At 34.3% G+C, this 72,089-nt stretch overlaps 4 protein-coding genes across 4 annotated transcripts; 3 read left to right on the top strand and 1 right to left on the bottom strand.

Annotated features, from left to right (window-relative positions):
• Window positions 1-23,963: 23,963 nt before the first annotated feature.
• On the top strand, window positions 23,964-24,914 carry LOC141559861 (olfactory receptor 51F2-like). Its single transcript, XM_074297519.1, is given in 3 exon segments — window positions 23,964-24,104; window positions 24,106-24,676; window positions 24,679-24,914. Coding segments are annotated over 3 exon segments (948 nt in total).
• Window positions 24,915-32,828: 7,914 nt separating this feature from the next.
• LOC141562449 (olfactory receptor OR51C1-like) lies at window positions 32,829-36,166 on the top strand. Its single transcript, XM_074302484.1, is given in 4 exon segments — window positions 32,829-32,875; window positions 35,215-35,397; window positions 35,399-35,471; window positions 35,474-36,166. Coding segments are annotated over 4 exon segments (996 nt in total).
• Window positions 36,167-45,710: 9,544 nt separating this feature from the next.
• Window positions 45,711-52,963, top strand: LOC141559860 (olfactory receptor 51F1-like). The gene is made up of 2 exons (XM_074297518.1): window positions 45,711-45,766; window positions 52,078-52,963. Exons 1-2 carry the CDS (start codon window positions 45,711-45,713, stop codon window positions 52,961-52,963), a joined length of 942 nt encoding a protein of 313 aa, XP_074153619.1.
• A 7,288-nt stretch (window positions 52,964-60,251) lies between these two features.
• Window positions 60,252-61,173, bottom strand: LOC141562448 (olfactory receptor 51F1-like). The gene is given in 2 exon segments (XM_074302483.1): window positions 60,252-60,597; window positions 60,599-61,173. Coding segments are annotated over 2 exon segments (921 nt in total).
• Window positions 61,174-72,089: the final 10,916 nt, after the last annotated feature.

The following is a 72,089-nucleotide window of genomic DNA, read 5'->3' as shown; positions in this document are numbered from 1 at the left end:
TTTCTGTGGATTTCCTCCCAGGAAGTGATGTGAGTAGGCAAAATGGTCAAAGTGATTTTATCTGCTTTCTTAGGGAGAGGCTGGCTATATTTCTCCTAGAAAGAATTGTGCATAAAGGAGAAGTCTAAACATGGGAAGAAGGCATGTCATTCAATTTTTAAAAATTAAAAATTATTATTTTAAAACTTTGCCCCCCTCTTTACATCTTGTGGTAATTATGTTTTTGAAATATATTGTTTGATGATAGAGTGATAAAACTCCTCTTTTGAATTGCTTAGGCTAAGTGGTCCTAAGGACTATAAACAAACAGGCAGTGACAGTCTGTATTTTTCTGAAGGCCTGACTCATGTAAACAGGTAAACAATCCTTTCTTTTTATGGGATGAGAGTCCTGACACACCATTTCTGATCATTGACAGATTAAACTCACACCATTTCTGATCACTGAGAGATTAAAACTCATTTAATTTCTGGTTCTAATCAGGAATCTGAATCTAGTAATGAAAAGCTACTGAATGAACTCCCCTTCAACATCTAGATGTGATCAGGAATGTGAACTTCCCTATTTGGCACTATTACATATTTTAAATTAAGTCCAAATTTAAGATATAAAACTTTTTAGTAAATATTCCCAATAGAGATTTTGTCAATACATTGGTCAGTGGCTGTGGCCTTGTGTATCTTTGTATTTCTGTGTTGTCATATAATGTGTGCTTTTATTTTTGCCTGCTTCCTATAATAAAGTAATAACATTAATGTTTCCACTGGCTTCTTGAATATCTATTATCCTTAAATCCTTGATCTCAGGTCTTTGTCCCTTTTTAAAAATAATAATAATAATACATTTTATTTATAAACTTTCTTTTTTTTTTTTTTTTTTTCCTGAGGCAATTGGGGTTAAGTGACTTGCCCAGAGTCACAGAACTAGGAAGTGTTAAGTGTCTGAGGCCAGATTTAACTCAGGTCTTCCTGACTTCAGGGATGGTGCTCTCTCCAATAAAATTTCAACATTCACCCTTACAAACTCTTGTGTTCCAAATTTTTCTTCCTCCTCATTTCTCCCCTCCCCTACGTAGACCCAAGAAATTCAATATTGGTTAAACGTGAAATTCTTCTATACATATTTCCACATTTTTCAAAATGGAGAATGCTATGTTATGATCCATATTCAGTATCTCTAGTCCTCTCTCTCGATGCAGATAACTCTACATCACAAGACTATGGGACTGCCCTGAATCACCTCATTGTTGAAAAGAGCCAAGTCTACTACAATTAGTTAATTTGTATTTCTCTAATCAATAATGATTTAGAATATTTTTCCATCACTAGAAAGGATTTTAATTTGTCTGAAAATTGTTTGTTCTTATACTTTGACTATTTAGCCATTGGAGAATGGCTTGTATTCTTTCAAATTTGAGTCAAATATTTATTTTAGAAATGAGGCCTTTATTAGAAAACTTCGATATGAAATTTTTTTTCCTATTTTTCAGCTTCCTTTCTAATCTTGGCTGCATTGATTTGGTTAGTTCAAAGGCTTTTAAATTTAATGTAATTAAAATCCATTTTTCATTTCATAATAATTTCTAGTTCTTTGGCCATTCTTTTCTTCTCCATAGATCTAAGAGGTAGACTAACCCTTGTTTTCCTAACTTGCTTATACTATTGATCTTCATGTCTAAATCATGAACCTATTTTGACCTTTTGGGTTAAGTGACTTGCCCAGGATCACATAGCTAGGAAGTGTTAATTGTCTGAGAGCACATTTGAACTCAGGTCAGGATCTTATTTTTAAATGAAGTTTCTATGCCTAGTTTCTGCCTTATAATTTTCCTAGTTTCCCATCACTCTTTGTCAGATAATGGGTTCTTATGCCAGAAGTTGTGTTTATTCAAACACTAGATTACTATAGTAATTGACAATTGTGTCTTGTGAACCTAATCTATTCCAGTGATCAATCATTCTATTTCTTATCTAGTACCAAAGGGTTTGATGTCTGCTACTTTAAAATATAATTTTAGGTCTGGTACAGCTAGACCATCTTTGCTTGTTTGTTTATTTTTTTCATGAATTCCTTTGAAGTCCATAACCTTTTGTTCTTCCAGATCAATTGTAATTTTTTTCTAGCTATATAAAGTAATTACTTTGCAGTTTGATTGGTATAGCACTCAATGAGTAGATTAATTTAAGTAGCATTTTTTTTTTTTTATTAACTCAGTCTACACATGAGGACTTCCTACTTTTCCAATGTTTAGATCTAACTTTATTTGTGTGGAAAGTGTTTTGTACTTGTGTTCAGATAGTTCTCCATAACTAACTGTTGGTGAGGGATCATGTGTGTGTTTCATATTAATTATCGAGTTTTTTTTTGTTTTGTTTTTTTATCACTTTAGTAAATATCCCTTTTGAATTCTTCCTTAAAGCTCTTTGAATATCAACAATTGAAAGTCTTTTGGTTAGGAGGAGGGAAACACTGGTGGGAGCCCCTTTATTGCTGCTTAGTTGATTTTCAGTCATTTCTTAGTCATGTCCAACACTTTGTGACCTATTCAGGATTCTCTTGGCAAAGATACTGGGCCGGTTTGCTATTCTTTCTCCAGCATGTTTTACACTTGAGATAATTGAGGCAATAGGGGTTAAGTGATTCATTTAGGTTCACAAAGATCTAGCATGTTGTCTGAGACAAGGTTTGAACCCAGAATGGTGAGTTTTCCTAACTTTAAGCATAGTATTTGAAGAGGTTTAAAATAGGCACCAGGAATGGTCAGTATGAAACAGATTTGGGAAAGTAATAGATAATAATAAGAATAATAGTAAAATGTATATGTATATGTATATATATTATATGAAAGAGTATAATAGAGATTCAGTATGAGACAAAAAGGAATTATGTCATAAACATCCTTAACAGGTTGAAAGATGTGCTGGTTATTATATGAATTAACACAGAGAAGTTAGCAAGGAAAGGGATTTAACTATTAACAATGAACAAGGGGAAAGGGAAGTAGAACATCACTTAACCAGAAGTCATTAAAGGAAACATCCTATGAGGTGGGAAGACTCTATTGACTGGCTGCCAAAATCCATAGAAAAATTGAGCAGACTGACCCAAAAAGGGGATTATACCACAGACTAGCAAGCTAACCCTAAAAAGCCTTTAGAAGAGTTAGGTATAACAAGAAGACACCATGAGGTGCTTGGGAGTGAGAAAGACTCCACGATGGGGAAGCTATGATGGGCTAAATAGGATTTAAGAAAAATGCACAATACAAGGTGAATTAAACCTGGGATTGGACATCATAACTACCTTTCTGATTAAAAACAGTAAGATAGGATTTCTAAAGAAAGACCTTTTGTAGTGGGGACTTAATTAAACAAAGTCCCCAAGAACAAAAGGTATACTTGAAAACAAAAGGCTCCCTTAAGGTTGAGATGATGCCATCATTACCCTGCCTGTTGGCTCCTGGGATATTTTATTCCTTTCACTGTCTCAGTCATTCTCTGATAAGTCTCACCTAGTTGTGCAAGACCTATCTGTATTGTATCCATCATATCTACTTGTCTTTGACCTTGCAATTGCTCAAAGAATAACATACCTAACAAGTACAAGCAATTTGAGTGAATATGTGTCTTCTACACCTGGAATTTCCTCACTCCTCATCTGTGTCTCGTAGCTTTTCAAGCTTCTTTCACATCCCAACTAAAATCACCTTCCTGAAGGAGCCTTTTCTATTTAATTTGAGTATTTAGCTTCTCACATCTTTGCCAAGTGCCGTGGGTTTTCTTCCCTTTCACATCTGACTTTCCATCAACTTTTGACACTTCTTGAGTTGGAGACATTCCTATAGCCAGCACTCAATGAGACTCTTTGTAAAGCCCTCCTGGCCGGCCCAAATCACTATGCACTTCATCTAGTTGCAGAAATCCACCAGGTGTAGTAGAGTAGTTCCAGCCTTTCATTTTTTCTTTCCCCAAGCCATCATCCTCTGGTATGAAGAGAAAGTGGCCTTCTAAGTACTCTCACTAGAGAGAATTTCACCTAAGACCATAAAGCTTTGCAATTTTTGTCATGTAGGCTTCCTATTGCCTCTCTGATCATCTGTGCTTCCAGAATTGAACAGGTTTTTGGAATGTTACTACATCACAATCTTCCAAAAGTTTCTCCTAATGCATATGTGTTAAGGATCACAGTTGCCTCCCCCTTCAGTTAATCAGAGACTTGATTTGGGAGAGTCAAAAAGGAATTTATTGCTTTCTCAGGAGAAAGGACTTATCCAGTTTGCACCAAAAGGAACAAGGGAGGGCAAAAGTGAGCAGTTCTCATCAATTCACATAGATCCTAAAGCAGAGTTTTCCCCCACCCCTGGCCTTTCAAAGATTACTGGGACACTCCCCAGCAATAAAAGAGTATGAAACAAAGACGTTTGGTCACCTGGGAGGGAGATTTATAATCTCATTCTAATCCTATCCCAAATCACTGGATCCTAAATAGGTACTGACTTTGATCTTACATTGATAGCAGTAAGAGATTCATTTTAGAAGGTTCACAGCTTATCTTTCATATCTAATAGATGGCTTTAAGTTCAACATTACACCAATAATTTTGCTTTTAAAATGGCCAATACGTACATATTATAAATTGTCTCTGACCATTCATTCTTTTTTTTTAATTATTATTTTTTTTATTTAGAATTTTTTCCACAGTATATATGCATGAGTAATTTTTTAAAAATAATATTATCCATTGTATTCATTTTTCCAAATTATCCCCCCCTCTACTCCCTCCCCCCATGACAAGTAATCCCATACATTTTACATATGTTACAATATAACCTAGACACAATATATGTGTGTAAATCCCATTTTCTTGTTGCACATTAATTATTAGCTTCCGAAGGTATAAGTAACCTGGGTACATAGACAGTAGTGCTAACAATTTACATTCACTTCCCAGTGTTCCTTCTCTGGGTGTAGTTATTTCTATCCATCATTGATCAACTGGAAGTGAGTTGGATCTTCTTTATGTTGAAGATATCCACTTCCATCAGAATACATCTTCATACAACATTGAAGTGTACAGAGATCTTCAGGTTCTATTCATTTCACTCAGCAACAGTTGATGTAAGTCTGTCCAAGCCTCTCTGTATTCCTCCTGCTCTGACCATTCATTCTTGAGGTCCTCTACAGATCCTGTAAGCCTGGTGTTCCCAGCTTCCAGACTGTAGTGTCACTCATGTGTAACATCTGGTATGGTCCTTCCCACTCTACTTCTTCCAGGACTTAGCATCCATTTTCCTGCAAACTGCACAAACTCCAAAGGTGTTGTCTGAGTCAGCAATCCTTGTTTCATAAGGGCTAAAAAGGGATGAGAACACAGCCAGTATATAATTCCTTAAAAACTTATCCTTTGTTTCTCCTCCCAAAGAAAATAAACCAATCTCATATGAGGAAAGTCCCAGATCACTTTTGGGGAAGTTCTCATTCTTTAACAAAACAATAAGCAAACATTTGGTCCAAGGCAATTTAGTCTCGAACATCAATTTAGTAATCATTTTCTTAAGAATTTGATTCATTCTTTGCACTTTCCCATATGAGGGCAAAAGCCCAGATGTATGGAATTGCCAAGTCAATTTGCAATCCCTCCCCATTCTTTCTTATAAAACCTGAAAATGTTTCTTTATCAGAATCAATTATCTCTATCAATCCACAGCTTAGGTACACTTTGTTCCAGCGTTATTCCACTAACCCCTCTTAACAGCAAAACTCAGGGGAAAGCTTCCCCCCATTCCCCAATATTTCCATTTCCCCACTGGTGTCATTTCATTAAAACCTAACCTAAATATCCTGGAGCCAGGCTCCCTCTCTCTCCAGGGAGACACTTCCTAAATACTTATTTATTTTTAGACATGCTACATGCCTTTCATATACAATTTATTCTGCAAAAACACACATCCCTATACACTAAATTTCCTTGTTTTTACTTCTTTGTTAAGGAGAGAAAGCAATTAAAATCAATATCCTAAATAGCCTTGGATCATATTTTACAAAATTAATACCACATATCCAGCTGGGCCGACAAATGTTAAAGTACAGCTCATACAGTTTTTACAAATTACCCAATATATAATTTAGCAAGCAACATAGTAGTTTAAATATATTTCATCTAATTAGGAGATATAAACATATGACTTCTTTAGGTAAGTTCCCAGAGAACCAAAATTTTTAACTTCAAATACAGATATGAATTTTTAGTAACAATACTTCATTATCAATGTACACATTTCTAAATTCTTATACAAGCATAAACAAATTCCCAATTTTACCATATATGATTTGATAGTAATTATCTCCTACAATTTCAAAATCAGAATTCCAATGAAAACAAATCCAAAACTTAAGGTAGCAGAAAACTGCCCTTTCAAATCTGACCATAGGGCTTTAAGAAATTGACCGTCTCTAAGACTCAGGAGAGGGTCAGAGAAATTTGGACCCAGGTATCTGGCTACAGATCTGTGGCCCAGTGGCTGTCTCACTCTCTAAGCCAGAAAGGCTGGGGAGGGGCCCTTTGTCAAAGATATTGGGGCACAAGTGCAAATCCCAGAAGAATTCAGATCAGCCAGGGACACCTCTCTACTCAGGATAGATTCCACAAACCTGAAAAGCTTGGAAAAACCCCAGAAAGGGAGCAGGGTTTGTTGTTGTTGCTGTTGTTGTTTTCCTTGGGCAGTTTCCCCCAGAAAACTTTTAATCATGTAAATTAGAGCTACTTAAAAACACAGTAGACCAGCTCAAGTTAGCTGACTGGGCCAAGTAAATTAACACATTCTGAAAAAACCCACAATCTGCTAATTTTTTTTTTTTTTTAACAGTTCTATAGTTTAACTATTTCTGCAGACTTAAATTGGCCATTTCTGGGTTCACAGAAATGCCATTTTTCATTTCACTAATTTTTTTAAAAGTAGTAGTTCACTGATTTTTCCATGTTCCCAAAAGTTCAATGAATGCCCCTAACTGATCTTCTGAAGTGAAGGGTGACTGGCCTCCTGGTTGTTCCTCAAAGAGATTCCTCCCCTAGGTGTTACAGGCCATTTCATCTAGGTTTGCCATTGTCTTCCTAGTAATCTGACCCACCCTACCTGTTACTTGTTTGGAATGTTGGTTATGTCACCATCTTCCTGAAGCTTTTCCTAAATTTGGCTTGTGAGCATTCACTGTTCCAGCCCCAACCAGTATACCTTCGTGCAGCCTTTTAAACCCACTTCTCCTTATGAGAAATCCAATGGAGAGTTAGATGGATCTGTAGTAACTGCTTTTGTGTGTGTGTGTGTGTGTGTGTGTGTGTGTGTGTGTGTGTGTGTGTGTACCTTCTTTTCCATTAGAGATCCTTTGAAGTTTCAGGTTATGAATATCCATATTGCCAACTCTTGTGGCCTGTCTCTATGATCTTCTTCCATACAACAATTTAAACGAACAAGCACTTGGCCTCATGCCCACCTTGATTTCCCTTTCCCCCACCAGTGTCTTCCTTTCTATCTGCATTATCTCTGCCCTTTTGGACAGCTTGCCTGCCTGGAAGCCTGAAAAAGAAACAATCATTAGACAAATGGAGAAATGATGGGAATGAAGGAAACCAAAATATTTAAGGCCAGCCCCTCATGCTGTCCCTTAGCCCGACGCTGCAGTTTTATCCCTCCTTCAGTCTTTGTTTCCTCCTAGATCCCGGTCGCATCTCCTTTACCTTTTTTTTTTTTTTTTTTTTTCTTTTCACACACTCCTCATCCTCAGGAGTGATGGACCAAAAAGAAGGAATTCCCAGCCCTCTCACTTGTCCTCCTTCATGATTCTACTCCATCAAATCCCTTCTAGATGACTCCTGAATGGCTCTTTCAAGTCACTTTCTTCTCAACCCTGTTTTCCTTGCAGAGCTTAAGTCTTTGTGTGTGTGTATGAGAATTCCTTCTAATTCATTTCCTGCCCCTTCCATCCTTCCTCCTACTTTTCCACATCCATTTCTGTTTGGCTAGAAACCTTGAGGGCCTTTCCCTGCCATTATTTATTTATTTATTTGCTTATTTTTTTTATTTATTGTTTTGGGTTTGTTTTTGGACTAGGTAAAAGAAGTCATTATTTTGCCTCAATTTCTGCTTAATCTCTTAAATGGGTCTGACCTCAGTCAAATGGAAATCTATGGAAGATGTTAGCTTAAAACGCCAAAGTCTTCTACTACTTCTACTTCTACTTCTCCAGTCATCCTGATCCATATCTGGACCACTGTGCTCATTTGGGTCTGGAGGGAAAAGTGAGGAAGGTGATCTTATACAGCCCTCCATCATTTAAATCCAATTCACTTGAATGTCACAGCATCACCTCCCTGATGTCCTGGTTCTTTCTCTTTGAGAATGAAGGTCAAACAACTTCATATAATCAGAACCACCACATTTTCCTTGCTTGTGCCCAGACTATCTCCCACTCTCACCTTTTTTTCTTTCATACCCCACTCTTTTCCAGAATCCCCACATTTTCCATAAATTCTTTCTGTCCCCAAACTCTTCTCTCTTTTTGTTTTTAACCATTTTTAATGAACTATTTAGTGTCTTCTTGATGTGTTTGAACTATAGGCACCAAATGAGATTGATGTAGGCACCAAATGTTGGGTTCAGTCATGTGAAGAATTCACAATGGCCATTCTCTTTTGAAAAGATAGAATTATTTATGAGAGGAGGTTACAGACAAAATGACAAGGTAAATTAGATACCATGAGTGGTGACTATGAAATCGATTTGGGAGAGCAATAGGGTAACCAAGGAAATGAGTTCGGAAGAATCTACTAAAGGAATATATTATGAGGTATGAGTGTGCCATAGGATGATGCTAAATCCACAGAGAAGTTTAGCACCGTAAAAAGTTAGCTATAAGAAGGAGAAAGACACTATGAGACCATGGACAGTTTTATAAAAAAAATTTGACCTCAAGGGTTTGACATAACTTGGATTTCTGTCTGGACAAGGCAAGGTGGGTCTACCCAAGACCTTCAGGGAATAATTTTATCAGTTCTTCAGGTTTTCTCTGCCAAATACACTTTGTAACCTTATTGTTCTGTGAATTGATCCTAAAAGGTGGATAGATTCGATGTTATTTGAAATTTTATATATCAGCTGGAGATATGAGGAAGATGTTTTCTTAGTGAACTAGAGGGGAAAGTATGAAATAATATCTGACCTGACATTTAATATTTATATTTTATTAATTATTTAATTTATATTATATCTCTATATAGAATATATTAGTTTGATAATATTAATATTTATATTCTATTAATATTAATTATATAATTTTTATGTAATTAACCCAATTCCTTACATTTTCAAATATTATTTTTCAGTTCAGTAATTAAACAAGAATACAGTTGCCCATCCTAGTGAGTTTAAAAGCATGTTCTAAATGACATGTTGTTATTCATTCTTGCAGCTAGCCAGGACCACCAGTTTAATCTGGGACATCTGTTTGCTGCCAGTGAACACCAATCAATCTGTCATTGAGCCCTTTTCCCAAAAGGGAAGTCTCCTTTTCTCTTTCCCTCTGCAATTATCAGAGGTTTGATTCCCCTACTATGGAGCTTAAAGAGGGTTCTGGTGTTCTAGACTAGATTACAAGAGGCAATTGAATCCCATCAAGCAATTTACAATCCTTTATTGTTGGAGACAATTATCAGCCACTCTTGAATGATCAGGTCACCCATTTTCTCCAGCTATAGTCAGTTGTAATGTTCTCCAACTACCTGGGACTTCTGCAAAATAATCCTGGGATATTGCTGTTGCAGAGTTCACCCAAAGTGAGTATAAAATGCTTAATCAGATCATACTTTTTGAGATTATCTAAATTAGCATATTTAAAGACAGTCACTACAACCTTGGAGAAAAAATTAATAGCAAACTCAGGTTTCCCAGACTATCTTTAAGAAATACTCCACATGGGTCAGCTAAGTGGTACAGGGGTTGCTGGCTGGTGCAGTGGATAGAGTACTGGCCTTGGGACCTGAGTTCAAATGTGGTCTCAGACCCTATATGTATATAACTCAGAATGGCAGTTATTTTGAATCACAAAGTCCTTAGTCTAGTCCAATCCTCTTATTCAATTTAAAGAAAAAGTAAAAATAAAGACTTGCAAAATATCAATTTCGCCAGAAAACCAGAGATATACAACAATAGCATTTTTCAAAGTTAGACTGTTTCTTAAAATACAAAACCCACCATAAAACACACATAAAAAACTACTGTTCTTTCCCAGTCTAGACAGAGTTGTCTAAGAGTAACAGTCACATTTCACCTAAGAGTTCCATTGACTTCAAGCATCAAAGTAAAAAAACTGAAGAAAAACAGAGTCCTTTGAGAACGAGGAGCTTCGCCCGTGTGCACGGACACGGATAATCAGGAATACAGGAGTGCTGTGCAGGAACACGGATGACTTAACACTTCCTAGCTGTGTGATCCTCTAATTGCCTCTACCTCCCTTGAGCTATAAAAGCTTGTGCTCTCCCACAAAAGCAAATTGCTCATTCATTTTTGCCTCTGATGTATTTGACTGAGCCTGTGAAGTTTTTCACCTAAAATAAAATAGCATTTCTGATGAATAAAGGCATCTTTGAGCAAAGAGAAGACCACTTTGATTATCACTTGTTCTTTGTGACTTGCATACCTTTCAAAGAGGAATTGTTCTCTTCCCCCTCATCTATCTCAAGCAGATGAAGTCTTTTGAAGCAGAAAGTGGATGTGAATTATTTGTCCTAATGGGCCATGAAGCTGGCAGAAGCAGATGCTGTCATGGGCTTCTAGCTTGTTTGGACATCAAAGACACCAAGATCACCCCGTGTATCCTGAACCTTCGCCAGTCTGATGAGAGATCCTCAGTAACTGGGTGTGGATGGCAGAGAGAGATTGAAACATTGATGGAATTGCTCCCTGGGATAGGCAGGCAAGGCAGTGATAGAGATCATTTTAGCCTTGTGGTTCTGCCTTCTGTAGAGATCCCTCCTCTGTGTGGGTTGCTTCATCGAGTTTTTGTCCAGAAAGAAATCTGAGTTATGTCAAACATCTGAATTAAATTTCCCCTTCAAATCTGTCCATGGCTAATGCCATCTTTGCCCCATGATATCTTTTTTCTCACTTCTTCCCTGTACCATATGGTGTCTTTCCTCTCACCCCCCCATCATCAGTGTTCCTCCTCACCTTATGCCTAAAACATAGCTCTATTTCATATTTACCACTTCGTGTCTCTTAATTTTATCTGTAACCTCTTTTCTGAAATAAACCTATTTATTTTTGCCTAGAAAGAAAGGGCCATTGTGAATTCTTCACATAACCAAACCCCAACATTTGGTGCTTATATCATCCTCAACATTTGGGGTAAACCCCAAACACATCATTTGGAACAAGCATTTGTTTCCTAGATCATCTCATTTGGTACTTAAATCAAAGTATTCCTACTCCTTAACTAAGGTAGAGTGTGACCTGGAGAACAGCAAACATCTGGTGCTTTGAAACTTGTTGACTTTCTCCTTCATCTAAAGGTAAGGGAATCCCTCCTAGCAATTTTAATCCTCATCCCTTCAATTAGCAGGCCAGTGGTGAAAATCCAGGTGTTTTTTTCCCCCCAGCAGTGGTTGATCACATACCATAACTGTGGGCTATCTCATTGGACTTATTCAGGGGATACCTTGAATCAAGTTGTTTTGTCATTTCTGGTGTGGACCCCACTTTTCTAGGATGCTGGATTTGTGAACCTTAACTATGAGGATGGGACAGGAATGGGCAAAGAAGCTAGAATGTAAGAATGTTTGTTTTAAGGGTATTTGCGCTGTAACTTTGGGACCTAGTGAGATATCTGGCTCTCTGGGATTTAAAAAGCCCACTTCCGGATTTCTTCAACATAGAGAAGAACTAATCCAATTCCAATTGATTAATGATGGACAGAACCAGCTACATCCAGAAAAGGAACACTGGGAAATGAATGTAAACTGTTATTTTTACCTTCTGAATCCAATTCTTCCTGTGCAACAAAAAATTCGGTTCTACACACATATATTGTATCTAAATTATACTGTAATGTATTTAACATATATAAGACTGCTTGCCATCTGGGGGAGGGGGTTGGGGGAGTAAGGGAAAAAATCTGAATAGAAGTAAGTGCAAGGGATAATGTTGTAAAAAATTACCCATGCATATGTACTGTCAAAAAATGTTATAATTACAAAATAAAATTAAAAAAAAAAAATAAAAAAAAAAAAAATAAAAAGCCCACTTCCTGAGTTTTTGTTTTGCTTCTCTGTTTCTACCAGTCTCTCCTCTCTTGATCTCTGTGAAAATTCTTTTCTTTGTGATTCAAAATAACTGCCAAACCTACTAGCTAGAAGAAAGTGACAAATCCCACCCCCTTTTAAAAATTTATCTCCCTTGAAGGGACTGGAATGGCCAAGGTCACCTTTTGTAAAATGTTATGTACTTTCCAGACTCACTGCTGAATGATACACTCAGCAACAACGTATTGTCTCTTACAATATCAGTTCTGAGATGTTTTAGATTATGTACAATAATTTGTGACCTTTTTTTTTTAGTTTAGGGTATGCAAAATTATGTGTGAGCTTCTTTTTTACATCTGAAACCTCTGATGTGGACTCAATTATTTTAGAGAAATTTCTTGGGATACCATAACTCATGTTATTTCTTGAGTTTGAATCCAGTTATGGAAGGGGACCAATAAATCAGAAAACTCACCATTCCAGGGAAATGACACAGAACTTCAGAAGACAGAGATTTGTTTATTTGCATTTGGGTAAAAAGAAATTTGGAGGTTAGTTTTTTGAGCTCTACTCAAGGGTCAGGCTCTTCTAATTTGAAAGGTCAGTTGTGTTCCTTTCTATAGGCATAATTGGCACCAATTTCTGAATCTGGCAGTGGAGTGGAATTCATTTGTGATTCATACTTGAAGTCAAACAGAGCGAAGGATTTTGTTGTGTTATAATCATGTCCCTGGTTTTTCTCTCTTATACCAAATTTCTATATTCAGAGCAAAGGGTCAACTTAAAAGACATAAACAAAAGCAAGTATGCAAAATCTTGCTCTTTTCTATCTGAAAATTTGTAGTCATTAGGTAAATGACTTTCTATCATCATTAGGTAGCGATATTTGGTCCAATTATCTTCCTGTTACTAAAGATAGATCTTACTAGAAATTTGGTGTATGAGGTCTTGGGGAACCTAGGTGGCCCAGTGTATAGAGCACCAATGCTGAAATCTGGAGGACCTGAATTAAAATCTGGCCTCAGACACTTACCTCTTCCTAGATGTTTGACCCTGGGCAAGTCACTTAACCCTAATTGCCTGGGGGGGGGGGAAGAAATTTGCTGTATAAGGTCTTTAAATCTGTTAAAATGTAAGAACATGTAGCTATTGATACAACTGTTTGTAAGATCCTGCAGCTATTCTCATACAGAGTGACATAGAATAGATAATTTTAGTGCAAACAGTCTTCTTAAGAATTATAAAATTTTACAGTTTTGCTTGTGGCCTGTGAGTCAGTCTTACAATGCAGCTTGATCAATCAGTTCTTGACAATGGTGTCCTGTGTGCTAAGTGAAGTACATCAAGGATTGTAGAACCTGTTAATGTCTCAGAATTCTGATCCTATCTCCCACCATGTGAAGACCCCCATCTTTTGAAATAATCACTTATAAATTGTTCCTGTGGGATTGGAGAACACCCATATTGTCCTGAATTCACCAGCTTGTCATGAGAAAACATTCAGGCCCTGAAAATGTTAGTGTTGTAATTCCCATTCCCCTTCTCACTTAAGATTTGTGCACAAAATCTCCTTTCCTGAAACAGGAGGAGGTCTCTTGATCAGGAGAACTTTCAATTTGCAAACTGTATTCTTTACTCTGAAAGTGATTAATTAAACTGCTGCTTGGTCTCTAAAATCTGCCTTTTAGTCCTGCTTAGTTTGGTTCCAGCTATTCACAGTCTAGAAACCAAGATAGTAAAATTCTGTTAACATTAATTGGTAGCAGTGGTTTTAAGGGATAGATGTAAAAGGGAGACCTTGAACTCTCCAGTACGTGAGGGAAGGGACTCAGTGCCACTGGATCCTTATCTAGAGTCCCAATTTTTCTCATCTGGCAGCTTCCTTTCTCCAACTCTTGCTCCACTCTTTGGACCCAGCTTTTGATCAAACCCTCCTTTCATTGTTTGGAATGTTCCAGGGACTCTTTTATTGATCTGGATCACTATGGTCATTAATTAATTATTTTGGTAAGGCCATTTTGATTTTGCACATGTATTGGCCTTTGTGCACATCTTTTCTCTTTGATAAATGTGTGCTTATTTTCTTCATGTGGTAAATTTTATTTATGTAAGATTTTTTTTTTCCATGGTTGGTTTGGGGTCTGGTTGAAATTAACAGCTTAATTTGAGGCTTGATGAGAGCTGTGAAATACTTATTCTTGTAATTTAAGTGAATTGCTAGCACAGTATAAGTTTTATGTACTTGTATTATATCACTTTACAGTGTAGTTGCAATTGTATATTGTGTATATTTGTAATTTAAGTGATGTTATTTTCTTTGTGTTCACCTTTAAAACGGGACAGATGTGTGGTAAAGGCAAAAGACAGGTTGAGGCATTTCCCATCAATTCTCCCCCAGAAAGAATGTGTGCCTTTTAAATGTATTGAAAATATAGTTCTGACTCCTCCATATTGCCAGGATTGGGCTTTTTTGACTGATGATGATCCTAAATGTTGTTAGCCTTATCCGGAGAGCTTTGATAAGATTAGAGTATTTTAGTCAGAAACTGATAAATAGGGAAATTTAGCCTTTTGAATGTGCAGCTATAAGTGGTACTCAGAGACAAAGGAAGACTGAGCATCAATCTGAATTAGAATCAGTGCAAGAAAGGATTAAAGCATTTGAAAATCTCTTTAACAACTCCTTAACTCCTTAATCACCTACAATATACTCACCTTGATGAAGAGACACAGCTCCCCAGTTTCTATGTTCCCTTTCAAGGTTCAAGCCAAAATTTGCCCAGAAAAAAGACCCGAGGACAGTAGCTTCTTCAAGACCTGTTGTTTTAAGCCCAGAAGGAGCTATTGCCAAGGGGGATACCAGCCCCAATGAGGATCCTATAGGCTTTGCTGAACAGTTCTGACTTGCCTTGTATTCATACAAATCTAGGTATCCAGATCTGTATCAACTCATGGTTGCTTTGGTCAGGAAATGGGACACTAGAAATTGGTGCCAAAAAGTTGGCTGGGAAGATCTGGAACATTTTTGTTTTACTTGTGGAAAACCTGACCATTGGAGGAGAGAATGAAAAAGGGAGACTAGACTAGATGTTGAAGAGAAAAAAAAAAAAACAACCCAGAAAATATTAAGGGACTCTCTGCCAATCACTCATCGTGACTTTGTCCTGGAAAGGGTTGGCAGGAAAAATGGCACAAAGAGAATGATATTCAGGCTATCACCATTTTTCTTGTGAAATGTTTTTTTTTTATACTCACATAAGGGCAAATGATGCCTGCTGTGACTGACATTGTGCCATACTCTCAGTTTTAAACCCTTCTGCTTTCCCCATTCTCTTCTCCTTAAGTCAAGAGTGTGTTTTAGCTGGGAAACTTGCTAATTAGACCATTGCCCCCCCCATATTGTAAGAACCTTCCTCCCTTTTTATTGAAATAACCAGTGTCTTTCACCCTTTTGTCCTGGGCCTTGAGGCTCCAAGGCACAAGTAGCACTTTATTTACTAGGATTCTAGTGATCTTGATTTGGGAGAGTATTTGGTTCTGGTTTTGGAGTCAGAGTTAAAATGTTTGAACATGATTCTCTTTAAGTCAAAGCTTTTTTTGGACAAAGCAAGGGGGTCAAATAGCATGTGCAACTAATTGGCAATTAGAGTCCAGGGAAACAAAACTTTTACACCAAAATTTGTACTTCATTCCATGTAAAGAATACTAACTGCTAAAAATAGAATATTTTCCAGATAGTAGCTTAGCCACAGGATCTACTAAAAAGTTAGTCAAAAGAGCAATTTGGTTACCTGGGTTCAAGGAACAGTTTACAGGAAAGGTGTTCCTTCTTTTTTTTTTTAATTAATAGTTTTTATTTACCAGATATTTGCATGGGTAATTTTACAACATTGACAATTGCCAAACCATTTGTTCCAATTTTTCCCCTCCTTCCCCCCCACCCCCCAGATGGCAGGTCGACCAATACATGTTAAATATGTTAGAGTATAAATTAAATACAATATATGTATACATGACCAAACAGTTGTTTTGCTGAAAGGTGTTCCTTTTGTGAACCCAATAAGCCTAAACATACTTATTTTAACGATTTAAACAAATTTTTGTTAGTAATTTTCATAAGCTAATCTAGGGCCCAGGGTAGGCATGTATCATGCCCTCTACAATCTGCTCCATAAATTACAAGTCACTATTTCATTTTATCCACTACCTTATATCTTTTATCCCTGATACTCTTCACATCTGAAAGTGTCCCCATTCTCCTCAAAATTACCTCCTGCTCATAATTCAGGAGCATCATACATATACATATCATTTAAGATGATATATATAATTATTATATTAATAATTTAGATTTCTCAGATTACCTCTTCTGGTGTATGAGTCAATCTTACAATGTAACTTGAAATGTTCACTCAATTCTTGACAAAGCTCTCCTGTGCATGAAAAGCAAAGTGAATTAAAGATTCTATAACCTGCTCCTGTCTCAGTTTCCCACCAAGTAATAACTCTCATGATTTGAAACAATAACTTTGAATTGTTCTCACAGACCTGGAGAATATCCATATTTGTCTTGCATTCGTGTTTGTCATGGAAAACCACTCAGACACTGAAAATGATTATATTTTAATCCACCTTTTTTCTTCCTTCCTACTTGTGATATTAGTTGATAAAATCTCTTTTTCTAGCAATAGGAGGTGTTCTGCTCAGGAGAACTTCCAATTTGTATTTCTAGTTCTGAAAGTGATTAATAAACTTTTATTTGATCTCCAAAAACTTGTTTCTAGGCTGGCTTTGTATAGCTTCAGTTATTCACAGTTTGGAGACCAAGACAGTAAAACTCTGTTTAACAATATTTACATTCAACATAAGCAGAAATCCCCAGGCAAGACAACCAGTAGGTGACTTAATGTAAATAAATGGGAGTGAAGACACCTATGAGAGAGTGTCTTGAATCTTACCCAAAGAGAAATTCCCTGAAATCTCTACAGTAATAAGCTGATAATAGGGACATGATAGATATCAATTCCACTTGTGTCTTCTCAGAGACTTTTCTTTCCTCCACCTGAAATATAGTTGTCTTGTTTCACCTTTTCTCTTGAACTAAAAGCTCAGGCAATTCCAATCATGAATCTTTGTGCTCTCTGGCCTTTCAGTGACTTCATCTGTCACCTTCTACAGGGCCTGAATCTTCACCAATAAGAAAAGGCTCTCATACAAATGGGCTTTGAAGCAGGGGTTGCATACATATATGTGCATGTGTGTTTCTAATAAATGTATTTTGAAAAAAAATTAGGCACAGGTTTGAAAAAGTGTATGTAAAATTTAATAAAAAATTAAAATAAGATGTTCAGGGGCATCTAGGAAGCACAGTAGAAAGAGCATTGGCCCTGAAGTTAGGAACTATCATCTTCTTGAGTTCAAATTTGGCTTCAGACACTTACTAGCCATGTGACTCTGCACAAGACATTTAACCCCAATTGACTCCCCCAAAGCCCAACCAAACAACAAAAAAATGAGGTGTTGATGGTTCAGTAAATGGCTAAACCTTTGAATACTCTGGAAAGGAATTAGAAAAAGTGAGATTTTCCCAAGAGTTGGGTGACTATGTGTCAGTTTTAATAGTTTAAAATATTATATTATATTATATTATATTATATTATATTATATTATATTATATTATATTATATTATATTATATTATATTATATTATATTATATTATATTATATTATATTATATTATATTATATTATATTATATTATATTATATTATATTATATTATATTATATTATATTATATTATAGTTTAGAATAGGATAGAATGATAATAGTTTTAGCATTTCATCAATTGTTAAGTATATCATCTAGCCTAAACTGGATGCCCATTGTAGAGTTTAAAAGAAATCTCTTCCAACATAAGAAGTAGAAAGTAGTGCAGCCCTCTTGAAGAACCTACCTGTTTCAGTAAACAGTTGAGTATCTTGTACAAAGTATTGTCAGTTTTTGAGTACCACCTAATGGTGTAACATCAAACTGCACTTTTAATGAGTTTCCATTGACTGGAAAATTAGCCCACTTACAGCTGTCTTTCTTTGAAGGAGAGATGAATCAAAAGATCAAAATAATTTTACTTTCCCCCAATATTGAAAGAAACATCTTATGCATTATTATTGTAGATTATTAGAATAGAGCCATTTAAACTTTGTGGTCCTAAGATTTTTTTCAAATTCAGCATAAGGGCATTTAAGAAATTTCCAATGTTCCTTTCTCTTCTTAGTCTGTAATCCTAATTGTGTGTGTGTGTTATTGTTTAGAACCCTTGTCATTGAGAGAAATGTTAACTTATGGGGACTCAAACAAATTGATCAAATCACAGTGTAAATGAATATCAAGCACAATTGCCATTTACCCTACCTCAGTTTTAGATATATACTTTTTTTTTTTTTTTCATGGAAATCACAGAGGAATTTTATTGCCAAATTTTAAAACCCCCTGATCAAAGAGAAAATTTTGCAAGAAACAAGAAAAAAACAATTCAAATATTCTGGAGCTATATATAGTTAGAATTATACACGACTTATCAGCAGTTACAGTAGAAGACTGTACCTTTAAGATCATACCTACTGACAATCAAAAGAATTTTTGGCCAAAAATATCATATGTAGCAAAATTATTTATAATTTTGAATGAGAAAAAATGGACCTTCAGCAAACTTGCAGATTTTCAGGATTTTCTGTCAACCAAACCCAAACTTTCTTTTTTTTTTTTTTTTTATTAATTTTTATAATTATAGAATTTTTTTGACAGTATATATGCATGAGTAATTTTTTAAAATAACATTATCCCTTGTATTCATTTTTCCAAATTATCCCCTCCCTCCCTCTACTCCCTCCCCTAGATGACAGGCAATCTCATACATATTAAATGTGTTATAGTATAACCTAGATTCAATATATGTGTGTAAATCCAATTTTCCTGTTGCACATTAAGTATTACCTTCCGAAGGTATAAGTAACCTGGACAGATAGACAGTAGTGCTAACAATTTACATTCACTTCCCAGTGTTCCTTCTCTGGGTGTAGTTGTTTCTGTCCATCATTGATCAGCTGGAAGTGAGTTGGATCTTCTTTATGTTGAAGATATCCACTTCCATCAGAATATGTTTAGACATATACTTACAAGGAGGAACAAAATAAAGTAGTTTGTGGGCCAATGGGGAAATTGGCAGTAAAAGTACAGTTAAAAAAAAAAATTAGAAAAATGTTGGCATAAGTGTTTATCACCTATACTGGAAAAAAAGAAAAAGATGTGAAATCACCATAGGTATAATATTTGGAGACTGAATTTATACTTGCAGAGCTGGGTTTAAATTCTGATTTTGACTGTTAATTCTTGAATAAATTACTTTGTTATTCTGTGCTTTACTTTTCTCAGATGTAAAATGAAGTAACTTCATAAGGTGATATCAAATTTCTCCTTAAGTCTTAAATCTGGCATCATACTATGATGATATAGAATCCTTCTAAGAATTATTATTATTTTAAATTTTTTTTCCCCTGAGGCTGGGGTTAAGTGACTTGCCCAGGGTCACACAGCTAGGAAGTGTTAAGTGTCTGAGACCAGATTAGAACTCAGGTCCTCCTGAACTCAAAACTGGTGCTTTATCCACTTCGCCACCTAGCTGCCCCTCCTTCTAAGAATTAAGTAAAATTAGAGTTACAGATTATCTATAATCCTTTGAGAAACAATCTACAAGGATAAATTTTTTATTACGTGAAATCTCTCCAAAGATTTTTTTAATATAAAAATTATTTTATAATGACTTGGTGCCATTTGGTTTCTCAAATATCTATTTTCTTGGTGTTTTCCCTCATCCTTGAACTTCCAGTTTTTTTCACCAGCATGTATTGACATTCTGTTTCTTATTCTACCACCTTGTTAGGGAATGCCACATTACAAGAATAATCATTGAATGAATTTTTCATATTTTGGAAAAAGATCTATAGTCTCCTTAACTAATGCAGTTCAAGATATATTTTACTCTTACAGATTTATGGTCTTTTCTCCTATTTCATTTTTAATACCTCAACAACACATTTGAAAAATTCTACTACCAAATATACTATGAGAGTTTCAAAATTAATTCTTTTTTTTTAACCATATAAGGCATACATTTTATGAGCCAGAGTCAAAAGACCAGAAAATTAATAGGATTTATATTTATGTACACTAATAAAAGTTACTTTTTATATGCTACTAGACTGAAGAATGAACAGATTATAAAAACAAAACCATAGATCTTTATTAGGCTTAATAGGTGCAATGACTATATATTCACGTGTATATTTATATATATGTGGTCATGATATTTCACAAATGACTGAGGAATAGTTCAAATTAATTTATTTAATTTGATCCAAACAGGAAATTCTTATTCTTTGAGTAGTTAGAATCCTACACTATTGTTTTAGGACCACAGATAACTCCTAAATGTTCCTTTACACTACATCATTACACTTACACTCTTTTATTTTAAAATAACAATGACAAAAATGATAAAAAGTGCTTTTGTGTTGCCAGAAAGGCAGTCTAAAATTGTTTTGGGGTTTTGTAAAGATTATTATTATTTTTTTTTTAAAGGATGTTTTGAAAGAGAAAAGCAGGGTGAACAGATGAAATCAACCATAAGCCAAAATTTAAAACCCACTTAGAAACTGGACCTGATATAGGTTTGGCTTCAAGTGTTTCCCAGAAGACAAAGAATTTCAACATCTCTTCTCTTGAGGGCTAATAGAAGAGAGCAAGCTTTGTTTTCAACCCTGTATAAAAATTCATGGCAAACACTATTTTCTGTCTTGTTCCTTCTGGGGCTCTTTGAAGAGGGGGATGTTTTATCTCATGTACGAGTTGGGTAAGCAGTTCAGAGTGATTTTGGTGGCAACCAGTACTCCAGAATCATATCAACCTTTGGATTGCTAAAATAGAAACAGGGCTTTTTGTTCATGCTTTCTGGAGTAGAAGAAGTATGGTAGAGTTTATAAAGGAGAGGTCTTAAAGCTTGAGTTGAGTATTTATTAAAGAAGTTAAAACCACAACAGGAATAATTTTATGATATAGAAGGTAGAGGTTTAATTTTAGAGAAAATAAATTAGTTATTTATAAACACCAACAAGTTTTTTTCCACACTTAAATTTGTATATTTGGATGATTCAATACTGTTTAACTTTCTCTCTCTATTTACTGCTTTCTGGCATCACCCATCTCAGATTTTCCATTTAAGAAAAGGGTTTTTTTTTTTTTAACTTAATGCCAGTCTTGTCATTGAGCAGAATCACAACTAACCCTGAAGATGAGAGAATGTAGATTTACCTAATTTAGTCTTTAAGCCAGGAACTCTGACTTTGATAGCAATCTCAAGAGGTGATTTGGGAGAGATCATCTTGAATTCCTAAAGATTTCAGAGAAAGTATACATAGAATTCTCATAATCTTTTGTTTTAGTGATGAATTATGAAATCAGAATCATAAAATAGTAGGTCTAGAAGGATCTCAGAATTCATTTGATTCAAACTCTGTGTTGTAATCTGATATGCTAAACACAAAATATATGATAAGAATTTATTCAGCCTTTACTTGAAGACTTTCAGAGATATGGGATTTGCTTCTTCATGATATAGTTCTAATTCCTAGGAAGTTCTTTTCTCACTGTTTTGCACATTTCAGTACAATCAACAAATCCCATATCTCCCTTTCAACAAATAAAAGAGAAATCGCCGTTTATTTTAATTTTGATGTTTTGAACAGAAAGCTATTCTAATTTAGATATGGTAGAACACTAAGTGGATGAAAATAAGGAACAGAAATGGGAACAATTTCTGCCTTTCTCTCTCCTCTACTCATTTGGGTTTGGCACTGTTTTAGGAATGGGGAAGATATGATTTATATCTTGCCTCATGCCAAAAAAACATGCTTCTCTGATCTTTGGTTTCCTCTAAAAGAGAAGTGAAGAATCTAATCCAGCTATTAGGGAGAATTTTTGTAGGAATAATAATGAGAAGTAACTTAAAGATTACATTGGATACAAATCATTTGGAGATTTCAATATTAGGTTAGCAAATTTGCCCTTTATTACATGAACAATAGGAAACCATTTAAGTTTTTTGAGCAGGGACATTGATTTAAGCTTCAGAAAAAAAGAACTTATTAAAACCTTTTCAAAATTTATTTTTATTTTTGTTACCTTAATTTACAAACATATTCTCCTCCCTTCCCTCCCTAAATAGCCACCTTCTTAATGAGTAAAAAAAGACAGAAAAAAATGACAATCAATTTTGATCATATGTATAATATTTCTCACACATAGTTCCACTATCTGTAAAGACAAGAAAGGGATGCATTTTTAAAATTACTTCTTTCATGTCAAATTATACCACACAGAATTCAGTTTTGTTGTTCTTAAGAAAGAACATTTTTTTGATCTCCTATCATTGTTACTTTCAATTATCTTCTAATCTGTCATTGGAAGGAATTACATTTAATTTGCATGTACTTCCAGATGAAAAACGAGACTAGATGTTACAGGGAGGAATATTTCACCTAGACATAAGAAAGAATGTACTGATCATCTGAACTGTCTAATAATTTAATGAACTTTGTCCTTAGGTGGTGAATTCTCTACTCCTGGAAATTTTAAGCAAAGGCAAAGTGACTCCTTTTCATTTAGTTTCGTGGAACTGGACAATCATACTTTCCACTCAGCTTTTAAAATTTATGAAAAGTCCATGATTTCAACTTCTAAGTTGAATTCTTCAAGAATTTTTTACTAATAACCTCGATCATCATTTGGGCTAAATTTCTTTTTGTTGAGGTTCTCCTTCCTGACTTTTAGTCTTGTTCTTCATGCTCTTCATGTTATTATTATTATTATTTATAAAAGTTGTCAGTGGCATTTAAGTCTCAGAATAGAATCAGAGAATCATAAATCTTCTTGGAAGTCATCCAAATTAAGCATAAAACCTCTCAAAAATATTCCTGAGAGAAAGACTGCTTAGTCTCTCCTTGGATTCCCCAGTTCTTCAGCATGGAAGCAGTTAGTATTCCAGCATTAATCTGGGTAAAATAAATTATAATTCACTTCATTAACATAGTAAGTACTCAGTATGTGTATGAAAATCTACTCATATACTTTCAGACATGGGACAGAAATTACTGGTTATAACTTAGCAAATTAATATCTTCTCATGGTCAACTAACAGAAGTAGAGTGTTTCATAGAAAGGTTTATACACGTATCTACTAGAATAAATATTCCTTAAGGTATGTATTAGAAAAAAATATATGACAAATTAAAAACTTCTGAGAAGTACTCTCGTAGGTGTTTACCCAGAGGCCCCCCAACTCATTTGGCATTTTAGGAGAATTTTACTCATCACATTTGAGGGGGTCCCTTTTAGGTATCATCAAGGCAAAATGATATTCAAGTAAAACTAGTAAATAATCAATCCACTCAGAATATATATAAAATCACTATATTATAATTCTCTTGAAGTGGTTTTGTTGTTGTTGTTGTTTTGTGGTTTAAAAAAATGGCCTATAGAAATTAACTATGTACTAAGTAATTTCTTGGTTATTTTAGGATATGAAATGTCAATAGTGACAGCTGACTCTTCAGCCCACTATGCCAACTATCAATAGCACTACTTTGCAACCTCTGACCTTCCTTCTGACAGGAATTCCTGGAATGAATACTGCCCAGGTCTGGATGTCTATTCCCTTTTGCTTCCTTTATGCCATTGCCCTCACTGGAAATAGCATGATTTTTGTTTGTAGTAATCCATGAGAGGAGTCTTCATGAACCCATGTACTATTTTCTCTCCATGTTGTCAGCCACTGACTTGGGTTTGTCCCTCTGCACTCTCTCCACCACACTGGGGGTTTTGTGGTTTAATGCCCGAGAGATCAGTCTTGACGCCTGCATGGCCCAGATGTTTTTCCTTCACAGTTTCACCTTCATGGAATCTGGAGTGCTGCTGGCCATGGCTTTTGACCGCTTCATTGCCATCTGTGACCCACTCAGGCATGCAAACATCCTCACCAAAACCAGAATTATCCAGATTGGCTTAGCCGTGGGCATGAGAGTAATTGCAGTCATTACACGTATGGTGTTGCTTGTCAAGAGGCTGTCATTCTGCCAAGGAAAAGTTCTTTCCCACTCCTACTGCTACCATATTGATTTCATCAAATTGTCATGTACAGATAACCGGATCAATAACATCATGGGACTGTTTGTTCTCTTTTCAACATCAGGAGTTGATTGTCCATGCATCCTTATTTCCTATGTCTTAATAATTCATTCGGTGCTGAACATTGCATCCCCTCAGGAGCGGAAAAAGGCTTCAACACATGCATTTCTCATATTAGTGCTGTGGCTATTTTCTTCATTCCTCTTATCAGTTTATCTCTAGTTCATCGGTATAGTCACAATGCCCCACCATTTGTGCACACCATGATGGCCAATATTTTCCTCCTCATCCCTCCTGTACTCAATCCCATTATCTACAGTGTGAAGACTAAACAGATACGAAGAGCTATCATCAAGGTTTCCCATAGGATGAGGACGAGGATCTAAAATGATACACTAAGAGTTGAAACTTTGAATATCTATTCCTTCAATTGATTAGTTCTTATTCTGACAGAAAGGCTAGGCATATATTCAGCAGCCTAACTGCAAAGAAAGGATATGAGTGATTAGGCCATTTTGGGTCTTCTAAAATCCATCAAGTTCTTTTTTTTTTCTACTGTATCTGATATAATCTTATTACCCTATATGCAAGACAGGGTACATTACCAAAAACATGCTGAATGGGACATGCACAAAGTTCATGCACAAGGTAGTTTAAATGTGGTTTTACATAGATTGGTGTCTGGGTTTAATTTTTTTAAAATTCATAAAATATTTGAATTTTGTTTTGTTTTGTTTTTAAAACGCCATCAAAACAGCTTGTCACAGGAACTCACTTGCACACACCTCGTACATGATGTGTAAAAATAGGAATCATCATTTATATAGTACTTTAAGTTTTGCAAAGTGCTTTACAGATATTATGGGGCAGCACAGTGCACATAGAGCATGCCTCTGGGAATCAGGAAGACTCATTCTCTTCACAATAACTCAAGAGTTAGATATTATTATTATCCTCATTTTACAGATGAAGACACTGAGGTTGACAGGCATTAAGTAATAATAGCTAATAAGTGTTTGAGAAGAGATGTTATGTGTTCTATACACTGTTCCACTTAGCAACTTATATATCTAGATATGTGTGGCAAAACTTTCTCTCCACAAGGTAATCAAAAGATATCTGATCTCTGCTTTCATTTGAGAGAATAATTGGGAAAATTTGATCATCTTAATTAATTAATTTTTTATGGGTATTATTTGGTTATCTGGATATTATATATTTTAATGAGATAGAAAATAGATTTTCAAATGATTCATATTAAACCCATTTTATTATCTGGAAATTGTTTTAATTATCAATTTCATATTAAATTGTTTTTAATTTCATATGTCAACATAGAGAAAGGTGCCCCAGCTATTCAGGGATAGCACATAGGAGCTACTCTTATAGTAGTTTAATGAATGTATTCATCAGGATCTTAAGAAGGGGTTACTAATAACAGAATAATGATTCAATGGTACTAATTTTTGCGAGTTTTTACTTAAGTTCTCTGCATTTCAGTTTCCTCATTATAGAAACTTGTTTGGGGCTATTTAATTTCTAAGGCTCCTTTCAATTCTAAATCTATGAACATATGATCCTGCTTAGCTCCAGAGGGAAGAAGTAGGATAAATGGATGGAAACAGATGACAACTCAATAGAAGGGGAAAAAAAGAAAAGTTTTTTTTAATCAATCTATATTTTTGTTTTATCATTGAAAAAAAAATTTAAGTAGAGGATGGATAGCCATTTGTCAATAGAAAATAATAATAGCAATTCCAACAATAGCTAACATTGATATAACACTTTTTGGTTTAAAAAGTGCTTTGCAGGGGCAGTGAATAAAGCAGCAGCCTTGAATTCAGGAGCACCTGAGTTCAAAAGTGAACTCAGACACTTAACACTTCCTAGCTGTGTGACCCTGACCCTGGGCAAATCACTTAACCCCAGCCTCAAGGAAAAAAAAAAAAAAAAAAAAAAAAAAAACTAAGAAAAGTGCTTTGCAAATATTATCTCACTGTATTATTATAAGGCTTCTAGAAGAAAGTACTATTATTATTTCTATTTTACAGATGAGGAAACTCAAGTTGACAGAGATAAGGGCAATTTAATTATTAAGTGTCTAAATTCAGGTTTGAACTTAGGTCTGATTTCAATTCTTTCTATTTATTCTCCCACCTCACTATCCTACTTAGTTGAGATCAATGTTTCAGTTGTAAGTTGAACTGAATATTCTCTGACTTCTCTTTAATTTTTGGTTTATATGATGCAATATAACTATCACCTTTTAAATATTGTTTTTATAAGAATAAAATTATGTATTTAAAGTACATGTAATCATTAAAGAATATAATTTTGAAAAACATTTATAAAGTAGTATTTGGAGAAACATAAAAACCTAGGAAACATATTCTTTTGTTCCTAATACTTAACATATAATAAAGCCTTCTTAATTTTCTGCCAAATTTGTCTTTTTCAATTCACCAAAATTTTTCTGCTTTTCTCAAAGGTCAGGTGATAGCCAAAGGCAGGGATACCTGTAAATAAAAAGCCTAGAGATATAACACATTATCTAAGCTGCTCTTTCTAAACATTCTCAGGCTTCATTCGATATTGTGTAAAGCATTTAAAATGAGGAGTTACCTTACTTCCTATTCTCTTTGGGGGAACTATTCCCTGAAACTCAAATTCAATAACAAAATAAATCATAGTTGTCAGCAGAAAGTAAGAAAAAGTCCTATTCCCAGGATAATCATGCCCTGGCTAGGTAAGCCAGTGGTCTCTCTATATATTTAATGTCTAAATGAAAAGTAGGCTGATTTGCCTAATTTGAGAGTGAAAGACTTTTAGAATCTGACACAATTTGGAAAGAAGAAGCTGGAGCTCTGACTGAATCATAATGGTGAGGAAAACATGGAGTTTTCATTTCAACTTGAATGGCAAAATAAATAGTATTATAGTCAAGTAGAGAGAATGTAGATATATATCTTTTTTTTATCTTTCCTGGAAAATCTTTGCCTGGAAAAATGTTTCAAACAATAAAAAATTTGTTGAATCAAATTAAAAAAGGAAAAATGCTGAGTAATGTTTCCCCCCCCCCCCAAAGAATATAAAGATTAAAATGTTTTATCAAAAAGACACAAATATATAAGAAATATGAGATGTTTATTTTTCAAATCAATGTTTCATTAATATTTAATTGCTAGAATAAACTATTTGGCTTTTTTCCTCCCACCTCCTAACTAGGAAACAAACTTGAGTTTGGTTACTTGTAAATAGTGACTCAAAATAACCATATTGTACAAAAGATAAAACAAATTTTCCCTTTGTAAGAAATGAGTTCTATCCCATAGTGAGAACATGAACATTTTTTTTTAAATAGTGAATGTGGCTTTTTAAGTTTGGGATCTAAATAAAGAATGTTATTAAGTGACTCACAATAGAAATGTAGGGAAGGGAGGAGAAAGGGGAAAAAAAAATGCTGCTATTCTCATCATACCTCCATTCAACTGAAGTTGGGGATCAGAACATTTCTATCTTTTTTTTTTTTTTTTGGTAAGGGTCACACCAGGTCACACAGCTAATGAGTGTTAAATGTCTGATGTCATATTTAAACTCAGAACATTATCTTTTTACTGCCCAAGGACGTTATCTTTCAAATTCATTATTGCACTAGTGTGTTTGGATCCTAAAAACTAACCCTAAAATAAGTCTTTATTAAAATTTCTGTTTTGTGCTTGGTTAGAGTGAAAATGTTCATTTTCCTGAAGGAAAAGAGATAATGTGAGTAGTGAGGGGAAATATATATTGGAGTTATGGGCAGGGAGTAGTTTGCAGACTGTGTTGAAGGTCAAGATCAGAAATGTAAATTTTAGTCTTATCAAAAAATACAGGTAAAAGTTCCTCTTTAGGCAGGTAGGTAAAAGTTTAATGTTGAGTCAGAGCATAGCTACATATTATACTTGCAACAACTATCAAACTATTGTAATATATTCTTAGTCTACTCTTAACTGCACAGCAGAAACAAAACATTTAAGAACCTGTAAGAAGAAGCCCACTAATCACATAGTTGCTTCAAAATTATCCATCGAAAAGGAAAATTTTCTCTCAAAAAAAGATATTTTAAAATATAAAAGATTCCATATAGACTATGGATTTCAGCATAATAAAAATGCTTCTTAGTTTAATTTGTTGCAGTTGCTTAATGATTTATTTGCTGGAAATATGTGTGAAGGCAGTATTCAAGATTTTTTTTTTATAATGATTTAAAATATAAATGCTAATTACCAAAGAATTAAGCTTGCTTTGCAAAAAATTTTTTGCAACATTTAAATAAATTAATTCAAATGTAAAAAAAAAAAAAAAAAAAAAAACACAGTATGGAAGAGGCACTAGTGACTGCTTTACATTTTCATAATTAAATTTTGATTAGTTTTACGGATCTATATGTGAATTTTGATAACTTCTATAAGTTGGGTAATAATTACTATTATCATTTCACTAAATACATAATAAACTGATTTTTAAAATCCTTAAAAATTTTAATGATATAAAATGTTTTTAAATGATGGCTTTAAAAATATATGAGACAGTTTTAAATCTTCAGTTAATATGATTAAGCCAAAGGATATTTAAAACTTTGCCTCAATAAAACAAATATATTGTAACTGCACTATAAATCAATAGTAGACTTTAGATTTATAGTTATTTGGATAATTAGATACTTAAGTACCTAGGCATTTAGGTTAGTTAATTAGATGCCTAGGTTCTTAAATAAGTAGTTAGGCAGTTGGACTTTGAGTTAATTAGAAACTTTCATTCTTTTTAAAAATATTTTTTAAATTTTAAAAATTTATTTTATCATCACTTTATTTTCAAAACATATACATGGATAATTTTTCAATATTAACCCTTGCAAAATCTTGTGTTCCAATTTCCCTCCCTTTCTCTCACCCTCTCAAGATGACAAGTAATCCAATGTATGTTAAACATGGTAAAAATATATGTAAATCCAAGATAAGCATACATATTTATCTTGCTGCACAAAAAAAATCTGATCAAAAAGGAAAAAATGAGAAGGAAAATACAATTCAAGCAAACAACAAGAGAAGTGAAAATGCTATGTTGTGATCCACCCTTAGTTCCAACAGTCAAAGAGAGTTCCCTCTCTCTGGGTGTAGTTAGTGCTGTCTTCACAAGATCATCTGAACTGGTCTGTATCATTTCATTGTTGAGAAAAATCACATCCAGCAGAACTGATTATCATATAATCTTGCTGTAGCCATGTATAGTGATTTCCTGGTTCTGCTCATTTCACTTAGCATCAGTTCATGATTGTTTCTTATAGAACAATAATAGTCTATAACATTCATATACCGCAACTTATTCAGCCATTTTCCAATTGATGGGCATCCACTCAGTTTCCAGTTTCTTGCCACTACAAAAAGGGGTGCTACAAACATTTCTGCACATGTGGGTCCCTTTTCCTTTTTTAAGATCTCTTTGGGATATAAGCCCACTGGAAACATTGCTGGTTCAAAGGGTATTCACAGTTTGATAGCCCTTTGGGTATAATTCCAAATTGCTCTCTAGAATGGTTGGATCAATTCACAACACCAACAATGTATTAGTGTCCCAGTTTTCCTACATTCCCTCCAACATTCATCATTATCTTTTTCTGTCATTTTAGCCAATCTGAAAGGTGATACTTTCATTCTTAATTTCATACTTAGTGCTCAAGTAATTAGGAAACACTTGGCATTTAAATAATAAATTAATTAGGCCCTTAGTAACACAAGAATTAAACATAAAGAAGTAAGCACAAGTTTATTTTTTAAAAAATTTTTTTATTAATTTTATAATTATAACTTTTTTTTGATAGTACATATGCATAAGTAATTTTTTACAACATTATCCCTTGTAACCCCTTCTGTTCCAAATTTTCCCCTCCTTCCCTCCATCCCCTCCCCTAGATGGCAGGCATTCCCATACATATTAAATATATTATAGTATATCCTAGATACAATATATATGTGCAGAACTGAATTTTGTTGTTGTTGTTGTAAGCAAAAGTTTAAAAGTGCTTAACTACATAGGAATTTTATTAAATTACTTAGCTGTTTCATATAAGAGTTTAGATAACTATAGTTTGAACCAGCCAAGACTGGATTAATCCTGTTTCAGCTAGTTCAAACCAAATTCAAAGTTGTCTAAACAGTTCAAACTGGTTCACTCTGAATGAAATTGTTAAAAATAATCTGATTTTGTTTATTCTAGTTCAAACCAGATTAATTTAGGTTCAATTTGGTCTAACTTGGACTAATCCAATGCAAAATGGCCTAAGTAGTTAAATAAAAGGTATTAAATTTCTTAGATAATTGAGTGTTTAATAAGGTGGGCATATACTTAAGTACCTTAATCATTAAGTATATATTAAGAGCCCAGCTGATGAAGAGTTAGGCACTTAAGTGATTTGTTAATTAGGTATTTAAATACTTAGAAACTAAGGGCAGCTAGGTGGCCCACTGGATAGGGCACCAGCCTTGAATTCAGGAGCACCCGAGTTCTTCAAATCTGGTCTCAGACACTTAACACTTCCTAGCTGTGTGAGCCTGGGCAAGTCACTCAACCCCAGCCTCAGGGGAAAAAAAAATACTTAGAAACTCAAATAATCAGGTCATTAAGTGGTTACTTACTTAGGTGCTTAATTATGTATTTAGGATTTAATTTAAGCACTAAATCATTAAGCATACTCAGTTCTAACACTGCACATTGCTGGACTCACTTTGGAACTGCTTAAACTCTAAAGTGATACCATTCTAAAAGTTTATTTTATTTTATTTTTTTGGGGGGGGTTGTTTTTTAAAATAAGCAATATTATAAATCCTTTATCTGTGCCTGTAACTGAAATTCTCAGAATCAGTGAATGTCAGAGTTTGGAGTAAACTTAGAGGTAATGAAATATGAGATAGAATAAATCTCTCTAAAGAACCCAGGACAAGCAACAATCTAGCTCTTGCTTGAAGAGCTATCATATTAATCCTTGTCAACATTGATTTAAGGCTTTCATGTTTACAAAGCACTTTGAATTTATCATTTTATTTGATTTATATTACATTCCTGGGAGGAAGAAACTAATATTTTCAACATATTTTACATATAAAAAAACTTAAGATCAGATAGGTTAAGTGACTTTCTCAGAGTCAAATAGGAAAGAAGGAAACAAGCAATTCTTTGCCACAAAGGGTTTTGGCAATCTAGTAAATGACTACATGGCACCTACCATGAGCTAAGTGAAACATATTACAAATATTAACAACCCTGGAAAGTAGGTGCTTTTCTAAAGTATTCCCAAATTCTATTGAAGAAAATGAAATTAGTGACTTGTCACCCAAATAAAAATTCTTGAGACTAGATTTAACTCCAGTCTTTCTTTCTTCAGGTCCAGAGATCTCTCCACTTTACCACCTCAACAAGACTTAAGATCTGTTCTTTCTAATTTTAGAGCAGCACTTTATCCATAAAGCCAACTCAATTCCTCATAAGAAAAAACACAACTTTAGCTTTCAAGGAAATTTGTTTCAACACTAGTTAGTTAATAATTTAACACTTTTTAATCTTTTTCTGTGTCATCAAATCTTTTGGTGGTCTGGTAAACCCGTGGACCCCTTCTTAGAATAATGTTTTTAAATATTTAAAATGCTGATTATTACAAAGGAAAACAATTATAATGAAATATGGTTATCAAAATATTTTTAAGAAAATAAATTAATGGAGAACCCCATGTTTAAAGCCTCTGAATTAACTGCTAAAAAATTCTTCCTTTATTTGACCTCTGTCACTTCCACTCACTGCTATGATTATGGGTTCTCAATCAGTGAACTTGACCTTCCTGTGCAGAGATAGGAATACAAGTATAAGAGTAGAAGACTGATACCAAGCAGGAGCAAATCTAATACTTCCATATACCAGTCCTCCAAATATTTTCTTTTGGCAGGAAAAAAACCAATGGATTTGATGTGGATTGAGGTCCCTTTAAGATTTCTTTCTGATTCCCAACCCTCCTCTCCCCCTCCCCCCCCCCCCACCATGGCTGAAGAAGCTAGGACCTTTGATTCACAAATCTTAGTAAAAAGCATTCTTTTGAATTCCAATGATATCCAGGCTTTCCCAGCCCCTACCTGATCTGAGCTAACTTGGGCTGTCCCAGCTCCTACTCTAATCTGCTCAGGTTTCCCCAACCCCCACAAACAGTTCCTTATCTAAAAACCCATTGAATTCTATTCAATTCTAACCCTGGTTGACACCAACCAGGAGCCAACATGGGACTCCACCCACCTTCAAGACCAAAAGTTCCCATTATAAAAAGGTAAACCCTGGAGCCCACTTTTTGCAGGAGCCCCAAACATAGCATATGCTGACTATGTCTGCTTGGCACCTGCCCTGGCCCTGGCGTTTTTCTACCTTTACCATTATTTCCAAATCTCTACAATAAACCTTTTTATCAATCTAGGTTTTTGGGACTGTAAATTCCTTTACAGGGGACTCTGTGCTATCACTAGACTGCATTTAACTATGTATCCTTGCGCTAAATCCAAAAGAGGTTGCAGGAAAGCTCTATCTGACTCCTTGTATCCCGAACCTGCCATTAGACCTCTATTAATCCTAATTTCATTCAGGCATTCCTTACCTAATTCTCATCAGATTCAGATTCAAAAGACTTGGATTTCCTTCCAACCCTCTATAATCCTGTTTCCTCCTTTGCAAAAATACAATAGTGAATTAGATAACTTTTAATAACATATTCATCTTTAAATCTTCTGATTCATCTCAGGAAAAGCACACACACACACACACACACACACACACACACACACACACACACACCCTCCCCTCCACAATTCAGGCAGAGAATTCCCTGTTCCCAGGCTATAAATCATGACTCCAGTGGTACTGCTTCTCAAAAAGCTGTCATTTTGTCACTTAAAGGTTCTTTCTCACTCTTATTGCTACCATGTGAATGTAATCAAGCTGTCATGCAATGACAACAGGATCAACAGCATCATGGGACTTTTTGCCATCTTTTTAACAACAGTTATTGACTGCCCTTGTATTCTTATATCTTATGTCATGACCATCATGAACAATAAAGGGAAATACCATGTGACAAGTACTACAGCACTCAGATAAGTGATGTAAAAAATCAATCAATAATTATTTATTAAGAACCATTAAGTGTCAGGTACTTTGTTCTGGGAATTCAAATAATAAAAATACATACTATGCGCTAAAGGAATTTATGTTCTAACAGAAGAGATAATATGCAATATACAAGTATATGTAGAATAACTCCTGATCCTGATCCCAGTACTCTAGCCACTGAACCAGCTAGTTACCCCAGTAAAAATAAATATGAGGTAGCTAAATAAAAGACATGCAGATAATCAGTAGTTACAAGGGATCAGAAAATGCTTTGTGTAGGAAGTATTACTTGAACTAAGTCATACAGGAAGAGAGAGAGATTTTGAGGGACATGTGAAGAGCAAGAAGAGTCCTGTCTTGGAGGATGGGTGGCATTAAATCATAGAGATAGAAGATGTAGTGTTATGTCCAATGCCAATTTAGCTACAAACAGAGATGCCAATTTAGCTAGATTTAATAATTCAGGATGACATTCTATCAAAAAAAAACATTTCTTAAACATCTGCTATGTGCCAGCACTGTACTTAGTACTGAAAAAAAGGCATAAAAAATTCCTGTCCCTTAGAAGGCCATAATTTAATAATCTATGTGAGCCTGAAAAGAAAGGTTGAGGTTGTATTGTAAAAGATTTTATTTTTTAAGTTTTTATATATTTTTACTCTGATGAAAATTCCATATTATATTTATATATAAACAATCATTCATAAAGCATTTTCTTCCTTCTTTTTGCCAGCACCAACCCATGATTTGCTTCATTCTGTGTTCTTGTCTTCCTTTTACTGCTTTCCTATTGTCTCTTTCTTTTCAAACAGAACATACTTGTATGTTTGTGCTTTGGTTCATTTTTCTTTGCAAAGTCAAGGGAATCATAAAACATGTCAAAGTCTGAGAATATTTTCTCAGTGGGCACAAGGGTCCTAGCATCTGAATGAGCTATCTAGGTCCATCTGCAAAGGCCTTAGCTGAAGGAAGCTGTTATATTGGGTATCTTGGTGGGGGGCTGGGACAGCCAGAGCAGATCAGGGCAGGTGAGATGGCTGGGCAGCCTGAGATGGTCAAACCAGGTGGAGGGTTGGGATGGATCTAGAGAAGTGTAGTTGTAGTGACTTACCTAGTGTCACATAGCAAGAAGGGTTTGAGTAAGGATTTGAACTTAGGTTTTCCTGATTGTAAAGCCAGAACCATCCCCCTCCTCTCCTCACACACACAGACATAGACACACACACACACACACACACAGACACACACACACACACACACACACACACACACACACACACACACACACACACCCTATATGCCTATGTCAGAATGTATGAGAAGTAAAATCAGTATGGAAATCTATTTTGAAAAAAGGTTGTGGGAGAGCTTTAAGTTATAATTTGTCCTAGGGACAATAGGTAGCTACTGAAATTTCTTGAAGAGAGGAATGAATTAAGAGAAATTTAAGGGGAAATCATTACTGTTCATCATTACAGGATCTGAGCTTTCTAACTGAACGTAAAGTTGTCAGATCAGCATGCCATCTTGGAGTAACATCACTTCTTCTACCTTCCTCCTGACGGGTATTCCAGGGCTTGAAGTTTTTCACATCTGGATCTCTATCCCTTACTCTTGCCTCTGTATTGTGGCCCTCTTAGTGAATGCTATGATCATGTATATAGTGATGACTGAGCAAAGTCTCTATGAGCTACTTTCTCTCTATGCTGTCAGCCACTGATCTGGGTATCACAATTTCTTCCTTGCCTACTATAATTGGGGTTTTTTTTGGTTCAATGCCAGGAAGATCAGTCTTGATGGCTGCATTGTACAAATGTTCTTCCTCCATGGCTTCACACTTATGGAATCCTCTGTGCTTCTGGCCATGGCCTTTGACTGCTTTGTTGCCATATGCAAACCTCTGAGATATGCTACCATTTTAACCAACTCCAGAATTGTGAAAGCTGGGCTAGGGATTTTTGTGAGGATGCTATTCAATCTGATGCCCCTCCTTTTGCTCCTCAAGAGATTGTCATTCTGTGGTACCAATATTCTCTTACATTCCTACTGTTTCCACCCAGATATAATTAAACAGTCATGTACAAGCACCAAGATCAACAGCATTGTTGGACTCCTTGCTCTCATCATGACCTCAGGCATAGACATTTCATGCATCATTCTCTCCTATGTACTAATTATCAAGTCCATCCTCAACATTGCTTCTCCTGATGAGTGGTACAAGGCCTTCAGTACCTGCATTTCCCACATAGGAGCATTTGCTATCTTCTATATCCCTTGGATCATTCTGGCTCTTATGCACAGATTTGACTATAATTTCCCTCCATACATTCACGTGCTATTGTCAAATCTCCATTTCCTCTTTCCTCCTGTACTTAATCCAATCATCTACAGTGTGAAAACTAAGCAGATCTACAGGGTTATTCTCAAAATTTTCCAAATAAATGGTTCAAGGCTGTAACCATTCTGGGGGTATATGAAATGGAGTGACCACTATGGAGATGTGAACTCTCCATCTACCTGTTGTCAAGGAGGTTGGTATAATAGAAAGAGAGTCAGAGATCTTAAATTCAAATTCTGCGTCTGTCATGTGTTTTATATGATATTTTAAATGGATCACTATATCTGGATTTCAATTTCCTTAGCTATAAAATGAAGAGAATAGATTAGATGATCACTAAATTCCTTTCTACTTCTAAATATACAATCCATTAATTTGCACCACTTAGTCTCCAGGATCCTTTAGTTGTTTCGCCATTTGCCATAATCCCTAAATGGTTTCTCTGCATTAAATCCTATACTTATTTTCTATCTTGATATTCCTGTTTATTTGTTGGGCTGCCAAATTCTCTTTTATTCAGGAGTCTCACTCTTCCCTATTAATCCTATTCTTCCTGCTGTTTTATCATATTCATATTGAATGGAAAGAGCTAGAAAATTTTTCTATAATTAAACTGAAAAGTATTCCCTCCTTAGTTTTGACTCTCCAAACAAACAGCTTGTGGGTACAATGGCAGAACTAATTGCCACACTTCAAGTCATTTCATCCCCCACCACTACTGATAAGAGAAGATGTCAGTCCTCTATTACTGTTAGTGTCAGATCACTGAGGATTTATCCATCTTTTAAAATAAAATTGAGACTACAAAGCAAGAAATGCTCAGCTTAGAAATTATTTGGAGTAAATAATTTATTTGTTTTTCCTCAGTGAAGACTTTCCTAGACATTTTATCAGGTGGACAGAAAGGTTCCTTTCCAAATCCAATTACCAAAAGGATTCCAATATATATTCAGCAAACATCCAAATATGTATCCTCATTCTGACTTCACTCTTTCTATATTATGTACCTTATCTCTTATGTTTATAGCCTGAAGATTATCTATTATATTTTCCTTTCCCTTATCACTGATATGAGATACCATCAAATACAACCAATCAAAATTACCAATACCAGTTTTGAACCTCTCACATTTACCTTATTCTATTTTATTTTTTTTACTTTAATTGGAGCACCCTTTACTTGATCTGCCATAATAGACTTTTTTTCTCCTTTTTTATATTCCCAGGTAATATTGCTCCTTTGCTCAAGAATCTTTCAGTTTTTCCTGCTGCTTAATACAGAAAACTCAAATTCTTCTTGACTATCTAACAGTGCCCTGTTTTTAGTCTTTATCTCCTATCTCTTGCCTCTACATTTTTACACCAGCCAAATCAGACAGTTCCCTGAATCCCACTCAGGAGTTATATTTTCACAGTTCTATATTATTTTTACCCATATTTTTTTCCTATTCAAGAAGTATATTCTCATTCTCTCTTCATGTATTGAATTCCTAACTTCTTTTATCTGACTGGATTGTTATGTTCAAAGTGCTTTGTAATCCACTAAATGTTAAACAAATACATTATTATCATAACTGCAGCCATACTTCAAAGATCAACTCAAATGGTTTCTCTTTTCAGGAAAATTCACTTATGCTTACTTATGCTTCCAATCAGTAGTACATTTATAGAATTTTTTGGAAGAGTGAGTAGAATAACTAGGAGTATGATGAATCCCATTTAAACCAGTTTGAAAGAAGTGACTATTAAATTTTAATGCTATGTAAGGAAGAATGATATTGAAATACTTTAGAAATCTGATCAAGGAAAAGATAGATTATAACTCCATGGGACTAATGATTAAGAACACTAGCTAATTTTGAATGGAGAGGCAATGGTTGAAAACTGAAGAAAAGACATATATTTTCAGACATGGTCTCAACTCAGAAGAGGCCTCCTCATTAGCATTGAGGAAGGACTCTGACTCTTTAGCATACTTGATCTTACAACAACAGAGGGGCAGTGATGCTCCTAAAAGTTCCAGAGCAGAAAAAGGAGCTTGTGGTCAAACCCCTAGAAGGATCTCTGAAAACAGTTGCACAAAAATTCTTGAAGCTTGAGAAAGTATAACTTCCACTGTGAAAACAGAGCCTTATTTTAACAAAGAGTTATAAGTTGAGTAATAGGATAGGGAAATGATCAGACAACAGAAAAAGTTTCTGATTATAGAAAGTTACGATGTGACAAGGAAGATCAAAGCACACACTCAAAAGAGGATGATAAAGTCAAAGCTCTTATATCCAAAGCCTCCAAGAAAAATTAAAATTGGTTTCAGACTACCAAAGAGTTCAAAAAGGATTTTAAAAATTAACTAAGAGAAAGAGGAAAAATTAAGAAAGGAACTGAGAGTGGTACAAAAAGAAATAAAAAAAGCCAATGAGAAAAAGAATGTTTTAAAAATCAAAATTGACCAAATGATAAAGGAGTTATAAAATCTCATGAAGGAAAATAATTCTTTAGAAATTAGAATTGAGCAAATAGAAGCTATTTGCTTTATGGGAAATGAAGATACAAAAAAGCAAAACCAAAAAGTAAAAAGAAAAAAAAAGGGAAATATCTTATTGGAAAAACAATTGTCCTGGAAAGGAGGGATAATTTATTTATTTATTTTAATTATATATATATATATATTTTTATAATATTATCCCTTGTATTCATTTTTCCAAATTACCCCCCCTCCCTCTATTCCCTCCCCCAGATGACAGGCAATCCCATACATTTTACATGTGTTACAATATAGTCTAGGTACAATACATGTGTGTGAATATCATTTTCTTGTTGCACAATAAACATTAGAATCCGAAGGTACATGCAACCTGGGCAGACAGATATTAGTGCTAACAATTTACATTCACTTCCCAGTGTTTCTTCTCTGGGTGTAGCTACCTCTGTCCATCATTGATCAACTGGAAGTGAGTTGGATCTTCTTTATGTTGAAGATTTCCACCTCCATCAGAATACATCCTCATACAGTATTGTTGTTGAAGTGTACAGTGATCTTCTGGTTCTGCTCATTTCACTCAGCATCAGTTGATTTAAGTCTCTCCAGGCCTCTCTGTATTCCTCCTGCTGGTCATTTCTTACAGAGCAATAATATTCCATAACCTTCATATACCACAATTTACCCAACCATTCTTCAACTGATGGACATCCATTCATCTTCCAGTTTCTAGCTACAACAAAAAGAGCTGCCACAAACATTTTGGCACATATATGTCTCTTTCCGCTCTTTAGTATTTCTTTGGGATATAATCCCAGTAGTAGCGCTGCTGGGTCAAAGGGTATGCACAGTTTGATAACTTTTTGGGCATAATTCCAGATTGCTCTCCAGAATGGCTGGATTCTTTCGCAACTCCACCAGCAATGTATTAGTGTCCCAATTTCCCCACAATTCCTCCAACATTCATCATTATTTGTTCCTGTCATCTTAGCCAATCTGACAGGTGTGTAGTGGTATCTCAGAGTGGTCTTAATTTGCATTTCTCTGATCAGTAGTGATTTGGAACACTCTTTCATGTGAGTGGATATAGTTTCAATTTCTTCCTCTGAGAATTGTCTGTTCATATCCTTTGACCATTTATCAATTGGAGAATGGTTCGGTTTCTTATAAATTATGGTCAGTTCTCTATATATTTTGGAAATGAGACCTTTGTCAGAACCTTTGTTTTTAAAAATATTTTCCCAATTTGTTACTTCCCTTCTAATCTTGTTTGCATTAGTATTATTTGTACAGAAACTTTTTAGTTTGATGTAATCAAAATCTTCTATTTTGTGATCAATAATGATCTCTAGTTCTCCTCTGGTCATAAATTCCTTCCTCCTCCACAAGTCTGAGAGGTAGATTATCCTCTGTTCCTCTAATCTATTTATTATCTCCCAAGGAGGGATAATTTAAAAAAATTATTTGTTTATCTGAAAGCAATGATCAAAAAAAGAGCTTGGACATCATCTTTCAAAAAATTATTAAGTATTGGTCCAACTATTCTAAAAAGCAATTTGGAGCTATGCTCAAAGGAACATCAGACTGTGCAAACCATTTGATCTAGTAGTGTCTCTAATAAGTATGTATCTCAAAGAGATCATAAAAAAAGGAAAAGGAGCAACATTTGCTACAATGTTTATAGCAGCCTTTTTTGGAGAGGAAAATAGCTGGAAATTGAGTTTTATTAACTAGGGAATGGCTGAATAAGTTACAATGTAGGAAGATAATGGAATATTATTTGTTCTATAAGAACTAGTAAGGAGACTGATTCAGAAAAAGCCTGGAAAAACTTACATAAACTGATACTAAGTGAAATGAGTAGAACCTAGGGAATATTGTACACAGCAACAAGATTATGTGATGATCAATTGTGATGGACTTGGCTCTTTTAAACAATGAGGTGATTCAAGGCAATTCCAATAGACTTGTGATGGAAAGAGACATCCATATCTAGAGAGAGAACTATGGACACTGAATATGGATTAAAGCATAGTATTTTCATCTTATTTTTTGATTGTTTGCTTTTTTATTTCTTTAACATTTTGATCTGATTTTTCTTGTGCTGTGTGATGAATATGAAAATATTTTTAGAAGAATTGCACATGTTTAATTTATATTATATTGCTTATGGTCTATGAGAGGGGGTAAAGGGGAAGGAGAAAAAGTTGGACCACAAGATTTTGCAAAGGTGAATGTTGAAAACTATATTTGAATGTATTTGGTAAAATAAAAAGCTATTAAAAATGAGGAAATTTTTAAAAAAATATAAAAAAATTATCAAGAAAAATTGTCCTGATGTTTTAGAACCAGAGTGTAAAACAGAAATGGGAAGAATCCACCAATTACCTCTTGAAAGAGATCTCAAAATGAAAACTTCCAGGAATATTACAGCCAAATTCTGGAACTCCCAGATCAAGGAGAAAATATTGCAAACATCCAGAAAAAAACAATTCAAGAATTAACAGAGCCACAGTTAGCATAATACAAGATTTAGCAACTTCTACATTAAAGTATTGGAGAGCTTACAGTATGATATTCTGGAGAGCAATGGAGCTAGAATTATAACCAAGAATCACCTACCCAGCAAAATAGAGTATAATTACTCGGGAGAAGAGTTGGGCATTCAATGAAATTGAGGATTTTCAAGCATTCATGATACAAAGAGCAGAAATGAATAAGAAATTTGATTTTCAAATACAGGACTTAGGAGGAGTATAAAGAGGTAATTAGGACAGTGATATCATAAGGGATTTAATAAGGTTTATCTGTTCATATTCCTACATGGAAAAATAATACTTATAACTCATTGGAGTTTTCTCATTAATATGACAATTAAAAGGAGTATATATAGTCAGAGGGCACAGATATAAGGTGAATATGAAGAGATAATATCTTAAAAATAGTAAAATTAAGTGTACTGGGAGAAAGGGAAAAGGAGAAGTATAATGATACAAACTATCTGTCATAAAAAGAGGCAAGAAAGAGCTTTTATAGTGGAAGGAAAGAGGGCAAGAGGAAGAATGAGTGAACCTTACTTTCAACAGAATTGATTCAGATAGTAAATTACATATGTGGGTAAAGAAATATATCTTACCTTACAGTGGTCTAAGGGGAGGAAAAATATTAGCTGCTATCATTCTTATTATAATCAATATCATCACCACCACTGCCGTCATCATCAACCACGTCATCATCATCATCATCTCATGTTGATCTCTGACAGCTTTTGTAAGACTGATGGGTCTACAAGTTCTATGGAGTAAGCACCTTTCAACCCCAGCCATATTTTAAAACTTCCTCAAACAGAAAAGATAAATATAAGCCTTATCTTCCTCCTTTTGAAAAGCACTTAAGAAAAATATATAGTTTTATCACTTCCAATAAATTGGTCATTCATGATACACAAATATTATAATATTATGAGTTTATGACATGTTTATGTGAGTAAATTGTGTGAATAAGTCATCTGAGGTTCTCTATCAATAACTGAGTCTTTTCTGCATCACAATTTTGCCTTTTTTGGATTTATTTCCACATTTTCTCCCTATCTCCCCAGTCCCCTTATTGAGAAGTCAAGTAATTTGATACGTTATACATATGTAGCCATGCAAAACATATTGTAAAAGAAAACATAGGCCAAAATAAAAGTCCAGGAAAAATAAAGTTTAAAAATGCATGATTTTATCTGTATTCAGATTTCATTAGTTCTTTGTCTGGGAATGGATAACATTTTTCATTATAAGTTCTTCAGAATTGTCTTGGATGTTTTGCTGAAAATAGTGATTAGCCCTTTTTAGGACTGCTGAGCCTTCAGTGTTTACCTGTCACTCAACTCTCATCCCTGGTTACAAGAAGCAGTAATATATATATAGTAGTCACAACCATCTTGACAGAGGGTGCTATAAACTAGGTTGAGAGTAACCAACAAACCTCAAATTTATTGTTGAGTTAGAAGGATTTATACTTGCATGTGAAGATGTCCCCTGGCAGAATTGAAAGATGAGAATAATAATGTTCTAATGTCCATGAAGGTGTCTGAAGCAGGTACTTAATGCTTAGAGATTAATCACACATTATAGATACCAAGGTCATCCTCTGCATTCCACACATCATCTGTCATCTTGACTTTTGTCTTGCCACTGGACTATGATGACTATGGAAGAGAGGGTGAGGCTAAAGACTGTGCAACTTTGCTTCATTCAAATCCAATTTATGCTCAAATCAATATCACTCTGTGATGTTACTGATAGTCTTTAAAAATGAAAATCAACAACCACAATGATACTTAATAATACTTAATTTTCTATTATAAGGTGATTGCTCCTAATCCACTTACGTGTTTAAGCTGGACAATGGACATGTATAGTCTCATACAAATTGCATTTCTTCTAATGAAAGGTCACAGGCTCAAGCATAACATTTATTACATTTATTTTGATGTCTTCTCATTTCATTGTTTTATAGGTATTTCACTTGGAATGAAGAATTTTTTTCCTTTCTTAATAGTATTTTATTTCTCCAAATACACATATAGATTTTTAAACATTCATTTTGTAAGATTTTGTATTCTAAATTTTTCTCCTTCTCTCTCTTACCTTCCTCTTTTCAAAGACAGCAAACAATCTGATATAGGTTAAAGAGTTGCAAACCTTTTAAGCATATTTCCAAGGAAGATTTTGAATAATGATCTGTAAAAGTTCAGTTCCTCCTTGATATCCCCTAACTGCTTTTATTTTTTAAAATCTTCCTTTTATCTACAACTATCATCTCTAAAGTTTACTATCTGTGTGACCTTGACTACAAAAGGCATGAATTATCACTGTTAGGTACTGAGTTTTAGAACATTGCCTGTATGCTTCCCACGCTTTGAATAAGCTGGTGATGGGATCTGTTCCAAAACTTCAGATATGCTTATTAGATCCAATGACCCTTTCTCAATTCTCATTCTTTTTTATCTCTCTTTAGCTTTTGGCAGTAATGATCACTTTCTTCTTAATACTTCTCTCGGGTTTCAGGACACCATTGTCTTTTGTTCTTTTATTCCAACTATTCCATCTCTATCTCCTTTGTGGAATTCTTATCCAAATGTGCCAACCAAGCATTAGTGTCCAATAGAACTCAGTTCTGGGTCCTTTTTTCTCTTCTCCCTTTATTACTGCATTTGATTAATTCATTAGTTCCCATGAATTTGTTTAAAAAAACATTGGTCCATAGGTTTCTACTTGTTTCTCACCTCCAGCATCATTCACGTTGAACTGAAGAACAACATAAATTAGTCCTAAATTTGCCATTAACTTATCATGGGAGTTAGTTCCTGTCTCAAGGCTTCAGTTTATTTTCTACATAAACTAAAGTTTTCATTAGATGATTTCTAAGATTTCTTCCATATCTGATATGATATGTACTAGCATTCTTTGAATTATGATCTAAGAATATCAATTTGAGGCACGAAGGATAATATTGTATAATGGGTCTCTATGCTATCAGTTAGGTAATAAACATTTATCAAGTGTTTACCATGTGTCAGTTAAGCACTATGCTTGGCTTTGGGGATAAAAATAGTAAAAGACACTCCCTACTCTAAAGGAGCTCACATTCTAGTGGGAGAGACAATAGGTAAACTACACATATATGTGTATGTATTTGTATATACATATGCACACACCCACATATATATCATATTGTGCATATCTATATTTCATGTCACATGTGTTTCTGATGCGATTTCATACTTATCACACATGTACAATAAGTTAGAGATTATCAATGATAGGAAGGCATTAGCACTAAGCACTAAGTAGATATGTCTTACTCTGAGAATCTCACATTGAGGTAGAAGCATTGATAATATTTTTCTACCTTCTGCGATTTCTTGCTGCCACAACAATCTTATTGCTATCCCTCATCATGGTGTCCAAGTTATTATGGCTTCTTGATGTTTATGTCAATGGAGCATAAACTTTAGAAGATTATTTTATATAGAAAGAACTGGAGGATATCATGGCATGTGTGCTGTCTGAAAATCACACTACTTAAGTATTAGGACATTTATTACCACAGATGTCAGCATCTGAGTCATAAATACTTTAGCTATAGTAGTTTTATGAAGACACTTTCCTATTTTCCTGTGAATGATAAGGATCATGCCTAGGTGAAGGGGCAGGTCAATTTTCTGAGAACCTCCATAGCTGTGAATAACATCTGAAGGAGTTGCAAAGCAGCCTTTGCTGACACAGATGTTCCTTGTTGATAGGGAATGAAATAAATTGGAGGCAGAGGGAAGAGAGGTCAGAGAACAGCAACTGCCTCTCAATCTCCTTGCATCATCATCATCATCATCATCATCATCATCATCATCATCATCATCCTCTCACATGAAGAGATCCATTCTACAAGTCTGAGTTACACCTCCAGCAGCCACTGGCAGATGGCTCCCATATTACAACATGTGAATATTATCAGAAATATATATTTAAATGGAGGGGGCAGAAGAGGCTACTAACCATATAATTTTTATGACATTTTCAAATATTAATTTACTATTTGATAGTCAATGTGAAATCTTGGTCAAATTACCAAAGAAAATAATATGAGTTTTAATTAGGCACTTTTGCATTTTTCCTTGCAATGTCTATAAGAGGTAAATGAAACATCATGAGGACAACCACACTTAATGGACTGCTACTTGTTATAGAATATAAAGAGAGAATACTAGAAAAAACTAGAAAAACAATTCCAAATTAGATTAACTAAAACATTGAGAGTTGGGACACAGAGTTAAAAAAATGGTACTTATTTATGAAATGCAAAAGTATATACATTTGTATGTTTCTAAAAAACTTATGTCATCTCATCATGAAAACTTGCTTTGTACCAAATATTCTAAACATCTTGTAGTCCCATTATATGACCACCCTTGGCAGAGAATCACAGAATTTCAGAGGAGGCAAGGGAAATAAAAGATAGTTAGACCTATCCAGCCTGGAACAAGTATTCTCATTACAACATACCCAAGTAATAACCCACATTTGGTTAATGTTGATAGAAGAAGAGCCCACTATCTTTGACACATTCAACTTTTAGAAAGATATGATTATGGGGAAATCTGTTCTTTATATCTTGCTGATCTTTGCCTTCCTACACATGTCCTCTTCTTTAAATTCTCTCTACCTTTTATTCCTTCTGGTCCTGATACTTGGGTTAAGCAAAGCAAAGCAAGTCAAACCTGTCCACCATTTTACTACTCTGGCAATATTTAAAGAACATCTTTATGTCTTCTCTAGATTCAAGAAAGTTATATGTTTTCCTGTAATCTCCTTTGTCATTTTTGTTCTGTGTACAGAAATAACATTAAAAGATCTCATTTATACCAAAGTTTCATGAAATGTTGGTTGTTGTTTTGCTACTGTTGTTCTTCCCTTTTGATTTTGGCTCTAATTCACTCTGGGACTCAGATCATATGGAGCTGCCATATTGATTTCTCTGTGAAATTATTGTATTCTATTCTCTAAGGTAAAAAGCAAAACATCCCCAGAGAGAGCTGAATATTGCACTTCCCTTGCATTGGCCATTGCTCTAGAGAGAATCACATCCCAGTTATAGTTCCTTCATTCAGCTCATTTTTAGCATAAAAACCAGAGATTCATGATTCCTAGCACTAAGAAGATCACTAACTTTCTTTATTAGTAACAACTGAGAATTCCTTCTGCCTGATAAGGGATAGCCCCTGACAGTATGTATTACATATTTGTAAATTTATACTCAATATTTTCAAAATATAGATTTTTATTATAAATAATTTTATGTTTGTATTATTTCATATTTCATGGATATGTGGATTTAATCCTCAGGAAGATGTTAGAATCTAGGGGAAAAAAGGTATAAGTGTCATTCTCCTTTTATATCTCCTAAAATACCTTCAGTAATTTAGATATACATGTTGAACTCATTAAAGAACATCCTATGGAGGAAAATTTTGGCTGCATCCCACTAATTTTGTTGTCTTATTATAGTCATTATCTTCAATAAAATACTATTTATTTCTGTTTTATTCTTTGGCCCATTTCTTTGGAATTACATTATTTCATTCTCATTTTTATTCTATGCTTCAAAAGTTCTTTACTGTATAAATTTACATTGCAGTAAATTCTCAAATGGCATATTATTTTTGTATTTTGCATTTGTTTGAAATTTTTATGCCCTAATATATAGTCAATTTTATTGAATATGCCATGCATAACTGAGAAATAGATATACACCTTTCTCTTCCATGCAATATTCTCCATAAGTCTGTCACTTATAAGTATTCTAAAATGTTATTTAACTCACTTCTTTCTTGTCCAATTTACAATTAGATATATCTATGTCTGAGAGCAGTAGATGGAGGTCCTTTGGTAATATAGTTTTACTGTCTGTAATTTATTTAGTATTTCTTTCAAGAATTGGGATGGTATGGGATAGAACCATGATGTCATAGAAAAGGCAGGGATTCACCTGAACTCTCCCCTAAATTGCTCCAAACAACTTTAATAAGGTCCCCAAAACAATTCTGGAGTGGCAAAACTACAAAAGAATGGGATGAAACAATATTTCAGTTCAAGACAACTTAGAAGGTCAACAGAAAAATTCTGTTACACTATGTTGAGAATCCAGGCACAGACCACCCTAATCAGCAGTAGTTTTGGGGATGACTGAATCAACTGCAGCAGTAGTGGTTTGGCAACCTCTCAGTCTGCAGATGAGGGACCAGACAACTAGTGAGACAACTAGTCAGGATGCTTTGGCTGATACTGTGGGCAGGATCTGTTGAATTGCTTTTACTAAGACCTGGGTCATAGTCCTAGGTCTTAGTCACAGAACAGAACTTGTCATCACAGGTGAACTCTATTTTGGGGTAGAAAAGTGTTCATAGATCAGAGCACACATAAGGAACCTTCCCTAAACCATACCACTTCAAAACCAAAAACATACAGGTTTTCAGAATTGTCTCTGAAAACAATCACCCAAAAACAACTGTACTCCCTCCACTATGAAAGCAGAATCTCACTTTAGTAGAGTTAAAAGGCAAGAAATAGGCTGGAAAATGAGTAAATAACAACAACAACAACAACAACAAAAAGATCTTGACTATAGAAAGTTATTATGTTGACAGGGAAGAGCAAAACAAAACAAAAACTGCTACATTCAAGGCCTTAAAGAAAAAATATGAATTGGTCCCAGGGCATGAAAAAGCTCAAAAAGGATTTTAAAAGTGAAGTAAGAGAGGAAGAGGTATAACTGGGAAGTGAAATAAGAGTAATGTTAGAAAATCATGAAGAAAAAGTCAACAAATTGATAAAAAATAATGAGAAATATAACACTTTAAAACAAAATAGGCCTAATTGGAAAAAAAAAAAAGACAAACTTGTTTTGCTTTGTTTTCTTTCAGAACATGACTAACATGGAAATATGTTTTTCATGACTAATATGTTTAATCTATATCAAATTGCTTGTCTTTTCAATGAGATGGGGAGAGGCTGGAGGGAAAGAAGAATAGAGTGAATTTGGGACTCAAAAATTTTAATGAATGTCATAATGTTTTTACATGAAATTGGGGAAATGGGATGCTATGCCATCTTGGTATGCATATTTTTAGTAGTGCTATTAAGTAATTGTCTATGGCACCTTTTATTTCCCCAATTATCTCTTTTAATTAGGTCCATTTTGGCTTTTGTACTGTCTGAGATCGCAATTGGACTTTGTCTTTTTATTTGCAGCTGGAACATAATAGAATCTTCTATGGTCTATTATTTTAACTTCACGAGCATCTTTCTGTTTCGAATGTCTCTTGTAAACATTATATTGTTGCATTATATCTTCTATTCCATTATGCTATACTCCTCCATTTTACAGTTGATTTTAATCCCACTTACATTTGTGGTTATGATGGCTAAATGTGCACTCACATCACCCTATTCTTTTATTCTTTTCCAGATTCTTTTTTTTTTTTATCCTGATCCCTTCTTATGAATCTGTTTTGCTTCTGATCAACATTTCCCTTAATATCCTTTTTCCCTTTCCTCCTTTAGTTGTCCCCATCCCCTTCTGTTATGGGCCAGAACTTGAAACAAGGTGCTAAGTCAGTGAAATCAATAGAGACAATAGTTATCTAATTTAGCATGGTTGATATGATTGATTTAATAATACAAGGAGATATTATGGACCAGAACTTGAAACAAAGTACTAAGTAGAACTGAGGAAACAGTAGTTAAATCTAGGTTAGCATTGATTTAATCCTATAACAAATAATGGTTTCGTAGTGATATAATGATTGGTATATACTCAGTGTGGGGCATTTTAACAAGAAGCTCTCAGGGCCAGACACAAGCCCACGAGAAGCTCTCGGAGCCTCAACCAGGATTCAGTCGTGGAGATTCAGAAGCCGGAGAAGGCAGATGGGAGCAGAGGCTCTTGGAACCAAGGAGAGAGATAGGCCTCCAGAAAAAATAGCCGAGCCCCAAGTGAAGGAAATAAGACTTTGAAGGAGACAATAAAGGATTTGGACTTTAACTCCTGGCTGCATTTGGGGTGATTACTGAACTGAAACTAAGGCTGTCTCAGAGACCCCAAGGAAACCCCAACATGAGATTATATTTTAGAGAAGAATATTATACCTTTCTACATAAATTTTGTGTTCGATTCATACACACACCCCCCCACACACATACACACACACCCCACACATTCTTTCCTACTTGAAGTAGTTCAGATGAGAGTGAAGTTCAAGCATTGCCCTCTTTGTTCTTTCATTTCTCCTTGATTGTATAACTTCTTTGGACAGTACTTTTAGATGAAGTTTTTTTTTTTCCATTCTTTCTCTCACTTTCCACTATTCCATTTTACCTATCCATTCTTTTTTGAGATCATTTCAATATAATGGACTCGCATCTATGCTCTCTAAGTAGATACCTGATGATTGCTTTAATAAAAGTAGAGTTCTTTTTTAAAATAGTATTTTTCCAAATTACATAGTGAAAACACTTTAACATTCTTTTTTTCCTTAATTTTGCATTCCAAATTTTCTCCCTTCCTCACTTTTCTTTTTAAAAGATTATATGACATTTGATATGTTATATATGTATAATTACTTAAAACATATTTCCATATTAGTCATGTGAAAGTAGAAACAGACTTTAAAAATCATGAAAAAATGAAAAATAGTATGTGTTGATAAGCATTCAGATTTTATTCGTTCTTATTCAGGATGTGCTTAGCATTTTTCATCATGAGAGAGACCTTAGGGATTTTATATATATTCCTCTACCCCATAAAAGAAATTAAACACTTCATAGTTTCCCTTATAATTTCTCATTATGGTTTTATGTTTCTCTTAAGTCTTGTGTTTAAATGTTAAATTTTCTGTTTGACTAGTCTTTTCATCAGGAATGCTTGAGAGATCTCTATTTCATAATCCCTCCCCCCAAAATGGATTATGTTCATCTTTACTAGACAGATCATTTTTAGCTGTAATCCAAGCTATTTTGCCTTCCAGAAAATCACATTCCAAGATTCCCCTTCTTTAAGATTGAAGTGGATAAATCCTGTGTGGATCCCGGTTTTGGCTCATCAATATTTGAATTATTTCTTTCTGGCTGCTTGCAACGTTTTCTTCTTGACTCTAGATTTTGTCAGTAACATTCCCAGGTGTTTTTATTTTGGGATTTTTTTTAGGAGATGACCAATGACTTACTTCAATTTTTATTTTGACCTCCAGTTTTAAGATTCCTGGGCAGTTTTCTTTTGTAACTTATTGAAATATTATGGCAAGATTCTTTTTATTTTTTCATGTCTTTAAAGTATTCCAATTATTCATAAAATATCTCTCCATTCAGGTTTAGTTATTTTTTTGATGAGATCTTTCACTCTTTCCCTATTTTTTCAAACTATTGACTTTTATTTTTGATGTTTCATGGATTCATTTACTTTCTTTACTTTCTCTTTTTCATTTCTAAATTTAAAGAGCTTTTTTTTTTTTTTTTTTTTTTTTTTTTTTTTTTTTTTTTTTTTGGTGAGCTTTCTACCTCACACTATTTGGCCAATTCTGATTTTTAAAGAATCATTTCTCAATATTTTTGTGCCTTTTTCTCTCACTATTAATTCTTTTTTCTCAGTTTTTTAGTACCCGTATTCTTTGATTACTTTTTTTTTCTTTAGCTCTTATAGAAATCCTTGTTCAATTTTTATCTAATACACATTTTTCTTTGAGACTTTGTATTTGTTTTTGTATTTGTTTTCAAGTCCATGTCTTTTAAGCTTTGTCTTTAGTTTTCCTTTAACCATAGTAACTTTTCAAAATAAATTATTTTTCTGTTGCTTAGTCATTTTATCAGCCCACTTCTCAAATTTAGATTTTATTTTAGAGTTGTATTTTCATTGGATGTGGGGAAAAGGATGACTGGCTTGATCTGTCTTTTCTATTATGTTTTCACAGATCAGTTTGCAGACCTTTGTTTTCAGTGTTTCCAATATGGTATGATCCTAAAAGAAGTTTTTGGACCTTATATAGGTAGGAGATTTGCTCCCTTGAGATCCAACCTGTCCTTTCTTCCCTGAAACTATGAGTCAGAAATGAATACTTAGTATAAGAGCTGCCAAGTAGCATCTGATCCTGAATTCCTTGGTAGCACAGGGTTCCCATAAGTTCTCTTTTTGCTCTAGAATTCAGCATCTTTTCTAAGCTTGAGCAATGAGCAGTTACTCATAACTACTGCCACTGGCACAGCCAGGTGCTGCTGCCACTAGTGTCAGATTGTGCACTCCTGACCAGCCCCACTTCAGTGTCTGCAAATCTCTTTTTCTTTCCCCCTAAAAAGACTTATTGTGACTTAATTGTCTTTTCTGCTCAGAATTTGATTTGGTATATTTTCTGTCATTGTTGGATGTATTTTGGGGGACGATTGGAAATTTTGACCTTTCACTCTCTCATCATTCCCCACACTCCCAGATCTTTTTATTTGTCTTTTAACTATAGGATCTCCCATGTTTGTTATGATAATAAAATGGTATAATATCTATACAGCTTTATGTAAATGATACTGACATTCAAATGATATGATGATTACAATGATATTTTTTCTTTCTTCATGAGGTACTAAAAAGAACATGAAGAGCACAGTGTAAATCATCGCTTTTGCTGGAAACACCACTTCAAGCAGTCATGCTACCGGTGCAAATTTTTCCTTTAAATTATTATGTGCTTATTCAATTAATGAGCTATTTGCTATTTCAGCAGGTACTTAAATGAACAACTGCTAAACATTGAAGAAATGCACCATTTTTAGAAATAAGGGTTATATATTCATTGGGAGTTTTCTGAAATAAAAGTACCATCTATTACTTTTGTATACAAAGACAACATTTTGCTTTTATTCCTGCAGAATCTGAGATATACAAGTATAAGTGATACTTCATTAAAAAATGATAGAAATTTCCAGTAATTTGACATTTCCATTTTCCACCTTCCATTTGACAGGCATCCAGGACTGGAAGAAGTCCATGCCTGGATCTCCATCCCTTTCTTCTGCCTCTATGCCATTGCCCTTTTGGGAAATGGCATGATTCTGTTTGTCATTATAAGAGAGCAGAGCCTCCATGAGCCTATGTATTATTTCCTTTCCATGCTGTCAGCTACTGACTTAGGCTTGACTATTTCTACAATGTCAACAACACTGAGCATCCTTTGGTTTGATGCTAGAGAGATCAGCTTAGATGGTTGCATTGTCCAGATGTTCTTCCTTCATGGTTTTACTTTCATGGAATCTGGAGTCCTAGTGGCAATGGCTTTTGATCGCTTTGTGGCCATCTGTGATCCTTTGAGGTATACCACAATCCTCACCAATGCCAGGATCACACAATTAGCTGTAGCAATGATCATTCGTATGACAGTTTTAATGCTACCTTTACTCTTGTTATTTAAGAAGCTATCCTTCTGTGGTCCTAATGGTCTTTCTCATTCCTACTGTTACCATCCTGATGTGATTAAGTTGTCATGTTCAGACACCAAAGTCAATAGTATATGTGGATTAGCTGCTCTCATCTTGAGCACAGGGATTGACACACCATGCATTGTGCTCTCTTATATCCTGATCATCCGCTCTGTCCTCAGTATTGCATCCCCCAAAGAGCAGCATAAGGCTTTCAGCACCTGTGCATCTCACATTGGAGCTGTTGCCATCTTTTATATCCCTATGATTAGTCTATCTCTGGTGCACCGCTATGGTCAACTAGCTCCTAAGATTGTACATACAATGATGGCCAACATCTACCTAATGCTTCCACCTGTGCTTAACCCCATTATATACAGTGTGAAAACAGCTCAGCTCCGCAAGGTGGTGGGCAAATTATTCCTTGCAAAGTAGACTATAGTATGAATTTTGAATATTGATTGATTAAAATGGCAGGCATAATGTTACTTTCTGGTGATATTCGACTGAAATATGAATGGATCTAAGGGTAATTATTTTAAAAGTAGGTCACCAGATAGTCTTAAGATTCATTTCCTTTGAAATGTTTTGGCAGTGGGAGTAAACAGATTTGTGCTTCTTCTAAAAACTATTGCCTTAAATAAAAAGAAAAATAGTCCTTTGTGTAATAATTTTTTTTTTAAATAAATACTTTAAAATCTCTACTTTAGTTTGATTTAAAATTGTGATGGTTAGCCTGTCAGCAATATATTTTTTACTTATTCAAGAGACATTTATATAATTAGAAGAGAACTTGTCTCCTAATGTAATGAGGTTAAAAAAAAAATGGAAAGGGGCAGCTAGGTGGCGCAGTGGATAGAGCACCAACCTTAAATTCAGGAGGACTGGAGTTCAAATCTGGTCTCAGACACTTAACACTTCCTAGCTGTGTGACCCTGGGCAAGTCACTTAACCCCAGCCTCAAAAAAAAAAAAAAAAAAAAAAAAAAACGCAATCAACTAGCTATAATCTCTAAAGCCCTTTAAGCTTTAAACCACTTTATATTTGTTAACAGATTTGTTTTTCATAATATCATTATGAATCAAGTGCTATTTTCATATTTATTTTATACATGAGAAAACTAAAGCACATAGCAAGCAGGTTAGTGTCTGAGATAGGATTTGAACTCAGGTCTTTTAAAGTACAAATCCTGAGTACTAGTCACTTTTCCACTTAAATTCCCATTTATTATTATTATTATTATTATTATTATTATTATTGTTATATCTCTCTGTGTAAGATCAGAGTTCTCAGCCTTTTTGTGTGTGTATTTTTGGATCCCCTGGGTGGCCTGGTTAAGTTTACAGACTCTCAGAATGATATTTTAAACTGCACCAATACACAGAATTATAAAGGAGGCTAATTATATTTAAATGCAGTTATCAACATATTTCACAATCCTATTTTAAGATCTACAAACATAAAGAAATTGCCTCACTTACTACTCTGGCAAGCTCATTATCTTCATGCCTGTGAGGCCTCTCTCCACAGATTGTGATCACAATCCCACTATGCCTTCTTAGTCTTAATGATTCTTAAAATTAGTTTTTCAAATTATCCTAGAATAATTCCTCTCCCAAAATTCTGATGACATTCACTTAATTTTTTTTAATACCTCAAGGAAACCACAATAGCTTATCATTCTTTCTAATCCTTTTCTGATTACTTAGGTTTCTATTATACATTTATATACTAAGTTTTCTTTGGTCAAAAGATCATCATAATAATAGTATTTATATAACACATTAAGATTTATAGCTTGCAATTTGCTATACAAATATGTTAGTTTATCATCACAACCACCATGGAAGGTATGTTATTATTTTTCTCATTTTACATGAGTTAGGCAGGTTAAGTAATTTATTTTTGGTCAAAAAGCTAGTATTTAAGGCTACATTCAAATTCAGGTCTTTCTACCAATAGATCTAGCATTCTATCCACTTTATTAACAAGTTAGAGAGTAACCAAACCTTAAAGGTAACTTAGTCCACCATCCTATTTTAACAGATACAGGAATTGAGACTCTGAAAAGTTAAAACAAATTGTTTAAGGAGATACAGATATTAAGTGGTAGAGACTTTTTTTTTTTAAAACAAAAATCATCTTTATGGATTTATTGGGTTTGAAATACCCTTGTGATATCCAGGACTAGTTGGCAATCAGTGGTGTCAGACTGTAAATTGGGAGAGAGAGCTACTAGATATATAGCATTAAAAGCCATATGATTAGTTACAATAATTGAACCAATGGAAGATGATGATATCATTATGGGAGAAAAATAAGAGTACTATCCAGAATGATTATTATAGTACATAGGAAGAATACTAGACATGACAAGGGTTCAAAACCCCTTCAGAATGTATGTATCAGAATGTCAGAATACATAATATATTAGTGACATTAAGCTAATCATTAGGCTTAAGGTAATTTTCCCTCACCAGTACTCAGTTTCCATAACTGAAAATAAGGGAATTTGACTCAATGACTTCTAATTTCTCTTCTAGCTATAGATTTATGGTTCTAGATTCCTATGATTCTCCTTTCTCCATTACTACACTAAATAAAAAAAGGTGGGGGAAGAAGGCCTGCTAACCCCCCGCCAGGCTTGGACATCTCTCAGTGTATGGCTCAGGTATTCTGAGAGTAGCCTTGTAAGGGTAAACAAAATGGCACTAGAAGGAAGCAATATGACAGTTCCCAGGAGAGGGGTGCCAGACCTTAGAGGGGAGTATCATGAATATCCTTAGTAGGAAAGAAATGCACACATCATATCTACATGTAGCTTTCTATAGAGAATGATGTATCTACTATAGGCTAGAATGTGATTACATATGTGTAAGGGCCCTTTAAATGGGCGGACACAGTGCATCGGAGATTGAGGCCCGGAAGTAATTTCTGTGGATATTAGGACTGCCCTTGGGCGGGATCCTGGCCATATTGAGATAGTTTCGTAATGGGTGACTCTCTCGCTGATTGGCTGTGTGTGTGACCTCACAGGCCCTATGTAAGCCCACTGCAGGCAGCAACCGCTCTCTTTAATCTGGCGTTCTTCACCCTGGCTCCCTAGCCTGGGTGGCCAAGCCAAGATGGGTAGCCAAAAGAGGTAAGGGTTTTGGTAGTGAACACGTGGGTCTTCTGACCAGGTGTTCACTCGGGAACCAACAAGTCAGGGCATCAGTTAGGGCATTATGTGAGTAGGTATAATAAAGGCTTTTAAGATTACATGTGGTTGTTCTTGAGTGCGCTACCGGTTATTAAGCTATAGATTCAAGAGATTGTGGCCAGAGACCTTAGAAGGCCTCAGAGGAGGCGAGCCGGGTAGAGCTCACACTGCAAAGGACAGTGGTCAAAGGTACTCTGGTGGGTCTAGGACAGACTAGTAATTGTAACTGCCAGGAGAGCATATTACACATATGGAATAGTAACTAGAAACAAGCACCAAGATGATAAAAGGACCTGCAGTCTTTGTAATAAATGGAGTGTCACACCTTCCTGGTTCTCACCCCTCATTACTTACAGTCTTCGCCATTCAGGTGGACAGGCAGTGCTGGTCACATCAGGCCTGTTCCATTCAGGAGTTGGGGCCATAATCCCTAACAGGTGGGATATATATGAGTTACAAAGATTGTAAAGTAATAGAAGCAGGTAGGAGGGAAAGCCAGAGAGTATAGAATCACAAAACAGAGTTGAGAGAATGCCCAGAAAGGCAGAAATATGAATAATGCCAAGTTATAGAGAAATAAAGGGATGAATTTTGAGAAAATGTAATTGAGCATAATAACATTTATATGTTACTTTAGAAACATTAATATTCTTTGTGTATTGTGTAACTTTTTCTTAAAATGATCATATCTGCTCTATTGAATTTTAAAATAAAGGTTATTCTGATCACAATTGTATATTAACTAATTTAATTTTTTTCTAAAGTTTTACTTGCATTTGCTACAAATATAGTCTCACATGGCTGGTCTTTAAGGAGCTGAATATTATTTAGATTTGCCAGTTTATTAGAAAAAGCAATTTCAGAAGAAAAGTGAACATTTTGTTTAAAGGAAAATGGTACAAAATCTTCTCTAGGTTATTCCACTAAATCACACCAACATTTTTGAGTCCTCAAAAAGTTAACTGCCACTTAGAGTTTTAAGCATACTTTTCTTCATGGCTATATATCTAATATTTTAGTTCATACGCAAAGAATTAGAAATTGAGGGGATTTCCATCAATTGGGTAATAGCTAAAGAAATTGTTGCATATAATTTTGGTGAAATACTATTGTGTTGTAACAAATGATAAAATGAATGGATTCAGACCAAACTTGGTAAGACTTATATGAATTGATGTAGAGTGAAGTGAGCAGAACCAGGAATACAATGTACAGGAGTAACAATATTGTGAAAGTAACAAACTGTGAAAGTCTTAGCAATTCTGATCAATACAATGATAACATGACAGTTCCAGAGGACCCATTATGAAAAATGCTATCCATCTCCAGATAGAGAAGTGATAGACTTGAGTGAAGATAATTTTTATTCCCCCAACATGAAATGTTTTTTTGAAATGCTTTGTATAGAACCATATACATACAAATTTACATATACACATATATGTTGTAAAATAATGGGCATTATAACTCTTGTCTCTTTAGTAGGTGGGGAGAGGTTGAGAGAAGGAGAGGGTTTAGAACAGAAAATAGTAAGTAACATTTTTATAATGTAATTGAGAAATATTTTATAAAATAAACTTTAAAATGTAATTTAAAAAGAATAAAGGGAAAATGGTTATGAAGTAATGCAGAGTGAGATAAGCTACATCAGGAGAATAATTTATATAACAACAATATTATAAAGAAAATCAACTTTGAAAGACTATATAACTTTAAAGGCATAACTACCAACCATGATTCCACAGAACTGATGATAAAGAATCCTTTGACTCTTTCAACAGGTGTTGTTGACTTAAACATGCAGAACAAGATATATATTTTTAGATTTGGTCACTGCAGGAATTAGCTTTGTCTGGCCATACTATTTATTACAAGTGTGTGTGTGTGTGTTTGAAAACAGGACGGAAAGAGTAGTAGAGAGAAAAAAATAAATAATTGTTGGGGAGAAAAAGCTGCTTGAACTGTATATATTCTTTTTGCTGGAGTGTCAAATATAAGATAATGTTTGTAATATAGAAAAAAATTATATTTCAACATTGTTCAGCTTGTTTGCTTCAATCATTTTTCACTGTCACATTAAATGCATATTTTTGTGAGGGTCATAGAACATAAGGCTTTATTTAAATCTGATTCTTTGAAAAAACAAATTCCTGAAAAGGATCTGGGCATAATGATTCTTGGTAAATCTGAATACCTTATTTAAGGATCTGGAACTTCAGTCTCTACAAATTTTAAAAAGATGGTATTCAACCTTCCCTTACCCCTCTACATTATGACAATATTGAGACTCTACATTGTGATAACACACTATTTATTTGACATTATCCTATTGTCCCTATTTTGCTTAACAACACCATTTCCATTTCAGTTCTTTATTCTTTCCTTCTCTATCTAGCATTCTTTCTTCAAACGCATCTTCAGCTCTCACAAAACTACCTATAGTTGCCAACATTATAGTACTTTATAGATCTCATTCAAAGTCTTCCTTAAGTTATACCTTACTTATTTTCCCATTATTCTTATATCATACTCCTTGTCATGTACTCTTAGATCCAACATCTCTATGTCATTCCACAAACATGATCTTCTACCTCTAACCTTTAGTAATTTTCTCTGACTGTCCCTTATCCTTAGTAAGCTTTCCCTTCTCATCTCTGCTTATTGGCTTCTCTTTCCCTTTTGTTGTTTATGTTGTTTAGTAGTATAGTCAGTACCCATGGACCATAGCACCCTAAATCCTTCTATCCTCCAGTATTTCCTGAAGTCTATCCAAGTTCATGTCTTTCCTACAGAACTAAAAATTTGTTCTGACATAATACAAATATGGATTGCTCTCACTTAGTCTACATAATCCTGTTCCTTTCATTAACTGCTGAAGTAAGTCCTACAAGTATGCTTCATAAAATGACTAATCACTTGTGATCTCTAATCTAGTTAATCAAGAAACTATACATCTACATCTTTACTGTTAGTACTGAATGAAGTACTGAGTTTAGGCAGAAAGGAATCAGAAAATGTTGAAAGGGAAATCCCCATCCCATCTTTATCACCATCTGTGATAATAGCCCAATTGAATTCAACTTCTGGTAAAAGAAAACAGTTTCATTTTCATTTAATCCAGCACAAATGGGATGTCCTGATGACAAACATAGGAAAATAGGATCAGCTTCAGTGTATTTTCTTAAGATTTCCTTGAGTATTTCCCATGTAGAAAGAAGACCATATAGTATAGTGGAGACACTGTTTCAATACACTGAACACATGGAAACTTACTACCTCTATTATGTGGATCCAAGTTTTCTCATCTTTGAAATCAAGAGGTTAGAAAAGGATGGTCTCTGAAATCTCTTTCATCTCTTTAACTTTGATCTCTTGGGAGCAGTTTTCACATCTCAGTTCAAATCTGGCTTACGCTTTTCAGTACAAATGGAATAATTTGAATTAACTTCTATTTTCACCTCAGTGACCCAAATGTTATTATAATGTTAAAGATGATGATGATGGTGGTGGCAATGACAATAGCAATAATAATAGTTCACATAAAAGTTTCAGGACAAAATATATACATTACCTGATTTGAACATTATAACATCATTGCATGGTAGGTATTATTATTTTCATTTTACAAATGAGGAAACTGAGATGCAGAAAGGTCTAATCATATTCAGACTCACACAGCTAGTAATTATATGAAGTGAGATCCAAATTTGGCCCTTTCTGACAAACAGAGAACTATTTCAACTACTATATTATGCTTCTTTTCTCCTGAGTCTCTGGGATACCATATAAAAATACTATTTGCATATACATTCTGTTTATATTACCCTTATTTCCAGAATGGCAATATTTGTTTTATGTAACTTTGGGGGTTTCTTCTTCCTCATTCAGTTTCAGATGATGTGTCATCATATACAATTGTCTCAAATCACTCAAGTCAGTCTTTGATACATAGACATTGACACTCTACTCATACTCATCTCTAAAAACTACTGTAAATTTAATATTAAGAAGGGCCTTCTTAATGTTTTTAAAATAGCTAGGAACTTTATATTGTTTCAGTGTTATTCATACTACCAAATTATTGTTCAGAATCTATAAGCCTTTAAGTACTGTGATTACAGAACAAATATGTTTATATACATAAAATGTTAAGAACAGATCCTTTGGAGTTCTCAACAAATCACTTGTATATTGCTGCATAATCACCTTACAATTTGTGTTATGTCTATGTTATGTTTTTGTTCCTCCATATAAATACAGGATTGACTCTCTTTATCTGGCTCCACCCTGAAGAGGCCTCTGATAATTCTTCAGCTTTTGCTGGCCTAGACTGCAACTCCCTGATGTTATCAAGAGGAGCCACATGCACAAATATACATTCATTAAAATTCAAGTTATATTTTCCCTTAATAGTATTCACAGTCCCAAGCCTATCATCTGGGGAAATGCAGTTCATTCCTTACTCTATATATAAACACATACACTTTTATCTACAACATGTCATTTTTATCTCATTTAATCTTAACTTGACATAAGAGACTTCTTTGCAAAGAGCAATTTGAACAAGGCCCCACAAAGCTGTGTGGTTTTCAGACTGTAAATGACAGGGTTGAACACAGGTGGAAGGATTAAGTAGATGTTGGACATCATTGTTTGTACAATTTTAGGAGCTGACTGTCCAAAGTGATACAACAGGGACAGGGAAATCAGGGGGATATAGAAGACAGCAACAGCTCCAATATGGGACATACAAGTGCTAAAGGCCTTGTGCTGCTCTGTGGGCGATGCAATACTGAGGACAGAACGAATGATTATGATATAGGAGATGATAATACATGGTGTATCTATCCCTGAAGTCAAAATGAGACCAGAAGCTGTTAGGTCTGGTATCTGAACATGACAATTTAAGCACATCAGAGTGATAACAGTAGGAATGGGAAAGCACATTCATTTTACAGAATGACAGGCGTTTCAGCAACAAAAGTGTGGGCACCAACAGTACTATCATGCATATGAGTATCACCAGAACAATCTGAAGGATTCTGGCATTGGTGAGAATGGTGTTGTATCCCAGAGGGTCACAAATAGCTATGAAACGATCAGTTTCTATGGCTGTGAATCCATGTAGAAAGAACATTTGGACAATGCAACCATCTAAGCTGATTTCTCTCAAGTTAAACCAAAAGACAACCAATGTTGCTGATATTGTGGAAACAATCAAGCCCAAGTCAGTAGCGGATAGCATAGAAAGGAAATAGTACATGGGCTCATGTAGACTCTGCTCTGTGATGATGACAAATAGGATCATGCTGTTTCCTGAAAGAGCAAGAGCATAGAGACAGCAGAAAGGGATGGAGATCCAGTCATGGGCTGCTTCAAGTTCCGGGATGCCAGTGAGGTGGAAGGTTGTAAATGGAGATGTCATGTTGTTTGAAGTCTCCATTGTAGGATTTTCCCTTCAAAACTATTCACCCTTTGGTGAATCAACTCATAGCTTTATTTCTTTCAAAATAAATAAATAAACATAAAGCTGAAGGTATCCTTCAATTCTTAGCAGGCTGGATCAATGAATCTTTGATAAAAGGCTGAGTGATTGATTAAATTCATAATCTTTTATATAAAGATAAAATTCTGTATTGTCTGTTACTGTTATGTTCTAGGAGTATTGAATACAGCAAAAATGAAGGAGTTCATTGCACTATTTACAAACTTCTTTCCATTCTTCATAAAAGAGTACATATTTGTATTTACATTATGTGGACATTTAGAAAATGAAATTTTTTACTAGATTTAGTGTGCCTAAATCAAACACATTTGATTTTTGCATAAAAAGTATACTTTTTTCTTGCCTTAAAACTTGGGTTAGAATAAAACCTCAGATTTGAGTGTTTACAGGATAGCTTTATTACTATATCAAATAGGAAGCAGGCCTAAAATGCATATGCTTATGATTACTTATAGAGGTTAAGCAAACTAATTCATTCAGTGGCTTAGGATACATGAAATATATACAGCATCAAAATCTCTCTCTCTCTTTTTTTTTTTTTTTTGAGGCTGGGGTTAAGTGACCTGCCCAGGATCACACAGCTAGGAAGTGTTAAGTGTCTGAGACCAGATTAGAACTCGGGTCCTCCTGAATTCAAGGCTGGTGCTCTATCCACTGCGCCACCTAGCTGCCCCAGCATCAAAATCTCAATGGGAGTATCATCTTAAAGGATACTAGCAAAAAAAAAAAAAAAAAAAAACCTAGATAAAAATGGACATCCATTTGTTTGGTAATATCTCAATAAATTTGGATATGTGAATGCCATAAAAATATTATAACACATAACAAAAATAAACATGACAAAATTGAAAAGCTTTACCTAGATGGAAAAAGCAGAAACAGGAAAGCCATATATAATAAAGATTGCACATAGAATAGTACAATGACTATTGTAATATAAATTTAAAAGTACACGAAAGGAAAGTCAAATAATGAGTTATCATAATGACCAATGTTGAACCTGAAGAACAAGTGATGAAGCATACCTTCTTATTTTGGATAAGCAATAAGGAAACAAGATGAAAAAAATAATGCATATACTGAAATATGATTCACTGTGTCATTTGTTTTCTCTTAATTGTTTTAATTTGTTACAAAGAAAAGAATGGGAAGGTAGAGGAAGTAAAAATATGTAAAACAGTATCAACAAAACTGTTTTTTGTTTTTTTTTAATAAATGAATAGATGTCCACAATAAAATCGAAGAAATAAAGGAGAATGTTTCAAACATAAAAGGAAATAAGGATGTGGAAGTAAATTATCTTAACATTGTCTTGGTTCTCCATTTCTAATCCTATTACCCATATTGTTTTTGGTCAATTGTTTTAGTTATATCTAGTGTGCCTTTTCTTTCTTTTGTTCATTTTACAAATGAGTAAACTGACACAAATAGGGTTAGGTGATTTGCCCAGGGTAAATAAGTGTCTGAGGCCAGTTTAGAACTGAGGGAGGATCATCTTCCTGACTTTAGGCTTGGCATTCTGTCCAGCATCCCACTTAGCTGCCCCTACTATTACTTGCCTACTTGCTTATTCATGTTACACAGTGATCTAAACCTAAATATCTCCTTTTTAAAGTAAGTAATCTTGTATAGTGATGTAAAGGGTCTCACTTGCTGCAATTATATGGGTTCCTTTGTCTCTTCAAAAAGGATTAATTTATATTGAGAAGAATTAAGATATTAAATTAAAAAAAAAAAACAATCTTACAGAGGCTTAACAATCTTAACAATTGAAGGTAGGATCTTCCCATCCTCGTTCCTTGTCTCTGAATTTTTTATACTATTTTACCTATATGGCTATGGCTCTCCTTCTCTACCCCTTTATGGTCCATAATTCAACTTAATTCAACAGGCGTATACTCAGTGACAACTAAATACACTTTTCCCTGAGTCATTCATTGTGGAACAAACCTAGTTCCTATTCTCTGCTAGTTCAGGTTCCATATGGAGAAACATACCTACACCAACAAGAAAGCAAAATCAAGTCCCCAGTATGATTTTTTAAAAAAAGCAGCTAGGGGTAGTCATAGATAAAGAGCTAGATGAGTATACAAGAAAGTCTGAGTTCAAGATCTATTTATGAAAAATGTTCCTGTGTCACTTTGAGCATAAGTTATTTATCCTCTTTATATATATTTCCATAAACAGTACAAATAAAATTATATATATATATATTATTATAATTTATTAAGTTTCTAAGATTCTAAATTATACATAAGGTACATATTACCTTCATTGGCAGAAAATTTTCTCACTTGAGATTTCCATAAACAGTACAAATAAAATTATATGGTTAGTCCCTATTTCTGTTTCCTATATAATAAACCATTTGTATAAACAAGTGTCACAATTCATGACAGAGGGAGTCAAACAAAATCATTTTATCTTACCAGTCTCACATGGAAGGGAGAAATGACTGTCTTTACTACCCACTAGAAAGAACATGCTCCTTTAATTATGAATCCCAAACCTATATATAAAAGAAGGACTGAATAATGTGGCCTTCCCACATATATTATTGTCCCTTAGGAAATTGTTCATTCAAGATAGATCTAATCTTTAGCTCTCTGTGGGGATGATTTTCTTGGCTAACATTGGTATAAAAATATAGTAATGTTATTGATATACTATAGTACCAAGCCTAAACGCCTGAAGTCTCAAATGACTTTAAAAATAAATCAAACTGAATTACATTACCAACTTTTTCTGAGTATATGTGATGAATTATAGGATGTAGTCCTTCCCCCAACCCAAACATAGGAAAACTTGCCATATAAAACCTTTATTTATAAGGCTTAGCTCAAGCTCCATTTCTTTTAGTATATTTGGATAAAATTAAATTTTCCTTGAATTCTGTGTTCTCTGTATTGCACTATAATTCATACTGCACAGTTTTAGCAGTTTACCATCATTATATTATTTCTTATTTGGGTTGTGTTATCCTACATCCTAGTGAGACCAACTAATGTTATTCTTTTGCGTCCCTCAAGGGAACCTGGCACAGATTTTTGTACATAGGCAATGCTCAATAAATATTTATTACATAACTGGCTAAAAGTGGCATTTATTTATCCCTATTAATTTTCATATTATTTACTTCTGCCAATTATTCTCAGCTATTGACATATTTGGGGATCCTATCTCTATATCTGAATGTGTTAGTTGTTCTTGCCTGTTTTGTATCATTGTTAGTTTAACAAATGTGACATATAACCCTTCATCCATACCATCTGTATATGTATACTGAATAGAATTGATGAAGGAGATCCCTATTTTGTTCAGAATTTCTTTTCTATGTGTCTGTCACTTGTGTATAATTATTGTTTCCTTCAACGTGACTACAAAATCTTTGAGGGAAAAGCCTAGATTTATAACCTCAGCTATGTAAAGAAAAACTACTAGAACAAATGAATCAGTAAGATAATAGTCCAAAGATTCATCTACTGCAGCCTTATGTTTGGTTTGGTTGTTGTCCTTCATTTTTAAAGAAAACTAAAATTACATCATTATATTAGGGTCACAAAATAATGGTGTCTGAGCAGTCAACATGAAAAGTAAAAACAAACCCAACTCCTGGCATTTAGTTTTACTCTCACTTCTCCACAATTCTGGTACTTGTTAATTTTGGGCTATGGTCACCATCTGAATTTATCCAATGTTACCATGACAGCATAAATAAGGACAGAAGAAGGTGGGAAATATATACCTGTCATTTCTCTGGTCTTGGACAGAGAGATCTGTTTTAAACGATCTCTAGTAAATACTAAAATCTTTTTATTACTTACTTGTTTACTGTCAGTCAAGCAATAGGAATTTATTAAGTTTCTACTATGTAACACTGTGCTAAGTGCTAAAATTATGAAGAAAGAAGAAAAACACAATCTTAGACTTCAATTTAAAGGAGACAACATGTAAATAGGAGCAACATACAAGATGATATGAAGAGATGAAAGTAATCTGAACACTTAACCCCCACATACAAATATCCCATCATTAGTAGTTGAAGCCAAAGGAAAATGCTTCTTGCAGCAGATGGAAATTGATCTAAGACTCGAAGAAAGTCAGGGAAACTAAGATATATAGATAAGGAGGAAGAGCATTCTAAGTATAAGAAAAAGATATGGAAGGTAGAGTTGAAGTTCATTATTAAAGAAACTGGAAGTATTCCAGTGTAATTGGATTATAGAATGCAAAGGAAGCAGTGAAATATAATAAATCTGGGAGGAATCCATGTTATAAAGGAATTTGCCTGTCAGAAAAATTAGCTATCTAAATTAATCTCCTTATTCAGTGATATACCAATCAAATTGCCAAAAATTGTTTTATAGAGCTAGAAAAATAATATCAAAATTCATCTAGAAAAACAAAAGGTCAAGAATCTCAAGGAAATTAATGAAAAAAAAAAGCAAAGCAAGGTGGCCTAGCCATACAAAATCTAAAGTGATAGTCATCAAAACCATTTGGTAGTGGCTTAGAAATAAAATTGTGGATCAGTGAAGTAGATTGCCCAAAAACTTCAGCTTCCAAAAATTGTTGGGAAAATTGAAAAATAGCATGGCAGAAACAAGGCATAAACTAACATCTCACACCCTATGTCAAGATAAGGTTAAAATGGATTCATGATTTAGATAGAAAAGATGATGCTATAAGCAAATTAAGAGAACAAGGGAAAGTTTGTCAGATCTTTGGAGAAGGGAGGAAATTTATGACGAAATAAAAACTCCAAAATGAATAATTTTGTTTACATTAAATTAAAAAAAATTCTGCATAAACCCAAGCATACAAAATTAGAAGGGAAGCAGAAAGCTGGAAAATTTTTTTACAGCCACCCTTTCTGATAAAGGCTTCATTTCTCAAATATCCAGAGAATTGAGTCAAATATATAAGAACATGTCATTACCCAATTGTCAAATGATCAAACTATATGAACAGCCAATTTTCAGTTGAAGAAATTAAAGCTATTTATAGTCATATAAAATGTTCTAAATAATTATTGATTAGAAAAATATAAATTAAGACAACTCTGAGTACTACTTCATACCTCTCAGACTGACTAAGATGACAAGAAAAAATAATGATGAATATTGGAGGGCATGTAAAAAAAATGAGATACTAATACGTTTTTGGTGTAGTTGTAAAGTGATTCAACTATTCTGGAGAGCAAGTTGGAACTATTCCTAAAGTTCTATAAAGCTGTACATACCCTTTGATCTAGCAGTGCCACTATTTAGTCTGTATCTCAAAGATCATAAAATAGGAAAAATGACCCACATATGCAAAATATGTTTGTAGTAGCTCTTTTTGTGGTGGCAAACAGTTGGAAATTGAGGGGATGCCCATATTTGGGGAATGGTTGGACAAGTCATGGTATTTGTAATGGCATATAATTGTTCTATAAGAAATGATGAGTAGACAGATTTCTAAAAAGCCTGGAAAGACTTACATAAACTGATACTGAATGAAGTGAGCAGAATCAGGAAAACATTGTATGTAACGAGCTGTCGTCTCTAGAAGCTGCCGGATTACTCTCTGGGAAGAGATCTGCTGTGTCTACTCAAATCTCTCAGACAGATTCTTCTTCCTGTAGTGAACCGTTGTCTCCAGGCAGTTGCTGTTAACTCTTGTCCTTAGAAGTGACTTCCCTTCCTGCAGAGAGCCCCGTCAGGCCTGATGTAATGCAGAGAGTCTTCTTCTATCTCTAAGAGTCCTCTTTTATTCTCCCAGAGAATGGGCGTGGGATAATGCAAGGGCTTCTGGGAAGAACCACCCCAGCCAATGAGCTTGCCCCCTCTATCAAGTCAACCTGAGTTCTCACCTTGTAATTGTCCAGAAAACCTGAATTCTCACCTTGTTACTGTCCAGACAACCTGAGTTCTCACTTAGTAATCCTAACAATTGTACACAGTGATAATAGCAAAATGATGTGATAATCAATTATAAGACAGTTCTTCTCAGGAGCTCAGAGATCCAAGATACTTCCAATCGATTTAGGATGGGAAATGAAATCTGAATCCAGAGAAGAAACTATGGAGATTGAATTGACTGAAGCATATTATTTTCAGCTTTTTTTTGTGTTTTTCTTTCTTGTGGTTTTCCCCTTTTGTTTTGATTTTTGTCACAACATGATTAACATGGAAATAGATTTTAAATGATTATACATCTATAATGTATATCAGATTTCTTGATATTTTGCGGGAAATGTGGGCAGGTAAGGGAGTGAAGGATAAAAAATTTAGGTACTCAAAATCTTATAAAAATGAATGTTGAAAATTAGTTTTCATGTAATTAGAAAAAATAAAATAAAAATCAGCAAAAAAGAAAAGATAGTGATTCTGCCCAATAATATAAAGGAAAGAATAAATGGTTGGGGAGAAGGTAGTAAAAACAGGGAAGTCAAGAGTTAACTACAATAGAAGCCTCCAGGATGAAAGAAAATGAGACCTGGAAGCAAAACTGGGGTTTATCTCCTTTCTACAGTGTTTTATTATATAATAGGAACCAGCCAAATTTCTACTCCACTAAATACCTAAGATATAGGGAATCTAATATAGCAGATGATAATGAAAATCTGGTGAGAGAAAGAAAGACAGAGATAGAGAGACACAGAATCAGAGAGAGATGAAGACATAGAGAGTCAGAGACGAAGAGACAGAGAGAGATAGAGGCAGAGATAGAAAGAGGAGATAAATCAAGATACATGTGAGAGGAAAAAAAAAAGGCCCAAAAAAGTGGTTAAATATACAGTTTTTGCTAAATTAAGCAAAGCAAAATGAGATTCATGAGTACAAAAGGAAAAATGTATAAAAATTCAAAGGAACATCATAAGTCAAGTAAAATCAAATCAACAAGCACTTAGTAAGTGCTTACCAGATGTCAGTGAATGTGGTAAGCTATGATAATGTGAACAATTGTCTTTTGTTCTTGAAGAGGACCAAAACAATATCACTATATTAGAATCAAGTAACAGTATATTTATTTTGTAAAGTTCTATAGTCTCCAGAGACTGCTGATCGATCTCTGGTCTAGAGGAGAGACTTCTTCCTCCAAAGAGCCGCCTCAAGTCTGGTCCAAACAAGACACTCTCTCTCCTCCAGAGAGCCGCTCTAACTCTGATTTAGAACAGAGACTCTCTATCTCTGGAGTGCCGCCCTCTTTTGTCCTCCCAGAGAATGGGCATGGGATAATGCAAGGGCTTCTGGAAAAAATTACTTCAACCAATGAACTTGCTCCTCCTTAGCATGCAAGCTCCTCCCCAGGAGTAAAACTCCCAGTAAAGGCTGGAACTAGAGAATTGCCAAGTACCTACTTAGCACTTGGTAAGAACTTATCATCTCATTATCTCATTAGCACTTAGTAAGAACCTAACATATTTGACTGACATTGATCAGACCAATGTGACTTTAAAATGCTCTGCTACAGGTTGGATATTTGTTCACATAAACATTTGGGGAAATTGTTGAGCGTACACATCTCATATTTCTTTTCAGCTACTTCAATTTTGTTTTGCTCATAGAACACAGTGCCTTCTTTAATGCAGGTATGCCATGCTGGTTGGTTCCAGGCAGTGTCTTTGCTGATGTCTCTCATATCACACGATTATTTCCATAGTACTTCAGAGAGACCTTGCAGATGCCCTTGTATCATATTTTCTTTTTTTCTTTTAGTAAGTTTATTTATTCTTAATGCACATTGCCTTATGAATCATGTTGGGAGAGAAAAATCAGAATAAAAGGGAAAAACCATGAGAGAGATTAAAAAACAGAAAAAAAGAAGTAAACATTGTATGTGTTGATTTATATTCAGTCTTCTTAGTTCTTTTTCTGGATACAGATGGCATTTTCTGTCCAGAGTCTATTGGGATTGTTTTAGATCACTGAATCACTGAGAAAAAATACATCTTTCATAATGATCTTTTATGATCATCACACATTCTTACTGTTACTCTATACAATGTTTTCCTGGTTGTGTTTGTTTTGCTCAGCATCAATTCATGGCAATCTTTCCAGGCCTTTTAAAAATCAGCTTGTCTATCCACTTTTTATAGAACATTAATATTTCATTACCATCATGTACCACAACTTGTTTAGCCATTCTCCAATTGATGGTCATCTACTCATTTTTCAATTCTTTGTTATCACATAAAGAGCTGCTACAAACATTTTTATACATGTAGATCCTTTTCCCTCCTTTATGATTTCCTTAGGATACAGACCCAATAATGGCACTGGTTGGTCAAAGGCACAATTTTTTTTTTTTTTTTTTAGCCCTTTGGTCATAGCTTCAAATTGCTCTCCAGGATTGGATTATTTCCACTACACCAACAATGAGGTGGTAGTATCATTTCTTTTTATCCCTATGTTAGCCCTTGTCTTATGTGAGTTCTCTGTAAGATATTCTTTTAAGCAAATATACATTTGGCATTTAAACAATATGGCCAGTCCACAGAAGTCGCATTTTCTGCACCATACAGATGGTGTATAAAGGCTTTGTGGGTTAGTGTGAAAAAAGTACTGCATGTCTGATATCTTATCCTGCCAAATGATTAGAATTTTCCTAAGGCACTTCAAACAGAAAAGAATTTACAATTTTTAGGAGAAGGTCATAGGGGCAATTGTATATTCAGGATGATAAGACTTTTGGAACATTGTTAGGGATAGATTTAATATTATTAAAGAAAATTAGCCCAAAATTCTCAGTGAAAAAAATTGTAAAGACTTTCCACAAAATTCTCAATAAAAATAGAATTCTATAGACTCTACAGAGACCATGGAATACACCAAGAGACACTATTACTTGTGCGTGTAGTATAATATAGACATACATAGACATATAAACACAGAGATATATCTATAAATATGATTTGCAAGTGACAACATTAATTTGGAAGTCAGGACAGAAATTAAAATTTATAAATCAGCATTAACAAAGACAAGATACAATATGTAAATAGAAAGATGGAAAATCACTTCACAGAATTAGAATCTGAGAAATAAAATGACAGATTGAAATATAAAAATATAAATAGAACAAAATTTTGTCTAAAGAGCAACAAGAAATATGGTTTTCTCTTTTAGAATTACTTTTCATTTTATTATTATGTATTTGACAGACATCTACATGAATATATCCTTGTAGAAAAAATGAGTACTGTATACAAAACTCTGATACTCAATTACATACAACTTGTTTAATTTATATCTATATCTATATCTATATCTATATATGTATATATATACATTTTTTAACATGGTTGTTTCAACAATGTTTTATTCTTTCATGTATTTAAAATTATTTATTTATTTAATTTCGTCTTTTAAGTATCACTGTCACTTCCTCCATTCCCTATATTTCTCCTTTCCAAAATGAGCAAATAAAAGTCTTCTCTATTAAAAAAATGTTAATTATCCCAGATAATTCCAGGCATTGATGATGTCTAAAGAAAGCTAATGTAAGTTGCTCCACATCTCTCTGAAATTATTCTGGTTGTTTCTTACAGAATAATAATATTAATAAAATTCACATACTATAACATTCATCTTTTCTCTAATTGATAGACATCAACTCAATACAGCTGCTTTTTTTCTAAGGACAATAAGGTGCTGTTTTCCTTTTAACACAGTATCCAATGGCCTTTTCTCAGCATGCATTTTTCTTAATCTTCTACTGCATTGTTGTTTATTGTTGTTATGTTATTGCAGCGTTGATTACATTTATTCTTTTTTGAATTTTTAAATTTTTATTTAATATTTTCTCCAAGTTACATTCAAAACAAAATTTTGTTTACATTTGTTTTTTAAATTTTTGAGGTCTAAGCTCTCTCCCTTATACCCACCCCACAATTAAGAAACCATTTGTGAAGTTATACAAAACATTTCCATAAAAGTCATTTAACAAAAACATCGATCTCTCACTGTAATGAAAATAAAAACCCTCAAGAGAAATTAAGTTAATAAAAAGAGAAACATAGAAATAGAAAGAGAGAATACTTCAATCTGTATTTAAACACAATCAGTTCTTCCTCTGGGCATAAATAGAATTTTTCATCTTAAATCTTTAAGAGTAATCATGTATGATTTTATTGCTGAAAATAGCAGAGTCATTCACAGCTGGTCATTCCAGAACATTGCCATTACACTATATATAATTCATGTAACTTTTCTTGAGTTTATGGAGGACTTTCCAGGTTTGTTTTTTTTCCTGACAGCATCTTGTTCATCATTTCTCATAGAACAATAATATCCCATCATAAACATACACAGCAGTTTATTGAGCTATTCAGCAATCAATGGGCATCTCTTCAATTTCTTTTTTTTTTTTCCCCCGAGAAGAGAGCTGCTAGGAAAATTATTTTTGTATGTATAAGTCATTTCCTTTTTTTTTTCAATCTCTTTTGGTATTCAGGCCAAGTAGTAGTGTTGTTAGGTCAAAGAATATGCATGAATTTATAACCCTTTGTCAAAGATCATATCTTCTGATCATTTACCACTTGGGGCATGACTCATATTTTTTATAAATTTGACTCAGTTCTCTCTATGAGAAATGAGGGCTTATCAAAGAAATTTGCCTCAAAATTCCTTTTATAATTGATATTGATATATATATATAAATATATATATACCCAATATATATATATACCCATATATATATATATATATATATATATACCCATATATATATAAATATATATATACCCAAAATTAATTGGAAACTAAATAACCTAATCCTAAAAAATGAGTAGGTAAAACAACAAATCATAGACACCATTAATAATTTCATTCAAGAGAATGACAATAGTGAGACAACATACAATATTT

The sequence above is a fragment of the Sminthopsis crassicaudata genome, chromosome 3, assembly GCF_048593235.1.
Source record: "Sminthopsis crassicaudata isolate SCR6 chromosome 3, ASM4859323v1, whole genome shotgun sequence".
NCBI lineage: Eukaryota > Metazoa > Chordata > Mammalia > Dasyuromorphia > Dasyuridae > Sminthopsis > Sminthopsis crassicaudata.
The sequence above is the reverse complement of the archived record's forward strand: the minus strand, read 5'-3'. Positions and strand labels throughout refer to the sequence as shown.

Coding starts and splice junctions, on each gene's coding strand:
- LOC141559860 (XM_074297518.1), top strand. CDS start 45,711: ATGTCCTCTTCTTTAAATTCTCTCTACCTTTTATTCCTTCTGGTCCTG. Junction 45,767..52,077: donor CTTCTGGTCCTGATACTTGG/GTTAAGCAAAGC, acceptor TCCATTTGACAG/GCATCCAGGACTGGAAGAAG.